The sequence below is a fragment of the Akebia trifoliata genome, chromosome 10 (genome assembly GCF_017979445.1).
Source record: "Akebia trifoliata isolate Shusen 1 chromosome 10, ASM1797944v1, whole genome shotgun sequence".
Lineage (NCBI taxonomy): Eukaryota > Viridiplantae > Streptophyta > Magnoliopsida > Ranunculales > Lardizabalaceae > Akebia > Akebia trifoliata.
The window spans coordinates 21,960,571-22,032,659 of record NC_141384.1 but is presented as its reverse complement, the minus strand read 5'-3'; the positions used below and the strand labels follow the sequence as shown (position 1 = coordinate 22,032,659).

Below are 72,089 nucleotides of genomic sequence, written 5' to 3'. Positions count from 1 at the left end.
TGCCTGTGTATATGGTGGCCAAATGCAAAGGCGTGTTTCCATTTTTATACTTCTCATTTAAAAGCTTGCCAAGCTCAGGTGTTCTAAGCATGGTTTTTAAAGTTGGTATCATGTCTTGTCTCTTTTAGCTCTGATACTGAGTTGATTCGGATGATACGTCTCGTCTCATTTGAGTTGTCTCGTTCAACATTGAGACAATGATTTTTAATCATTTAAATTTTTTTAAAAAATTTTGAAAAAATTCAGAAATGATTCCTACTAAAAAATGAATCCAAAAAAATATATAATTAAAAAAAATTGATTTGGGGGTGAAAGAATAGAGGGTTGAGACTTTAATTCATTTGTCTTGATTAAATCGGACGAGATTTTAAAAATCTTATTTGATACGTCCCATTTAACTCGTGAGTTAATTATTTTCTACGCTGTCTTGTTAGTATCGTCCCAGATATTGAAAAATATCGTCCAAGACGACTCACTAAATCTCATGATATGCTGTCGTCTCAAAATACTTTGTGAGTTGGTCTCTTTCAACTCTGATACCAAGTTAACTCGGGCAATACGTCTCGGTCGAATGTAAAAACCATGGTTCTAAATATGTATTTGACCACATTTCCTTTATAATTCAGAACAGCCCCATGAAGAAAATTAAGGGCTTTGTGGTCGAGCAACTCGCTCTAATCTGGGACATTTAGAAGGAGCTCTTGGATCACATTGACAAGGCCATTCATGGCCGCCATGTGAATGGGAAAGGCGCCGCCATTGTCCCCATGGTGGTGATGATTGTTGCGGGCATTGCGATTATTAAGGAGACAGCGTACGACTTCAACCTGACCTAAATATGCTGCATGGTGTAGGTTACTCCTACCAGCACCATCTCTTTAACTCAAGGAGTTTGGCATTTTCTCCAACAAGGTTACTTATGATACCTAACATTTCAAAATAAGAAGATATATAATATTATCAAAATATATAACTTTCGTTAAAATATTCCCACATCCCCTAACTACTCTTGGGATGTGCAACGCATACAGCAGGGGCAACCCACTCTATGCATGTCAATTTTCAAGGATGAGTTAGGCCCATGGGCTTTTACATGATATTAGAGCAGGTGTATCTTAGGGATGGATTGGGTTAGTATCTCCAACCTTGCGTGGAGGGGGGAGTCGAGTGTTTCTAGCCCTTGACGCAGAGGCGGAGTGTAGAATAGTCCCACATCACTTGAGTACTCTTGGGATGTGCAATGTATAAAGTGGGCAGCAGGGGCAACCTTCTCCTTGCAAGCCAATTTTTAAGGATGAGTTAGGCCCATGGGCTTTAACATGGTATCAAAGCGCGTGTATCTTAGGATGGGTTGGGTTAGATCTCCAGCCCTACGTGGAGGGGGAGAGCCGAGTGCCTCCAGCTCTGACGTAGTGGGGGAGTGTTAGAATAGTCCCACATTGCTTGGTTACTCTTAGGATGTGCAATGTATAAAGCGGGGGCAACCCTCTCCTTGCAAGTCGGTTTTCAAGGATGAGTTAGGCCCATGAGCTTTAACAACTTTTAGTTTAAAATTATTTATTAATATAATATTTATATAATTATAAGTATAATTATTTCTTATTATAATTCAAATTTTGTTTGTCATTATTTATTTACAAATCATCGAAATAGATTGAAAAATACATCTAAATATTCAAAATTAGGAGTATATCATTCTTCATTCGTCATTCACCATAAAAAAATCATTGAATGTGATTGTAATTATTGTTAAAGAAAAACCCAAGTATGTGAAGATGAGAAATGGTAGTTTGTGCAATCTAAAAAAATATTATAAGTGTCCATGGCGTTGAGAGAATATTTAAATATAAAAACTTTACCAAATGAACTATGAAGATGCCACCCAAAAGTTAGGGACTATTTAAAAGGAAATCCCTCATTCTTTATTAACTTTACCCTTAAATGTTTATCTATAGAAATCCCGCAAGCAAACAATACAAATTAATTAACACAAAGCAAGTATAGGCTAATTTAAGGTGATTTAAATATTTTTTCAATTATGTATAAACCACCACAATATACCCCACTTCTTTGTCTCAATTTGTATACCCACAAAGAACAAATCTTGAAGCACGACTTTTATTTTTATTGTATTTTCTCTTCTTCTACTTTCCAAGGTTACCCTTAACTTTATTGCTTTTTCATCTCCTACTCATTTTCCTTGAATACTCCCATCAACTTTAAATACCAGTCCAACGTTATTATATTTTCTCATTTACACCCTTAATACCAAAGAGGATGTCAGTGCCGTAGGCATGGGCAAACGCTAGTACGGCACACACATTCTATTTGGGGTTAAAGAGATAAAAGAAGAAATACAAGAAATTGGATGGGTATTATTAAAAAATGAAAGAGAAGACAAAAAACAATAAAGCTAGAGAGGTGTTATTGGAAAATGAGAGAAGGAGAAAGACAATTTTGTAATTAAAGTTGAAGATGTATTCTTGGAAAGAAGGCAAAATATTTTTTGTGAGGATGATCTCCATGGTGAGAAAATCATCCTAAAAAAAATCAGCCAATTCTGAAACTTCTAACAGTTTATAAGTTGAAGAATTATGGACCGTCTATTTTACCATTAGTTTATAAACCACTTTTGATAGGGTGAGAAGTTTTGAAACATGTTGATTTTTTGTGAGGGTGATCTCTTCACCATAGATATCACCCTCACAAAAAATCAGCTCATTTCGACACTTTAACTCTCATATGACAAAACTTTAGCTAGGAATTTGGTTGTTGAACCCGACCTACATTTATAGTTTGAGCTAAGAAATTGAACTAGGCAAAAAAATTTCGAACCCGAATGTGGCTACCACTTTTGTCCCTTCCTGAGATATATACACAAGTCCTTAAATCAACCGTTCTTAAGAATCAAGTTCGGGCATATATGGCTAAATCAATTAAGTAGAGCATACCTACAGGGGATATGAACATATAAGCTTTTAGAGCACAACAATCATTTGTGACAATTTAGTTCAAGAAATACTCCAATACTTGGTCGTGATATTAATCCCGACCATTTCGAGTGAAAAAGATTATTGATTAAAGGTAAGCTCAAACAATATAGGGAACTCATACAATTCGGACAATCAATCAACTTGATTTTTTCTAAGACAACATAATAAGGTAAGGCATTTAAAGAGACTAGGCTCTCCCCTCAACCAGAACCTAGCATTTAACATGATATTAGTTTTTACTTATCAAAAGAGGTGAAGAAAATACATTCTTTGACAAACTCACCCCAAATAGTAAAATCTCACCAACCCAACATTAAATACATTGAGACACTACTAATTCAACTAATCAAGTATAAATATTAACCAGGCATAAACACAATCCCTAAGAGCAGAATCAACAACCCCCATCCAACTTAGTAGACGACTCATGGCTAACCTGGACCTATTATGTGATGACATCTATCTTTGAAAAATAGTTATAAAATCTGTCTCAAAGACTTGAGAAGGTCCGGACATGAATTCTGTGGCGCCCCGCCAAACGCTAACACAAATCCCAAGGCCAAATCCCAAGGTACTAGGTGGCACCTCAAAATTTCGGCATGGTCTCCTCTGTTTATGTTAACGTTTCACGGAACTCAAACCTGATAAACCAATTTATAACAAAACCTGTATAAAAGAATGTAGATACAGGAAAATAACAGCGGAAGACTAATTACATCTAACATGTAAGTAGATCAGAGTGCGGAAGATTTAATCATATACAGACTTACAAAATACTCTCACTCTAACATAGGCCTAAACTCTCAATCCAAAAACTACATACATCTTGGATGAAACTGGCAATTCTAACGGATGTAGCCTTAGTGCTCACCAGGCAATAAACTCTGATCGTCGATCTGACCGACCAGATACTCCTCAAATACTGACTCTACGCCTGTCTCGGTAGCTGCAAGTGCTGAAACTAAAAAAAATAGGAAGGAAAGGGTGAGTAACAATGGTTACCCAGTAAGTCCACAGCCAATTCCTACTAATAACCCTTCCTAAGCATGATCGAATAAAGCATACTGAATATTTTTAAACATGCAAGGTTTTACAAGATAAAATACGATCAACTGGTACATATAGCCAGGGATGAGCAACTAAACAGTTTAAAGATTACACATGGCATCAATCATCCATACTCATTATACATTTTTCCATTCTATGCAAATACCGTTGACAACATTAAAACGATAGACATGCTTTTCAGTTTATAATTCGAAATATAACAACAGATACATAATACAAGTGGTGGAGTATTGGAATTAAAGAGTTGGGATTCACGACTGGATCGCTCCCAGTCGGGACATGGTATTCCTCAATAACATCGTAGTTCCTGATTTTGTGGCTGGTCGTGTCTACCACGCTTGCGGAACCATTTATCCGGCTCAGGCTGGCCGTTTGACGTGACCGTAAGCAATGGGTCTCTTTTCGATGTGTCAGAACGTTCGACTACTACTAGATTGTTAGTGATCACTGACTAATCATCTTCGTCTATGCCTATCAGGCGTGCATGTGATTCCCAAATGACACTCCATTCGTATACGACCACCTTTACAATACACGTTCACTGGTAAAGATAAGAAAGGAATGGACCCGGATTCCAGTTGTGACTCCACTCTCATACGCGTCCCATACCACGTATGAGTTTGGTGGTCCCTACCGTACATCTCAGGATAGTGTACCCCTCCGGATGATGTGACACACTATCCCTTCAGGCATTCACGAACCCTTTAACAGCTCACAAAATAGCTACGTACATATATGATTTTTCCTTTAAAACAAAAGAGAAATTAACAGAACAGGGTTGAGAACGGATATCCAGTTCCTACCATGCAACCGTGGCCACCCGGCCTAAAATAAATAACAGTACTCAGCGCAAGCGCTAACATAATCGGAAATAAACATGCAACCCTTTCATTAATAACCTGGATATCCTTTCACCAACCTACACACAACATACAATGTAAAATGCAGACATCACCCCTCGGGTGTGATTCTGACATTTTACCGTTCATTCCCTTTTCCCATTCTCTCAACATTCTCATTTTTCATCCTTTCAAATCAACCATTCATTTTCAATCTTTCAAAGTCATTCTTTTGGTCTATCCATTGAAAATCATCAAAGTTTATTCACAAACAATGTCCCGATGATGCACGGGGTAAAAACTGTTAGAAATAATGAAAGCTGGTGAAAATTTGGCTAAGTGTCGGAAACTCAATTTTTCAAAGTTCTCAAAATTGAAAATGAATTTTTCGAAATGAAAGTCTCGATCATGAGATTCGACATCATATAATTTTTGTAATCTAATTCAAAGGAACGCGAAAGTTATTTCATTTTGAAAACTTGTCGAAAACGTCGAAAATTACGTTTTGTTCTTTAAACCAAAATTCGGATTTTGATCCTTTGAGATTCGGATCTTAAAACCATTCCCATTGTTCCGAAATGGGGGGTAAAACCTTAATTTCATTAAAGAAGACATTTACTTAAATGTTTTTAATGAAATAAAGGGTGAGAAATAGTGTATAAGGTGTGAGGAAGTCAAGCCAAGAGTCAGAACACTGTTCTGAAGAGAACTGTGTCTGTCGGTGGCTGTCGGCGGCAGAATCAGGATGCTGTCGGTGGAACCGACAGTTTACTCATCGGCAGGTGTCGGTGGGACCGACGGTTCTGCCGACAGTATAAAATTTTCTGCGATTCTTGACTTCGTCGGTGGCAGAAGCAACATTCTGTCGGTGGGACCGACAGAATGCCTTCGGTAGGTGCCGGTGGCACCGACCCTTCCCACCTACAGCCTGAACCTCACTCGCGATTTTTGGGTTTTTCGATCCCTTTTTCGATTTCTTCTTCCATTCTTCGAACCATTCGACCCACCAACGATTTTGTTATCAAAATTCGATAAAGCATAAAAAAAACACCTACTTCTACCATGAATTTGAAATCAAACACCAATTTCTACGATTTAAATGCAAACAATAAGTTTTGTTTCAAAACCCTAAATGCACATTTCGGAAATCTAAAGCTACCAATAAGAATTGGAAGTCCCTTACTTGGTTGTGGACGCCAAGGGTACAAGCTAGCACTACAACTCAAGGTTGGATGGCTCAAGAGTCGAGGTTGGGCTGACTTGGATGCGAAACGAACGAGGGTTTGTAAGGTATCCGACAATGACGCTCTCCTTCTCCTCTATAATGAAGTATAGACCTAGCTCCTAACTCGATGTAGCCCTCGGACGGAAGGTGTGGAGGTTTACTCGAGCTACCCGGCTGATTTTTGATGGAGGATGGAGAAAACGAACAAGAATGAACAACCAATGGCGAAGTTGTAGCCCTCGTCGTGGTCGACAACTTTGCCTTCTTCGTCGAGGTTCAACTCGGCTTCGTTCGCTCACAAACTTGACGGAAATGGGTCGAAATCCTAGGGTGGAGAAGTGGCTGTCGTTTGGGGTTTTCTTAGAGAAGAAGAGGAAAGAATGAAATAAAAGAAATCAGATTCCTTTTTATAATAAAGCTGAGGGGCATACTTGTAATTTCCCCCTTATTTCTAGTTTCGATCGTAACTTAACTATTCGGACTCGGAAAACGACAAACGAATATACTATTTCGAATAATTTTTCACTACGGATCTAATGGTATCATCAAATCTTTTCGATTCTCGCTCTAACAAAATTCCACTGTTTTGGGTCCCACTTAACACGAAATTCGAGGATTCTATAACTTCTCTATCCAAATTCGAATTCGGACTTGCTTACAGGCTAATGTATATATTTCGATCCTTTTGAATCTAATGGCGAAGTCGATTTGCCTCGAAATTAATCATAACAAAATCCGAGTATTTTACTCTAAGTCTCTCCTTCGATATTTTCTTCCAAATCTCACCATTTAATTTTCTCGAGATATGAGTTGAAAATTCGGGGTGTTACAAATTCTTACTCTCCATACATTCACCTTTTGCAACGTTATTGTTTATCTTACACTTTTCTTCTCTTCTGTAACTAATTTGATCGTCAAAAAATCTTTGGCAAGCACCACATTGATGTCTTCTCCTTCTTTCCTTTTATCCTTCAACTTTGCATTCATTCATGTTGAGCTATAGTAATTGTGCAATTACTATTAAAATTTTGTGAAGAAGAAGAGTTAGCAAAGAGTATCTCAACCATCAAACTTGTTCAAGAGTATCTCATTTACATCACCCAAATCTCGAGGAGTGAAAGGTTGAAAAATACTCCACATCGATGTTGGAGATCAAATTGGCCATGTGGTATAGTTGGTCAACTAACACATGTCAAGTAGTTACTGAACAATTGCGACATGGCAAATCAATACTTTCAATCACCAAAATCTACTAGTTGATCAATTGCCATGTTGCACACCAAATGTCTCTAAGCAGTTGATCAATTGCCACATCTCAAGCGACAATGACCAACTACCATGTTGTATATGACTAACAGATTGACGTGTGTTCTGCTTTTGAAGGTCAAACAAAGCAAAATTTAGACACGTGATCCAAAACCAAATGCCTCCTTATTATATTTATAAATCTTTTGAATATGAAAAATTCCTATTGGGTGTTCATTTACACCGTTCAAATCCAATGGATGGTGGCGACTGTAAATCTGTTGAGAATCATTATTTTATTCTGTTTAAGCTCTTGTATTTTGTTTGTTGTATTTGACCGAGTCTTTAGGCTTTTATTTACTGGTTAAAGTCATAGCTTATTGTTACTAGTTTATAGGAAGTAAGGTTAGTGGTTAAAACTTTTGTCTATTAGTTAAAGTCGTGGCTTATATTTGCTGGTTTATAGGAAATAAGGTTAGTGGTTTGTTTATTGGTTATTTCCCTTATGATGTAATGCCTATTTATACGCTGTTATTATTCAATTAAAGAGAAAAATAGCTTCAGCTTCCTTCTTAGAGTTTTATTTTATTTTAGTCCTCTATTTTATAACAGTGGTATCAGAGCAAGGAAGTGAGAGTTTGAGAAAAGTAAAAAAGAGAGAGTTTGTGAGATAGAATATTTTAGCAGCAACTTTATTTCTATTTCATTTTTTTTCTTTTGCAGCAACAACAATGATTAATGACATCTGATAACTTTGTGCAGCCAGTCATTCCTTGTTTCGATGGTCACTATGAGTCTATGACCATTGGAGCATGCTAATGGAGAATTTCCTGAGGTCCAAAGAGTATTGGCAGGTAGTTAGCACTGGGATAGTAGAATCAGCAATTGATGTGGTTTTGACAAAGATGCAGATGACGAAAATGGAAAGACTGAGGCTAAAGGATTTGAAGGTAAAATGTTATCTTTTCCAAGCAATTGATCGTTCTATCTTAGAAATAATTCTTAGCAAAGAAACTTCCAAGCAAATTGGGATTCCATGAAGAAGAAGTATCAAGGATCAACAAGAGCAAAGAGACAGCAATTTCAAGTACTTCATATGAAGTTCGAAACACTTTGGATGAAATCAGGAGAGTCGGTCATAGACTATTTTTCACGGACGATGGCAATCATCAATAAGATACGAATCCATGACGACAAGAAGGAGGACGTTAGCATAATTGAGAAGATTCTTCGATCTTTGACACTTAAATTTAATTTTGTTGTATGTTTTATAGAGGAATCTAAGGATATTGATGAACTTTCAATTGATGAGTTGTAGAGTTCTTTGCTAATTCATGAGCAAAAAATTAATAAGCAAGAGAAAGAGAAAGATGAGCAAACATTGAAGGCCTCAATTGACAACCACTCTTCAGCACCGAATAGAGTTGGAAGAGGCAGATGAAGAAGAAGTTGGGTTCGAGGCAATGGAGATAGAAATTGTGGTCAAGGCAATAGAAATCAAAGCGGGGATCGAGGCAATAGAGATAGAAGCTAGCAGTATCAAAATTTCAAAATTGATAAAAATCAATCAGATTTTCAAGGCAGTGGTAGAGGCTGAAATCAACAATTCGACAAATCCAAGGTAGAGTGCTATATGTGTCATAATTTTGTATAACTACAAAGAAAATATAGAGAGATCAAATTTTGTAAAAAAGAAGTAACCTGAGACCCTGTTGATGGCTTACCATGAGAAGGAAAATCGTGAACTAGGTGTTTGGTATGTGGACACAGGCTGTAGCAACCATATGTGTGATAGTAAGTATTCATTTTCTTATTTAAATGAAGGTTTTCATAATACTGTGAGTTTTGGTGATTATTCTATTGTGGATGTTATGGGAAAAATGTGACATTAAGGAAAGAACCAAAATTGATTTTGTAGAAACAATCTCTAATGTTTTTTATATTTCTGATTTAAAAAGTAATTTGTTAAGTCCTGGTCAATTGCAAGAAAAAGGTTATGTTATAACTATTCAGAAGGAAACTTGTGAGATATATGATCCTTCAAGAGGTGCAATCACAATTGTTCAGATGAGTCCAAATAGATTATTTCCAATGTAGATAAAAAATGTCCAAACTTGCTTAATGGCCAAGGTGGATGATCCATCATGGATTTAGCATTTTCGATATGGCCACTTGAATTTTGGTGGATTAACAACTCTTCAACGAAAGAATATGGTGACTTCCTCAAACTACTACTCCTTCTCAAGTTTGTGGAGAATGTGTTGTTAGCAAACAACATCACAGTCAATTCCCTCAAGCAAAGTCATGGAGAGCAAAGAATGTCTTGGAACTGGTTTATTCCAACATTTGTGGGCTGATAAATCCATCCTGGAATGGGGGTAAAAGATACTTAATTACCTTCATTGATGATTATAGTAAAAAAACTATGGTTTATTTTTTATAGGAGAAATCTGAAACTTTTAGTGCATTTAAAAGCTTTAAGGTGCAGGTTGAAAAAGAAACAGGAAGAGTCATTAAAACTCTCCGTACTAATTGTGATGCAAAATATTGTTTAAAAGAATTTGAAGCTTTTTTTGATAAGGAAGGTATTCAAAGAGAACTTACAGCAGCCTATACACCTCAACAAAATGGTGTATTGGAAAGGAAAAATAGAACCATCCTCTACATGGTGAAAAGCTTGCTAGCAAAAGGGAACACTCTAAAAAGTTTTTGGCTTGAAGTAGTAAATCAGAGCATTCATGTGTTGAACAGAAGTCCTACTTTTTATGTTCAAAACACGACACTTGAGGAAGTTTGGAGTGGGAGGAAACTAGTTGTTGATCACTTCAGAATTTTTGGTTGTATTGCTTATGCACATGTTCTACATGATAAGAGGAAGAAACATAATGATAAGGGTGAAAAATGTGTCTTTCTTAGCGCAAGTGAAGCTTCAAAATCATATAAATTATTCAATCCACTCATAAAAAAGATTGTGACCAATAGAGACGTCATTTTTGATGAGGAAGATATATGGAATTGGACTAAAAATGGTCCAAAGTAGCAGCAAATTTCAGTCACTTTTGATGAAGTTGAAGACAAGTTTGAACCACAAGTGCAATCCTTTGATGTAGATCATGTGATTGATCAATCTTTTAGTGAAAATAGGACAACAAACGATCAAATTGATGATGAGCCATGCCTAAGGAAGTGACCAGCTTGGATGATAGACTATGTAACTGGAGATGACTTGTCTGATGATAACTGAATTGCCCATTTTGCTTAGTTTGTAGATTGTGATCCAGTTACATTCCAAGAAGTTATCAAAGATACAAAATGACAGAAAGCCATGAATGAAGAGATCAGATCAATCGAAAAGAATAACACCTTGAAGTTGTCATATCTTTTAGAAGGGTAAAAATTCATAGGTGTTAAATGGATTTACAAAACAAAGCTAAATGAGAATGGTGAAGTTGATAAGTACAAGGCTCGGCTTGTCACAGAAGGATACAAGCAAGAATTTGTAATTGATTACAAATAAGTGTTCACTCCAATAGCAAGGTTAGACACTATTTGATTGGTATTCTCCATGGATGCTCAAAATTCATGAAAAACTTATCAGTTAGATGTGCAGTCGGTATTTTTACATGGTGAACTGCAGGAAAATGTTTACGTTGATCAACCTTTTGGATATGTGATGCAAGGCAATGAGAACAAGGTATACAAATTAAAAAATGCATTATACGGACTAAAACAAGCATCAAGAGCTTGGTATAGTCGTATAGATACTTATTTTTCTAGATAAGATTTTCATAAATGTCCTTATGAGCACATACTTTTTATAAAGCTTAGAAATAATGGAAAAATGCTTGTTGTGTGTTTATATGTAGATGATCTGATATATACTGGTAATGACAATGTCATGATTGATACTTTTAAGAAAAATATGATGACTGAATTTGAAATGTCAGATTTGGGATTAATGCATTTTTTCTCCTTGGGATTGAAGTTGTGTAATCATCTGTTGGAGTTTTTATTTCACAGAAAAAATATGTCCTTGAGATTTTGGACAGGTTCAAAATGAAGGATTGCAATCCAATTTGTACACCAATTGAATATGGCTTAAAGTTGATGAGCGATGATGGAGAAAAAAAGATAAATGCTACTCTTTACAAACAAATAGTTGGAAGTTTGATGTATCTAACTTCAACACGGCTTGATATCATGTATGATGTTAGCTTAATTAGTCGATATATGAAGAATCCAACTGAAAATCATCTTTTAGTTGGAAAAATGATCTTTCGTTATTTAAAAGGTACATTTGATTTTGGAATTTTATATACTAACAGTGACTATGCTAGAGATATTTATGATAAAAATAGTACATCGGGATTTGTTTTAATGATGAGTTTTGGAACTGTGTCATGGTCGTTAAAACATCAACAAATTGTGACTTTATTAACTACTGAAGCTGAATTTGTTGCAGCAACATCATGTTCATGTCAAGCTGTCTGGTTGAAAAAGTTACTTGAAACACTTTAGATTCAGCAGTTAGGTGCAACAACAATATATTGTGATAATGTCTCAACAATCAAGATTTCAAAGAATCCAATTCTACATGAAAGGAGCAAGCACATTGATGTCACATACCATTTGTTGTGTAATTTTTGCAATGATGGTAAAATTGATTTGGTGCTCTGTAAGAGTGAAGATCAAGTGGTTGATATTCTGACTAAACCACTTAAGCAAGGTACATTTGAGAAGCTTCGAAGAATGCTTGGAGTTTACTTTTCAAAAGAAGTTGTTTAAGGGAGGCATTGCAGAATTGTTGAAGTTTATTTATCTCTAAAATGATTTCTGCAGATATTAGTTTAAGGGAGGATGTTGAGAATCATTATTTTATTCTATATAAGCTCTTGTATTTTGTTTGTTGTGTTTGACCGAGTCTTTAAACTTTTGTTTACTGGTTAAAGTTGTAGCTTATTGTTGTTGATTTATAGGAAGTAAGGTTAGTGGTTAAAGTTTTTGTTTACTGGTTAAAGTTGTGGCTTGTTGTTGTTGGTTTATAAGAAGTAAGGTTAGTAGTTAAAGTAGTGGTTTGTTTGTTGGTTATTTCCCTTTTGATGTAATTTCTATTTATAGACTGCTATTATTCAATTAAAGAGAAAAAGAGCTTGGCTTCCTTCTTAGACTTTTATTTTATTTTATTTCTCTGTTTTATAACAAAATCAATAGTTTAAATCCACGTAATGACAATCCATCTTTTTTGCATTCTCACAATATTATCTAAAAAAACTAAACTAGATTAATTGATAATAAATCACTTACTCTTGTGAATGACGCTCTGGCGATTCTGGGGGGTTTTCTGAGCTAGCTAGCAAAAGTTAATAAACCTTGTTGAGATAATGAAGTCAATTGATTGGAGGTAAAGTCGAACATGGAGTAGTGTGGATTGATCTTAATGTAGGAGTTAAGGTGGTTACAGCTCCACCAGTGGAGAAAGGTCAAAGCCATAACTCTGAAGCTTTGAATTAGAGCTCTGATGCTGGATAGACTAAGGCTTTCGCTGACTTGGCACACATACTACTAGCGCGAAAGGCGATGCCCACGATAAACAAAGCTTGAGAACTACGAAGGCTCAGGACAACAACAAAAAAAGTGTTCGTGGGTAGCCCCCTCCTTAAAACCTGGCTTTAAAAGGAAAATGAGACCAGCAACGACAGTATGGAAGGGGCAGCTAAAGGAGGATATACTTCTAAACCTTCAGGTCTTCTGCCTCGGCCAAGAGCTTAACGAAAATCCCATTTTTGAACCTACCAGAGAAGGTAAGGACATCCTCATTGAATACCCTGATCGTGAAGTGAGGCCTAGTTGGGCACTTTTTTTTTAAAATTTTTTAAATGTTAAACTCCCATTCTTGTTGGTTAAGAAAGTTGTGAACGCCAGTGGAAAGTCTTCTCTAACAATAATAGACTCTTTTCTTTTTAATATTTGGAGAGGAGGATGAACTTCTGTATACCTTGGAGAGATTTCCATGGTTTGTTGGTAGGAAACTCATGTGTGGATAAAACTCTACGACATCTCAAAAATATTTCTCAAAGATTCCAAGAGGATTGGGGCGAGTGAGGAAACCATTGTACATGGACAATATGACAGATGAAGGCAGTAAACTTTTTTTTTTTGTCAGGGTCAAAGCTACCCATGATGCTTACGGTGAGGATAAAAATGATTTAAGAGTTCAATGATGATTGGTACCCACCAAGGTACAGCTCGTTCGGCCAGTCAAATTTTAAATGTCCTCAAGAAGGGAAACCTAGGACTTGTGGGCTAATGAATTTGGATGAAAACAATGTAGTTGAGCCAGAAAGGAAGATGACTGGACAAAAAGTTAGCTACTAAAAGAAGAGATCCGATAAGATGAAGAGAACCTGATTGGAGATAGCAACACCCCTATCGAGAACCAAGAGGAACAATGAGAGGAAACTAGTAAAGAAGAGGGAGATTGAGCTCCAAAGCCTCTAGGATAGGTGGCTAAAGGCACACCTATTTTCAACACTTCAAAGCCAACCCCTGCTGGTGGTAGAGGGAGCTTTGGATCTCCCAAAAAATTTAAGGAGAAGAATAATAAGAATAACCCTCCAGCTAATAGATACTACTAGATCCTTGATGAAACCCACCTTTAGCAGTGCTAGGGGGTAGAAAAGGGTAAGAGGCTCCCAAGGAAAACCTCAAGAAACCAACAACTGAAACCTCACTCCAATGCCCATCACGAGGAAGGTGCATACCATGTTCTCCATGTCATTCCTGAGGTAGAAACCAAAAAGTTGCAGCATGTTGGGTCCACCCTAGAGATAGTGGTGGTTCTTTGCCTAGTTCCCAATGATTTTTGCCTCATGGATTGTAATGGGTCTTAACCACCCTACAAAACTCAATGAGGTAAGGAACCTTCAGTGGTAAATATCCTTCTTGTTAGCAAGTCAAATCAGAGAATCCATGTGCTAATTAACTCCAAGGGGAGCAAAGACTTTCTCATAGTGATTTAAGAGGATAATAAAAGACTGGAGAGAGAAGAGGCTTTGGGATGAAATTTTTGAAACCTCTATATTTATTAGAATGCCTTGGATCCTAGTGATGGACTTTAACTATGTTAAGAACCATATAAAAAAAGGAGGGGAAGGAAGGTTAGCATAGCTGCTTCGAAAGAGTTTTTAGATTATCTTGCTCTCAACTGCCCAATGGACATTAAAGCCTTTGGGGTAAAGTTTACATGGAAAAACAAACAAGATTTAGGGAGGATTTTTTCTAAACTGGATAGGCTTCTTACTAATGTCGAGTGGGTGGATGAACACAATGAGGCTGAAGGCTTGTTTTTGTCGAGTGCTCTCTCAGACCACAACCACCGTGTTGTGACTACTGCCAAGCTTTCGCTAGGGAGAAGGAAACCTTTTAGGGTTTTCAATCATTCAGCCGAAGACAAACCCTTCAAAGGTTCACTATGAAACTCAAGGTAGTCAAGGAGAAGTTAAAAGCTTGGAATAGGGTCAAAAGCGAATACATGAACAAGATACACATAAAAGTTTGAAGCAGGTTAGCTATGGTCCAAGTTACTTCGCAAGCCAATCCTATCTTTCCTTTTCCTGTCCAGAAAGAGAGGAGATTGTCAAGAGAATATTCCCAGACTTTAAGGATCCAGGAATAAGTGGTCCAATAGAAATTTAGAGTTAATTTCTTAAAGGTGGGGGATCAGAATAGTGTTTTTTTCATCATTCTCTGAAAGCTAGGAGGTCCAAGAACATGATTACAACCATTGTTGGGAGACATGGCAGCTTGATCACTAGGGAAGCTGAGTTGGAAAAAGAAGTGGCCAATCATTTCAAGAATTTAATGTGTGCTACCAATCCTAATAGATCTTAGCGCACTTGAGCTAGTCTAACCTTCTCAAACCAACTTGAAAGAACAAATCAAGAGTACCTTGGAGCTGAAGTCCATGATAGTGAGATCCAAAGTGCCTTTTCAACATGGATTGCTTCAAAGCTCCAGGTCCCAATGGCTTCAACACGTGGTTCTACCAGAAGTCTCAAGACATCATCAAACATGACTTACTAAATGCTGTTAAGATTTATTTAGAAGTGGTAGCTTACTTAAAGAGACCAATGCTACAGCTATATCATTAATTCCTAAAGTAGATATGCCAAAAGGGTTAACTAATTTTAGACCCATTCTTGTTGTGAGTTCATTTGCAAGATTATTTCTAAAGTCCTTACCAACAGGATTAGACAAGTTACACACAATTTGGTGGAACCAATCAACCTTCATCAAAGGCCGGGACATTGCGGACACTATTCTTCTGGCTTGTGAGCTGGTCAGAAACTACCATGGAAAGAAAACAAGCTCAAGGAGGCAATTAAAGTCAACTTAAAGAAATCATATGATACAATGGATTGGGAAGCCATAAAAGCTAGTCTGATAGCCATCAATTTTCCTCAGGAATTTATCGATTTTCAAATGCATTTTGAGTGTCTCTTACACCATATCTTTCAATGGATCCTTTGTTCATGGTTTGAAGGAAAGAGGGGCTTAAGACAGGGGGACCCCTTGTCCCCTTACCTATTTGTGCTCATCATGGAGACGCTGAACCCCCTATTCCAAAAGAGGGCCAAGAATGGGCATTTTGATTTTCATCACAGATGCAAGAAGCAAGACCTTACTCATCTATGCTCGCAGACGACTTATTCATCTTCTTCCAAGGCAATAGGAAAAGTGCATGGGCCATTCACTCTATTCTAAAGGAATTCAATTATGTAACTAGCTTGGAGGTCAACCTAGACAAGAACTCTTTAGTTCTACCAGGAAAAAATAAAGGGATGGAGGAAGAATTTGCTAAGATTTTACGGGTAAGGAAAGGGACTCTTCATGTTAGATACTTGGGTCTTTCTATTTTATCCTCGATGTATCCTCAAGGCATTGCCAACCCCTAGTCAAGAAGTTGTCCCAGAGAACCAATTCTTGGAAGGGTAGGTTCCTTTCTCATGTTGGAAGGTTGGAGTTAGTTAAATGTGTGAAATAGATGGAAAGGGTATGTGCAAGGTTCATATAGTCTGGGCCAGATAACCAGAAGAGCAATAGTGCAGTGTGCTGGAGTAAGGTGTGTAAGCATTTAACATGGGGATTGGCCTAGTTAGCACAACTGACTGGAATTCTGCTACCATTGCTCCATATGCCTGGATGATTACCTATAATCAGGACTCTCTATATCTCAGATCGGTAAATCCCACTCTCTGTAGCTCCTGGAGTAGGCAAAAATTCTTAAAGCTAGGAAGCTTGCTTTGGGAGGCACTACTTACTTGATTGGCAATGGCAGATCAACCAAGCTTTGGGATGACCTATGACATCCTATTGAGATTCTAAAATCAATGCTCAATGGGGTTCCTGCTCATAATTCAAGAATCGGCCCAAGTGCTAAAGTTTCACTGCTACTAAGAGATGGATAATGGAGAATACCCGTTGGAAGAAAAGCTCCCTTGCAAGAAATTACTCCAACTTGTCATTCAGGTTCCCGTTCACAAAGGTGTTAACGATAGAGTGGTTTGGAAAGGCAATGCCAATGGGATATTCTCAATGAGTTCAGCTGTGTGATCTTCCCTTGTTCATTCAACTAGATCAAGCTGGGTGCACTTGGTTTAGAATAAGAAAATGATTATTGGAAAGAACTTCATAGTTTGGCAAGCTCTAAACGGTAGGCTCAAGACCTTGAAGAAGCTTAACAATTAGGGGATAAGGGTCGAGGCAACGTACAGGCTGTGCAGATCTCGTGAGAAATATATGAATCAACTTTTCGATCAATTTCCTTTTGCGAGATGTTTCCAGGTTGAAATTTTGAGGAGGCATTTGGTGAATAGGATGCCAAGAAATTGTGAAGGAGTAGCTTGAGCTGCCACCAACTTCAAGGAAAGCTCGGTCATCCACAGGCTGAAACAAGGGATTTTTTGTACTTTTATATATCATCTGTGGAGGCAAAAATGCAATCAAAATTTCCAAAATAAGTTCAAAAGCCTGCTTTGGTGTTCCGCGACATTTTGGAGGAAATTTGGATCAAGTTTGAGGATTCCATTGATGACATTGAAGACTCGGACTTCAATTGGACCTTTATGTATGCTTGGGATCTTCAGGTAGTCTTCATTCACAGAAGAAAAGTCTTCTACTCTTGGACCAAACCAAATCTTGGAGTATGGACTCTTAACATAGATGGGGCGTTCTCCTCCAATAGAGGAGGTTTTGGAGCTATCTTACGAGATCATGAGGGCAGTGTGTTGACTGCAATTGCAGGCTGTGATCGCCCAAGGTTAATTATCCAACATGAACTTCAAGATATGCTCGAAGGGCTCAGAATTGCAGTTGCAAACAATTGCAGGAGGGTTTCAGTAGTGGGTGTTAACATTTTCAATGGCAGTTGGAATATCCCTTGGCATGTTCATCATTTGATTCTATTGATTAAGAGTCTTTTGCCAAGCTTCCAGAAGTCTCCTTTTGCCACATTTTTAGAGAGGCAAATGTTCACACGTTCTTTCAAAGTCGCTTGTAGCTCGTTAGGGTCTTTCGAACAAATAACATTTTAAATACTTTAACTTGATAGTGCAAGTAAGGGTCAATCCTCGGGCAAAAAGATTCACAATAAGTCAATTTAACATAGGAAAAATATCTATTATTCTATCTAATTTTTTGAAAAAAGTTTTAGAAAATGGTTGTAGAATTGAAAATAAAATTTAAAACTAATTTTTAAAGCAAAAGACGAGAAAATTATCTGAATTGGTAGTATCTAAAGAAATTGATTCTACCAAAATATCTATTTAACATTGTGTTAAACTTCAAGTTCTTTTAGATAATTCAAATCAAGAAACCGGCAAAGGTTTTTTTATTCAGAAGACTTAACAATAAAATCCCAAAATTTAATAGATTTATGCATTGACTAAGATTTCCTTCCCTTTAAAAGTTTTAATCCCCAATAATCCTACATCACAGTCAGCATCTGATATAATGAATTTCTCAAATAATAACAGATCACGCCCAAGATGGAGGATAATGAAAAACAAATAAAAGAATACTAAAATACCAAGATTTGTGAAGACAAATCTTTTAAACAATTTAAACATGCAAGAACTTGGAAAATTAATTAAAAGTCAATAAATATCTTAACTTCATCAATCTCCCTAGATTGGGGGATTAACCAAAATTCATGCTAGGAACAACTTTATTGAATATGAACTTGAACTTTGATAATGTTGTTCTCAATTTAAAAATTCAAACTAAAAACCTAAAAAATAAAAATAGAAGAAGAGAAGGGAAAGAAAAAAATTCAAAGAGATGAAAGAGAGTGAGAATAGATATTGGTATCTATTTATAAAGTCGAATCCTTCTTGATAAGTTGGATGAGGTTAGTTCTTTTTTTTTTTTGCCATGACTTTGCATGATCAGATATGTACGCAAAATTGCATTATGTTTCATATTGACTTCACTATGTCGTGATCAACTTTGCACGTTTGACTTTGGTGTTTCGTGGTTAACTTCAGATCTTGACTCTATTTGCTTTTTAGGTCTTCATATTTGACTTGGTCTCCTTGAATACTTGTAACACAGATATTACATGAAATTAAATGTCTAAAAATCAAATTAAAGATGCAAAATGACCTAATTATCCTAAGAACCATTGAAATAAATTGGAAACCTATTTTAGAGAATTTATTTATTAAAAATAATACTTTAGGTTGGAAATTCGGATAAGTGCTCTACATATTACTATTTAATTGAACATTTTCCGGCACTTATCACACCTCCAAACCTAAGTTTTGCTAGTCCCTTAGCAAAACAAGCAAACTAAAACTAATTTAAAATGAATGCATGAATTGCCACTTTTGTAGTCCTCTCTCGACTACATTTAGTAAATGTAGTAAGTCCTTAAACCCCTAGACTACCACTAGTGGATGAGTTTGACTCATGAGGGATTGTAGTGAATATACTCATAAAATTCAATACATAGTAAACTGCATCAAAATTTAGCTAAGTTGACATGAGAATGGTGATGTTAGTGGGTTTCAACTTCCTCAAATCTAGTTGTTTGTAAATTGGGTATTGTAAAAGATTCACTCGCTCCTAGATCTACTAGATATTTTTCTACCATAATATCACTAAGGTGATTGGGATTGTGGGGCAATCCGTGTCTTTATATTTGGGTGCGATGGTTTGTTGAATGAGATCCAAGGCTTGTGCTGCCATAATAGCTTATCGTGGGACATATGTCTTCTTCTTAATGGTGGTGAGATCTTTTAAAAACTTAGTATAGGAGGATTTTTTTTATGGCATCTAACAAACGGATATTGATTTGGACATTTTTGAAAGCATCCAAGATTTTCTCAAATTGTTTACCATTTCTATTATCTTTGGAGGCACTAAGGGGGTGCCTTGGTGTCACGGCCGTATTTCTTTCGAAATGAGGTCGTGCGGTGCAAGGGGGTCAAATTCACTTGCAAGCCTGTAAATAAGATCGTACATACCAAACGTAGCTAGCAAACAAGTAAACGAGACAACACGAGATAAAGCCCGGAGGCAACTTTGTTGATATAATATTGATTACACGGGGTAACGCGTTACAAAAGTAATAAGGTGTGTTACAAGCAATAGATGATCCTATGACACCCGGGACTTCCATGGAGCTGGACTTGAGGGCTTCAACAACGTGGGTGTAGGCTGGGGATTGGGAAGTACTAGGCATGCTTCCTACAAAGAGTACACCAAGTCTTTCCTAGGTTTCCAGAAGGAAACATCAAAAGTGGAAATCGGTCATACTCATTTATTATAGAAATGCTACTAAGCTAACAAGTATGCCTTGACATGGGGCTGACATGTACCTCTAAGCTAACAGATATGCCCTGGTATGGGGGCTGACATGGCTTCATAGTGAGCCTTACATAGTATTACATGGGTGCTCTCGGGTGACTCCAAGGCGAGCTACACCTAAACTTTAGGTGTTAGAGTACATGGTCGTTACAGTCTCCCCCACCTATTCAACAGACGTCCTCGTCGCATTGTCCCTAACAAACTCTTCAATCTTCTGCTTGAATGGTTGTAGGTTCTCTGCTCTTTCCCAGGTGGCTTCACATTCTGGCATGTTATTCCATGTAATGAAGTACTCCGTGTGCTACTGCTTGCTTGAACTGCTACTAACTTGACGCTCTGCGAGAACTTTGTCGACAAGACGTTCCGACTGGATTGCTGAATGAAAAGGTGAAAGTGTTAGGATGCTGCGCACTGGATCTACATGGAATGGCTTGAGATAGCTGGCATGGAAGATAGGGTGGATGTTGCGTAACCAGTGTAGTAACTTCAGCTTGTAGGAGACCTTGCCGACTCGAGAGAAGATGAGCATTGGACCTTCATAACGCTATAATAGTCCCCTGTGTGTTCGTTGTACTCGGTTGAACCTTCTCAACTGATCTGTCTTGAATAGAACTAAGTTACCAACTTTAAAATGATCTGGCTGATGATGTCCATCAGCCCATTTCTTCATCCGCTTCGACGTTTTTTTAAGGTAAGGTCTGGCAACTTCATTGTTATCTTGCAAAAACTTAGCAAACTTGTACGCCCTTGGATACTGTCCCTGATAGCCTGAAACAATAGTATGAGGAGTTAAAGGTTGTTGGCCAATAATAAGTTTAAAAGGACTCTTGTTGGAGCAAGAGCTCTTCTGAAGGTTGAAACAGAATTGTGCGACATCGAGAAGATTCGTCAAATCCTTTTGGTTGGCAGTGACAAAATGCCTGAGATACTCATCCAACATGGCATTAAATTTTTCAGTCTGTCCATCTGTTTGAGGATGTCCGCTGGTCAAAAAATCAAGCTGAGACCCAAGTAATCTGAATAATTCAGTCCAAAACTTCCCTATAAATCTTGAATCTTTGTCGTTGACAATGTTCTTGGGCACACCCCAATACTTGATGACATGCTTGAGGAACAAGTGCGCTGTTTCTTCTACTGAGCAATATGTCGAGATCGGTATAAATGTAGCATATTTGGAGAAACGGTCCACAACCACTAGGATGGACCCATACTCTGCAACCTTCGACAAACCTGTAACAAAGTCCATAGACATACTTTTCCAAGGCCTTTGGAGGACTGGAAATGGTTCCAACAGCCCGATTGGTTTGTCGCGCTCGATCTTGTCTTGCTGGCAAATGAGGTAGGTCCTCACATAATATAACATATCATCTCGAATGTTCGGCCAGTAGTATCCTCGTTCCAAGAGAGCTAATGTGCGGTGCCATCTCGGATGGCCAGCCCATGGAGTATCATGACACTCCCTCATTAGTTCTCGTCTTAGCCCGTCCGCATGTGAAACAAATATGCGGCTCTTGGTGGTATATAACAACCCATCCCGAAGTCAGAAACGACGTGCTTTCCCTTCCACACTATATCCAATATGGCCTTCGCCTGGAGATCATTGTTCAAACCATCATGAATTTTTTACTGTAAAGTGCTGGTCACTTGAGAAACTTATCGCTGAAGTGCTGCTAGCTCTGCTTTGCGACTCAAGGCATCAGCCACGCTATTGTTATTTCCTGGCTTGTAATCCAAGGCCAAGTCAAACTCTGCGAGGAACTCTTGCCAACGAGCCTGTTTTGATATCAACTTCTTCTAAGTCATGAAATGGCTCACGACCACATTATCAATCTTCACTTGGACTTGTGATCCCAACAAATAATGTCTCCAAACTCTCAAACAGTGGATGACGGTTAACAATTCTTTCTCTTGCATGGTATAACGTCTCTCAGCATCATTGATCTTCCGACTTTCATAAGCAAGCGGATACCCATCCTGTAACAACGCACCTCTAATAGCAAAGTCAGATCCATCTATCTGAGCTTCAAATGACTTGGTGATGTCGGGTAAGCTAAGACTGGGTCTTACATAACAGCAAGCTTGAGGTCTTCAAACGCCTCATGACACTTGTCCGACCAGGACCAAGTGTGATCTTTCTTCAACAGGTCTTTGAGAGGTGCGACCCTTTTGGAATACCCTTGGACGAAATGTCGGTAGTAGTTCACAAGATCAAGGAATGACCTGAGTTCTGTGACGGTAAAGGGGGTTTTCCATTCATCAATAGCTCGCACTTTCTCTATGTCCATCCGGATCTTCCCATTACCCACAACATGGCCAAGAAACATAATCTGCTGTTGAGCGAATGAATACTTTTGTAGCTTGATATACAACTGATTGTCACGAAGTACTTGGAATACCTTGCGTAAATGTTGAACGTGCTATACAAGGGTAAAACTGTATACTATGATATCATCAAGATATACCACAACAAACTTGTTGAGGTACTGTCTGAAGAGGTCGTTCATCAATGTGCAGAATGTCGCAGGTGCGTTCGTAAGGTCGAAGGGCATGACTAAGAACTCATAAGCACCATACTTGGTAGAACAGGTAGTTTTTGGCTCATTTCCATCTGCAACCCGTACTTGGTAATACCTTGATCTCAAATCCAACTTGGAAAAATACTTGGCTGCCCCAAGTTGATCAAATAAATCGGCAATCAATGGAATTGGATACTTATTTTTGACGATAACCTTATTCAATGCTCGGTAGTCTACACAAAGTCGCAATGACCCATCATGTTTCTTCTGGAACAAAACAGGCACTCCATAAGATGCCTTCGAAGGTCTGATAAATCCAGACTCCAGAAGTCCATCAAGTTGCTTGCGTAGCTCAACTAGTTTCGGAGGACTCATCCTGTATGGCCTCTTTGTAGGAGGCTTAGCACCAGGTACTAGTTCGATCGATAATCAATTGGCCTACGTGAAGACAGGGCCTTTGGAAGCTCTTTCAGCATCACATCATTAAATTTTTTTAAAACTTATTTTACCAATGGGGGAGTTGAACTATGGTCATGATCATCATGTTCAACTCGTAAAGTAGCAAGATATGTTTGCTCACCTTTCTTTAACTATAGAGCGAAAATCATCTTTTCCTCCTCTTTACCTGTAGAGAGGGGAATGAAGCTTGGACATTCACCTAGCATGCCCAAAGTGTTGGCGAATGGTATCTGTACGATCTTGTTCCATCGTAAAAAGTCCATCCCAATGATGACTCTGAACTCATCGAGGGGAATTGCGAGTAGATCTAACTTACCCTTCCATAGACCTATCTTGACGGCCACAGACTTGGCCGACCCTTATATAGGAGTGGCCTTGGAGTTAACAGCTTTCATACGGCTTGAATCCTTTTCAAACCGGATATTGAGGTGTTTCGCCTCTGTAGGAGCAATAAAGCTATGCGTAGCTCCTGTATCAACATTTCCTGGGTGGTCTTACCACCAATCTCCACATCAACATTCATGAGACCCTTATGTTGACGGATCTTCTGAGTCTCAGAAGTCTGCTTCATTGCATTCAATAAATGCATTGATCCCATGTGAGAAGATTCATCTTCATCTCTCTCACTTGAACTCTCGTGACTAGGGTCACTCTGGGAAGCTAACAGTGCATTCAACTTGTTCTTCTACAGGTACTTGAACGTCATATGAGGACCACCACACAAGTGACACAAAATCTTGCTGCAGTGATTGTTAGACTGGATACCTGTGTTCTTCGAAGGGGAGGAATCCCGTTGGGATCTCCTGCTTGGATTGTGTCTAGATCTTTCATTTTTTACTTTTGGAAGACCCATTTGTGTGTTCACACTGTGGAGAGTACCATTTCGACTGATTAGGTACCTTCTTTTTACTCCCATCCATGGGAGAATAGTCCATCAACCGCTCAGCTGCGACGATAACAGTCGTGAGGTCTTGCACACGTTGCCTCTGTAGTTTTGTCTGAACCCAAGGCTTAAGCCATTCTATAAACGAGAACAACTTGTCTTTCTCTGACATATCACGGATATCAAGCATCAAGGCAAAAAATTGCTTGACATAGTCGTACACGGTACTTGTCTGTTGGAGTTGCCTCAACTTTCTACGGGCAATGGACTCCATATTCTCAGGTAAGAACTGATTCTTCAGCTCTCTTTTGAGGTCTTCCCATGTATCGATGGAACATTGGTCACTTTCCATCTCGGTGTACTTCGTTCACCACCATAGTTTAGTGTCACCTGCAAGATACATAGAAGCAGTTGTTACCTTTACCTTTTCTGAATCCGGGCGAGCTGCACGAAAGTACTGTTCCATATCAAACAGGAAATTCTCGAGTTCTTTCGCATCGCGTGCACCATTGAAGACGCGTGGCTCTGGGACTCGCAAGCGCGAGGGAGAAGCATCACTATCGGTAGGCTATTTGTTATTGACAGCTCTGACCAAGAGACCTACCTTCGTAGTGAGCTCCGTAATCTGTTCCTGCAAATTGGCTATGGTTCCTTGGGTATTTTCCTCGAGGTCAGTCACTCTAGTTCTGAAATTCTCGGATCTTTCTTTCAACGTGTTCTGGCGACCATCTAATTGAGTAATACCATCAACAAGATCGGATAGTACGGCCATCTTGTCTTCTAATACCTCGATGCGTTCTTTGTTTATATGTGGTGGTGGTGTGTTTGGAGCAAGTTGGTCCGCAGTACTTGCAGCTCCTCGTGCCATTGTTCGCTTGAACTAATGAAAATTGGGGGAAGAGCTTAGAGATAAAACCAATGTGTACCTAAGCTAACGTGATTGAAATTCCAATTGTGCTCAAACAACTGTAGCTCTGATGCCAGCTGTCATGGCCATATTTTTTTTGAAGCGAGGTCGTGCGGCGCAAGGGGGTTAAATCTACTTGGAAGCCTGTAAACAAGATCGTACACACCAAACGTAGCTAGCAAACAAGTAAACGAGGAAACATGAGGTAAAGCCCAGAGGCAACTTTATTGATATAATATTGATTACACGGGGTAACGCGTTACAAAAGTAATAAGGTACGTTACAAACAATAGATGATCCTATGACACGCAGGACTTCCACGGAGTTGGGCTTGAGGGCTTCAACAACGTGGGTGTAGGCCGGGGATTGGGAAGCACTAGACACCCTTCCTACAAAGAGTACGCTAAGTCTTTCCTAGGTTTCCAAAAGGAAACATCAAAAGTGGAGGCCCGTCATACTCCCTTATTATAGAAATGTCACTAAGCTAACAAGTATGCCCTAGCATGGGGCTGACATGTACCTCTAAGCTAACAGATATACCTTGGTACGGGGGCTGATATGACTTCATAGTAAGCCTTACATAGTATTACATGGGTGCTCCCGGGTGACTCCAGGACGAGCTATACCTAAACTCTAGGTGTCAGAGTACATGGCTGTTATACTTGGACACATATGTAGGGATTGATGGTATAGTTAGTAGTTCCTTACCTTTCTTCTGATTTCCTAATTCAAGGACCTTGGGTCCCTGAAGATCAATGAGGTCACTGATTTGTTCACTATTCTTTTTAGGAAGACGAACATGATTGTCCACTTACTTCCAAACCTTAGGGTGAATGGCTTGGACGACCTCGTGGCATGTGCTAGATTTATTACCTACCTCATACTGGCCTTGGGGTGTTATTTTCTTATTGGCGTGGCGTCTTGGGTTAGGTACCATTTGTCTTGAAAAATGACCCATCTCTCTTTTACTTATAGTTTGGGTTAACTCCCCCATTTGGACTTCTCACTTAGCAATGACAAGAGTCTGATGATGTTGGTCTTGCATTATCTTCATCATGTTAGCCATTATGTTGTGAGGCAGAATAGTTAGGTTTACTATCTGGGATGAGAGTTCTATATTGATTAGGTTGTTGAGTCTGTGTAAAACTGGTTGAGGAATTGGGCCCTGATGATTTTGGGAGGAATTTTTACAAAATCTAGGAGGCCCATCTTGAGAATGACTAAGATCATTCTGTCGATAAGAAAAGTTGGGATGATAATATCAGGGTGGTAGTCTGACTATAAGAGTTGGACGTAGGTTTCCTAAAAGTACTGTATGAGTTGATGACATTAGCTTTCTCGGCATTAATTGATGTAAAGTTTGGATAGTACTCTACTGTGTGTTTAATGCTTTCACATAAAATATACATGGTTTAGTGTTCACTCCCTATGTTCATGGCAAGGTTTGGCTCTTGGAATGACACGACTAAGGTGTTGTTTTCTAAGTCAAATTCTAGACTCCATTGACAAGAATGACCATGACATTTTTCAACTCCGAGTCAAACACGACCTCATAGATACCTAGCCTTTGAGTTCTTAAGTCCTCTCTATCATACTCTCTACTTGCACTATTCCAACTCTAGGAGCTCTGGGCTAACTTTACTAAAAATTCATAAGCCTTATTAGGGGTTTGGCGTTTAAATTTTCCTTTATGCATGACTTGATTAGGGTTTTCTGCATTGCTGACAAGCTCTTGTAAAAGGGGTGTACCAATTGCCTTTAGTCAAGCCCGTGGTGTGGGAACTTAACTTGTATGTCCCAAAATCTCTCAAGCTTAGGCAAATTCCTCATTAGACCTTCCCTTAAAACTTTGAATGGCTTCCTAGTTCTTTTGGTTTTGGCCACATGGTAATATTTGACCATAAACATGTTTGAGTTCCTACAGCCCCCTATTGTTTGATCAAATATTGACCGGGGACGAGCCCCGACTTCCATAGGTCCTTGGTTTGACCTCCCGTAGTGGTCCTTGCTTTTAATAAAGCGGAGCGGGGCCAATTTATCGTACTTGCTCAGTGTAGTGTGCCCCCTTTCGTCGAGTGCCCCGCCCGGTTCACTGGGCTGTTGGCCTACCAAGCACTTGCTCGTTGCTCTCGATACCATGAAAACTCTCCAAGTAAGAGATGATACAATTTATTTATAAGATCTTTAGCACAAATTGAACTAACTTGTTTCCAAACTTGATCAAAGATGATATAATCTATCTACTGTTCTTCTTTCCGCCCTTCCTATCATACACTTCCAAGAATTTCTTTAACGAAAAGAGAAAAAAAAATTTAGAAGCTTTATGCCCTTTCATGGCAATAATCAAAATATATTTAGAAGAAAAAACTACATTAATCCCAAGTACTTGGCGATAATCAAATATGTATTTAGAAGAAAAAATTACAATGTTCCCAATTTGAAACCTTAACCATACCTTTAGAACTTTAATAGAAATGATGCCAACCATACTAACTTAAATTTTAGAGCAAATTATACCTGCTATTTAGATCTTTTATAGGTCTAAGACTGAAATTCGAAGAGTGATCCTATTTGATTATTCACAGATGAATTTATTTCCTTCAAGCTTGACCTTGCAATTCCCTACCAAAGAAAAGATACACGAATGAGATGAGTACATAGTAAAGAAAAGGGAAAAAAACAATGGAATTTTTTTTTACAATGTTGGATGTTTTCGAGGGATAAAACCCTATTTTAGCTATTTGTTAATTTTCAAATCAATAGACAAACTAAAAAAATCCAACTCATAGGAAATCTATTGATCACCTATAAAATGCACAATTTTGTAGTAAGAATAAACCAAAGTAGAATATTTCAAATAAAGAAAACCATAGTTCAATCAAGGGAAAAATTAAAATTAAAAAGATCAATTGTTTGCCAAATAATTGTAAGAGATACATAAACTCTTTGAAATTTCATAAATAAAAAACCAAAAGAACCCTTAAAATTTTGACAGAAACTACTTTTATAGAAACAAAAACCCATTTGAATAACCCTAAACCCATCATCTTCAACCCTCCTTAAATCCCTTTGGGGAAGAAATCCAAAAACATTATTTGCATAATAATCAAGCTTGAAGATAATCTTTTTAAGGAAGGTTGACGTTAGTATAACCCAGAATTAAGCTTAACCAAAGATAGGCATTTTAAGGAAGAAACCTAGAATTAAGCTTGACCAATACCAAGTTAATGTAAGAGGTAACCTGAATTTAAAACTCTGACAATCTGTAGAAAAATGTCAAAATCATGATCTAAGCAAGTGTGAAAACAAATCCATATTCTACTACAGCAGAGGTTGGGTACTAAATGTAGAGAGATAGACTCACCAGAAGTTCTAAAATTGTGTTCAATTGCAGTCGAGGTTGAAGACGATGTGTGTGAATGCGTGTGTGTGTGTGTGTGACTCGCTAGAGGTTAAAGATGAAGGAAGAGAGAGGGGGTGAAGAGAGGAAGAGAGAAAGTGAGCATTGGCGAGAGAATGAAATTAGAGGGTGAGTGTGGGTGGGAGAGTGAAATGGATATGTCTCCCATGTGTCACACACAACTATTTCAATTTAGTTGTTATTCATTATATAGGTAATATAAATGTTTTATTATATAAGTTATATAAATTATATAATTTAAATGTTTGATTTATATAAGTTATTTTATTACTTTAACTATTAAACTTTAACAAGAATAATACAACATATTTTTGGAGTCTTTTGAAAACTTGGCTTTGATACCAATTTACAAGATTAGGTTTAAATTGTTTGAAGACAGATTTTGAAATGTTTGAATATGGAATTTATTTGGCTTTTTTACAGAGAACAAGATGATCGAAGATGGTCGGAGGTTGGTCGGAGAAGATGGTTGGAAGTTGGTGGTTAGAAATTTTAGAGAAGATATTTTATTTTCGAATGCCCTCTTAGCTGAGTAAAGCATTCTATTTATAGAGAATTTAGAAGGGTGTAGAAGGGACATGTGTTGGGTGGATCTTAGAGGAAGATTCAAGAAGGGATACGTGTTCGGTTAGGATTATCCCAACACCTTTGAACATATGGGGTCACGTGAAGAGTACATGTGGCATCATATTATTTGACCAACAGTGTACACATGGTTGCTACAGCAATATTTGCATGATTGGGTTTGATGGCTTTCGACGGCTTTTGACGGCTTCGACGGCTTTTGACGATTTTGACTACTTTTGACGACTTCAAAACACTATTCAAAAAGTCACTATTCATTGAATAGTGTTGTACTGCGTAATCGCAATTTTCTTACAGATTTTTACAAAATTTTTACAGACTAATAATACATATTTTTTAGACTAAACAAACTTTTATACAGACCTTTATTCTTATATCTTTTTACAGACCTTTATTCTTATACTTATTTTTAGAACAGAAAGTGTTCTTCTTCATTATCAGAAACATTTTGAGGAGTATTTGAAGAAGATGATTTTGCAGCGATGGATCATTGGGCTAACACAACATCTTTAAGGCTTTTGAGTTCTTTTGATATCTTTTGCATTTGTTCTATGGCTAATACGAAATCTTGTACAGAGACTTTTGTGGGAGAGGTTATTGGCGTGGCTATTGTTGAGACAACTGCTTGAGCATAAGATCTTGAAAAGGATCTTGCAGTAATTTTGGGTAGCTTTGGAAAATTATCAAGAGACAAATTATTTTGTGTTTGTCTAGATGCTTCAGGGGTTACTTTACTTTGATCATATTTATCCCACCATTTAACATAGGTATTTTTGAAAAATGTGGGAAAACTGTCTAGTAATTTTTTTGAGTGATTCCACTTAAGAATCTAAGGAAAGCTTGCATGAGCAAATAATAACATATTTTGATAACTGAGATATTCAATATTGAATTTGTTATTGTCGACAAATTTCTCAAAAAGAGAAACTTGTTCAAAAGGGAGAATTTTAGGGATATCATCATAATTTTGTCGCCAATGATTGAAAAAGCAATAAGGAATTTGATTATTAAACTTTTGACAGAATTAAATGAATCATGAGTGGGATCCTTTTGTAGTTTGGATAAGGAGGACATATTCCCAAGTATTTTGATAGTCCCAATAGGTATAGGGAATTTGTTGATTAGTTGGAGAAATGACGTATTTTGTGATCCGAAAAGATGAATCCCATTCCTGATAGGGTATAATTCGTTGAATTTTGAGTTTCGAATAGACTATTTCTCCAGATTTATCAAGGCTATGAGAAATAATTGCAATTTGCGATTAGGACACAATTACTTCATAATATTTTGATGATAGATTAGGTTGTTTGGGATTGAAAAGATTATTTTCAGGAAATAGTTGTTTTTGAATTTGAGAAATTGTTAAAGATTCAAAGTGCTTTTGTGATAATGAAGATAGGGCTTGGCTTATTTTATGAAGGTATTCAGATTTTTGAGAGATTGGAAAACTAAGAAGGAAAAAATTTGGATTTCAACAGGAATTTTTTTCTTTCCTTTTAACTTTTGCTGACTTTTGGAAGAGCTCATTGTGATTTTTGAAGAAATTCTCTGATAAAAAAATCAGGGAGACTATTTTGAGAACTAGAAATAAATTTAATATCAAATTCAAAAATTGAAAGTAAAGCATGCCATCTAGCAAAAATTTGTTTTGATGCAAGGTTTTTTATATCTTGTTCTAAAATATTTTTTGCAGATTTGCAATCAATTTTTAATAAAAACTTTTAGTTTAAAATATCACTTTGGAATTTTAAAATTGTTAAAACAATTGCTAAAATTTCTCTTCTTATTCTTAAGTAATTTTATTGACAGGGATTGTAGATTCCTGTTGTATATCTTACTATTTATTTTTCGTTTGTTGAATTTTGTAATAATATTCCTCCTTATCCTATTTTTGAAACGTCTGTTTGAATTACTTTTGGAAGTTCTGGATTTAGAATATCCAAGTAAGGTAGGACTTTGACAGTTTGTTTAATTTTTTGAACGGCTTGAGTATGATTTTGAATCCATGTCTTTTTTGCTTCATGTTTTTTTTATTTTTTGAGGACATCAAAAAGAATTTTTCATTTTTTCTATAAGATTTTTTATAAAATTGATAACATAATTAAGGCTTCTTAAAAATCTTTGTAATTATTTTTTATCCGTAATTTTGTCAAGAAATTTGTCCGCAAATTGTATGGCACGATTTACTGGTGTATAGGTTTTATTTTCTAAAGAAAATCTTAAAAATTAGATTTTTTTTTAAAAATAATTTGATTTTTCTTTGAGACAAAACTAGCCCATTTTGTAATATTACATTTTTAAATATATATAAATATTTCCAATGAGAATCTATGTTTGGTGAGAATATTAGCATGTCATCTATATAAAATAATATGAATTTTGAATAATTTATTGTTCATCATATTTTGAAATTCACTTGGAGTATTTTTTTAATCCAAAAGGCATTACGTTCCATTCGTAATGTCTAAATGGGACTGTGAATGTAATTTTATATTTGTCAGCTTCTTGAATTTGAATGTGTTAGAATCCTGATTTTAAGTCAAATTTTTAAAAAATATTTGTATTTGTAAGTCGATCAATAAGGTTTTGTTTGTTTGGAACAGGATCTCTTATTGATTGTCAGACTTTATTACGAGGTTTATAATTTATTACAAGTTTAGGAGTTCCTCTCTTTAATTTTGCTGCATTTTCGACATGGAAAACGACATAACTTCATGGTGATTTTGATTTTCTTATTAATTTTTTATTAAGAAGTTCTTGAATTTCTTATTGGTATAATTCTAAATATCTAGAATTCATTTGAATAGGTCTTATTTTCGTAGGAATATCTTTTTCATTGAAGTTTGGAATGTAAAAAGGGCAACTTGATGAGATTTCTTATACCAGAAGGCATTAGGAACATCTGAACAATAATTTTTTATTAATGTTTCTTCAAAAATTTTTACTTTTGCTTGTAATCTTGAATTATTAATATTTTATTTTATCTTTTGAAAGTTTTTTTCTTGATTTACAAAATCAAATTGTTTTTCTTTTGATTGAATTAAGTTTATTAATGAGTCAACTTGTCCAAAAATGGGCGGTGATATGAAATTAAAAAGTACTTTAGTATCTCCTATTTTACAGAGGATTCCCTCTGATGTCATTATGAATGATTGTATTTGATTAAGAAATTTTTTTTCCAAAATTGCTTCTTGTTGTAGATTTGGTACAACAAGGAAGAGTACAGGAATACAAACCTTTTGTTTACAAACAAGAGCATCTGTTAATTTGTATTTCATGTACATATTTTTTTCATTTACTGTTGTTAAAAAGATTTGGGTTGATTCACAATATGATAAAGGAATTAATCCTTCTTGTATACAATTTAAATTTACACCTGAATCTATTAAGGCTATAAATTTTTTAGAGAATTTTTTATCTTTTATAGTTGTTGTAGTTATAATTTTTGATACTTATAGTGAGTAATTGTATTAAGAAATTGATTTATTTGTTCTTCTATACTTGAAATTTTTTTTTATTCTTATTGAAAATTTGAAGTCATTTGTAATTCAGATACCTATTTTTTTAAGACTTTAATTTCTTCTTTTAATTGATTAATTTTCTTGTTGTAAACTTGAAAGGGTTATTGAGGAGGTTGATTATTTTGAAAATTTTTTATTTACTCTTGAATAAACATCCTTTAAAGAGTATAGTTGAAAAGCCTTGAGTTTTTTTTTTTCATTAACAGTCTTATTATTTTGATATTCACTTTTTATATTTTCCATTATCTGAATAAGGTGTTGATTACGTTGATCTTTATCTGGTATTTCATCAAGGATTTTTAACATTAATTTTTCATTTTCTGATAATACATTTAATTGAAGCATATTTATGGAAGATGATGTGGAAGATACTGAGTCTAAATGCCATGGGCATTCACAATCATCTTTTAAGGAGGAAATATGGGCTTCATCAGAAGAGGATATTTGTAATTTATTTACCTTTTAAAAAAAAAATTAGATGACATTTGTTTGCTTTATGTCCAGGTTTTCCACATTTATAACAAATTATTGGTTTGAATTCTTCTGTTTTTTTTTTACTTTAGTATTTAAATCTCTTTTTCTTTTTCAAAAATTTTCTTTTGAATTTTGAAGGATCTTTTGTTGAAGTTCTTTTAAACTTATAAAGTTTTTTAGGCCTTCTATTTGGTTTTTGTGAAGATGCTCTAGACATTTCTTTTCCAAATTGATAACAGAAATCTCCTAATTCTTTTCGAGATTTTTATTTTTTTAATTATTTTTTGAATTTTAATTTTGAGTGGAGTTTTAATCTTGTCATATTGACTCTTTGTATAAGCATCCCAAAATAATATTGATAATAGTTTATGCTATCTGCATCTTCTTTAAGACTATATCTTACTTTGTCTACAAATAATTTTGGTAGACCGGATATAAACTTTTCTTTTCAGAATACATCATTACATCCGGTATTTAAAAAATATAATTTGGACAAGTATACAGCTTTATACTATCTAAAATCAGTTAATGTTTGACATTTTAAATTAATTAATATTTCTCTATCTTTTTATCTTAATTCATCCAATCTTCCATTAAAATGCAAGAAAATTGTTGAGATTAAGATTATAAAACTATCTGGTGTTCTTTTCCATCTTTATTTAATTCGGATTCTCCTTTGTCATTTAGTTTAATATATTTTAAAATCTCATTTTTTTTTCGTTTAACATATTATTCCACCAACCGTATAGTTGACCGGTAAAACCACCGACAATAGCTTTAGTCATATGTTCTACTGATAAATTATATCGGGTGCAAGCATTACCAAATACTATCATTTGAGATAAAGTATTCATAATTTAATAGTCTATTTGTCCATCAATATTTCATTCATATAGTTCGTTTCCGTTGTAATGTTTGGTTGGATTTTTTTTTTCTTCAAATTGAATAGCAACAGGTGTAGGTCTTATGTAATAACTTCTTATTTTATAATATTTTGATCTAGAATAATTTGTTCTTGGGTGTCTAGATCTTTTGATTTTATTTATTTGAAGATTTTATTGATTTAAGAATTGGGATTCTATGTTTTCTATTGAACCATTTGAAGATACATCAGAAAATTCTTCTTCTCCTTTTTCTTTTTTGTCTCTTTCTTCTATATATTTCATATATGGGTTTTCTATTAAAATATTTTTTTTAAATTTGTAGTCTTTTTGTTATTTCTTCTAGAAAAGAAGATGTTTCTACAGGAGGTAATCCATGTTGCAAATTAAAAGAATTTTTTTACCCTTGTAATCGTTGATGATGATCCTTTTGACATTGGTCATTTTTCATATATTTTTGACTTATCAGATATTGATTTGATCTGTTGACCTAGCTGGTGGAGATAAGTATTTGTATAATTATTTTGTTCTATTACATGAGAAAAATCTTTTTATATACATGAAATTTCTTTTTGGAATTGTATTTTTAATTTAAGAGGTATTGCAATAGATCCCATAGTTTTTATGATTTTAAAAGGGAGAAATATTGATTCAACTTTTTCATTTTTGGTAGTTTTTCAGATTTGTATTTTTTATTTTATCATGTTTACTGAAAGTTTTTCATTTGAATTTGTCTGTGTTTCTAGCCATATAAATAAAGAAATATGAGTTTGTTTTTTATTTATTTCTTCAAACCATTTTTCTTTAACTATTTTTGGTTCTGTGATGGAGAAATTTTTAAAAAATCATTTACTTAAAGGATTTTTTAAGATTTCTTCTTTTAATAGTTCTTTGTCTATAGTAAGCCTAAGAAGAAGCTTTCTCTTTCAACCGAGTATTGGATTTGCAGTTGCCCCAATAGTTTCTTAGTCTCAACTTCATCTTCCTTGGCCTGAACTGCCCTAACCATCTCAATACTAGCCCTAAAGGAGCCTAAACACTAGCTATTGTACCTTCTCTTGGAGATCTGTTAGCTCTACGTCTCTCATTTGTACTCTTTCCTTGTAACTGGTCAATTCCAGTTGAAGAACACCTTGGAGATCTGCCAGCTTCTTACTAGTGGCCTCCAAGTCTAAGTTAGCTTTGAAAAATTGGGCCAAATTAACCTCCATCTCCTTTCTAACCTCTTGGGAAAATTAGCTAGAAGAGGCCAACTCAACCTGGAGTAGAGTGATTTTTTCTTTTTGCTCCCTAGTAAGAACAATCGCCTGGTCCTAAGCCTCATGCCATTTCAAGAAGGCCAAAGTTCCATAGGTGTTGGCCTGCAAGAAGAATAAAGCAATTAAGAAATAAAGATTAAAGGGAAGAATGAGAAGAACGGAAAATTACCTAATAAAGACCATTGACAAACCGACCGAAGCCTAGGTCAGCATTGGCCCGGTCTGTAACATCCCAATCTTTGGGAAAAAATAGAGTGGGAGATCATAAAGGTAGCAATAACAAGATTCATCACCCCGCAGCTCATGTTGTAGACATGATCATTGTTCTCGTTTCCATCTTGGAGGAAAACCCCATGACTTCTCCAAGAGAATACAGCTTCCTCTAGAGGAGTCTTAAAGTGACTAGAACCCTCTTGATCAGACTCCTCTGGAGGGGAAGAACTCCTCAAAGTTTTCTTAATCAGCCTGCTCCTCTTGCGCGACTAAAGTTCAGAGATAGGGTTGTGCTCCCTAATGGTGTCCAAGCTTTGCACTGCCTAAGCTTGAATCTCTTTAGGAAGCTCAGTAGGAGCAACAACTGTAACAACAATAGCAGTAGTAGCAACAACAATAGAAGCAGAGGTAGAAGTTGGGTCATCTCGTTCCTTATACACTAGTGTCAGTTGACCTACTTCTCTAGTGAGGGTGGAGGCACGAAGGACAAGATTCTTCTTCTTCTTACCCTAGTCAGAGGGAGGAATAACCCTAACGACAAAGGACAGGGAGAAAAGAAGTCCGAGAGGTCAATGTTCATGGCATCAGAGAACCCTAAGAGGGTTGGAGGAGAAAGAATACCAGAAATAGAGGCAAAGAAAATCTGATTAGAGGAAGCCTATTGTGTAGGTGGCCGAGGCAAAACAGAAGGGGAAGGATAGATCAAATCTCCCTCCACCACCCCCAAAGTAGCTCTAGTTTGGAGACCCACTACTACTAGCCTCCTATCTTTGGATGCTCTACGCTACTCTTTCCTAGCCTCAACCGCGGAAAGGGTAGAATAAACTATAGAGAGAAAGGAAATAAAAGTTAAAATCAAATTGAGTTATAGACAGAATCAAAGAATAAGACACAGCCAGGTATCTAGAAACCAATCTTATCTTGGAAGGTCTGGGGATTCTAAACCCCTTACGAGGAGCATCAGGGGCTAACTCCCAGTTCCCGGAGACAATCAGGGGGTCGTTGTACCACTTTTCATCAACACTAGGGAGAGATGGAGCCAATGCACCTGCTGCACTCTTGGAAGACATACCTAAGGCGCTGGGAGATAACTTTCATATTATAGTTGGAGAGGAAGTCATTAGGGGTTGTGCCCATCTTCTCTACTATATCTACCAAATGTTAGAAGTTGTAAAAATTTGGCATAAGGCCTGGTTTATCTTATTCAACACCTCCCTGAGAAAGGAAGAGAGGGAAATTAAGGCCAGCCTTAATTTGGCTGGCATTGGCCATAATCTAGCCCTGACAGCATTCACCAAGGTTCTTGGGGTCTTTGCAAACCCGAATAGACATAAAGGCAAGGATATAAAGTCCCCTCCAAAGTTGGGACATGTTAGCAGTCATTGATAAATCAAGTTTGTAGAAAAAAGAAGGAAAAAGAAGAAGATTACCTTGGTCTGATAGAAGTTAAAAAGGCGACAAAGCAAAAAGAATAAGAGAAAGAGTTTTTTATAAAATGTAGAGAGATGAGATCATAGAGAGCAATAACACAGTAAGAGGGAAAATGAGCACTAACTTTTTTATTTATAAGAGAACATAAAGGAGTACACACGCCTGGGAGGATATCCTAATTCAATCTAAACATCGTAGTTTAGGGGGTAGTGCTGATGATAGTGGGGCACGTGGATAAACACAGATGAAAAACGATTTTTCTTAGCCATCAAAAATGATTTAAAACGACATTGCATTGAATACTTTGATTCATTAAGAGTAGAAGTAATTATAAAGAATCAAGGCACCCAATGAGGAAGATGTTACGTGCCTTGAGAAGACAGCAAGACTTCCCGTCTCCTCAAGAGGGGGTAATTGTAGAGGAAAATAACAGATCAATTATCTAGATTGTACATGTGTTTAGGCCGGTTGAGTGGTACCAAGCGCATATAAGCATATGGGCACTACCCAGTAGTAAGACAGGTCAAAGTAAAGAGCACCTAGTCTTGCTAGAAGGGCAACACAACACTTAATAAGACCTGATCTGTTAAGTAGGGCAGACCTGGTCAAAGAATACTCGTAATCCTGATAGGCGCACGTCAAGCCCAAAGATTTCTCCAATATAAAATATCCAATCCAAAAGATCCCCATTCCATTTTGGATCCAAGGAATCAAGGGATTCCCTGGGATCATCTCCCATGAGAAGGAAAAATCCTGATTCGCAGGAAGGATTCATAAATAACACAATTAGCACATAGGAAATGATCTTTTTGAGCAGATTGGAGGTCTAACCAATTTATTAGATTATTCCTCTACTTCTTTAATTTGAACGTCAAAGAGTTTTTAGTAGGTACCACGTCGGCATAAGGAGGGAGGTGATAGGATTGACTTCGAACCTCTGAGGCAGAGTCCATCGGCAATATTCATTGGATTCTGACCACACATTAATCAAAGGAATTTTAAAAGAAGACTTGCTAAAGAATAAAAAGAACTTTTGAGCATTAACAAAATAACTCATGTTGGAAGTCTTTATTACTTCAACATGGAAGTTCAAACTCTAAATGAGAATAAGGAATAAGTATGTACCTTACATATTGTTTTCCAATTCCACAACATGTACAAACATTGGTTGACTAAGCAACCGATTTTATAATTTAATTATAAGCAAAAGTTAGACCTATATAGGGGATATATTTGAAAACCCAAACTCAACTACATACTTTTCGTTTATCTAGGCTTACGTATTTTTAGCATAATGACTAAAAACACCTAATTTTGATCGTTGTAAAACTTATGTTTACGTTGTTATAATTAATTGATGATTGAGATTTGTACTTTGATCTTAAGATAGACAAATGAACTTTTGATTATGGAAGGAGTATGTGACTTGAAGCATTCTTTTAGTACCTCATGAACACTTGATATTGTTTATGTGACTTCAAACCTCTTGTAGATATCCCTAATAAGACCCACCATAAGTTTGACCTCATGTATGCCAAGCATGCCTTTGTGCACTGTTATGTCTGTGAAGGGAGTTTTCTGAAGCTAGTGAGAAGGATTACGATGAAGATGGTAACAAGGGAAATGAGTACTAAGAGGGGATGTTTTCTCATTTGCATTGTTTCCCTTGCTTTTTGGTATGGTGTCAATGTTACTTGCTTATGAACGAATGATAAAAGATGAGTACTGAGAAGAGATGTTTTCTCACTTCCGTTATTGCCCTTGCTTTCTGGTATGGTATCATTGTTACTTGTTTGTGAATGATTTTATCATTTATATGTTTATGTAAATCAACAAATTAACCTTTTTTCTTCTGAGAATGGACTATGGGGAAGTGGGAGAAGAACCATCATATTAGTGTTATAACAGAGAAGTTTGCAATTAAGGTTGTGTTAAGTGTTATGGTTGATGTTGCCATTGTTGTTGCATCCGACTATTTTGGTTTACTAGGTGAATATATTGGTTGCCTTCTAATCTTTCATGGACCTCTTCAAGCTCCTAATTTAAATTTCTTGCATAGTGTTAGATAGTATTCAACTAAAAACTACCTGCATATAAGGACTTAGTTACGTGGTTAGATTCTGGGGTGGACTTAGGTTATGTGGCTAGATTCTAGGGTTTAACTACAGCAAAATAAGGATATAGCGACGGTCGCCGACCGTCGCTATAAGGGAAAACTCTGTTGCAAAAACATATAATGACAACCACCATGGTCGTTGTGAAAACCTCCGACGCTTTATGTATTACCAACGGACAACTATTCAGAAAACGTCGTTATATGTGGGACTTATAGTGACAGCCGCTATTGGCCGTCGTTATAGGGTATTTTTATTAAAAAAAATACAGGCCTTAGCTACGGTCACGGGTAGCTATAAGAACTTTTGATAAAAAAAGAAAATTTAATTTTACACTTGCCTCCGTCACATGTTGCTGAATATTGGAGATACCCCTATATTTTGAAATAGATGACCTAGACCCAAACTAACAACATGAAAATATCCAAATGCCCCTCATCTTCAACTTTTATAAATCTAATTATTTTCTGAACCATCTAACGTCATATAATCGGGAATTCAAACAGAAATCTAAAAAGAGAGAATTATTAAACAACTACTTATTATCATCAGAAACAATTGAATGGAACTTACATCATTTTTTTACAATAATGTAACCTCAAATGATGATGGAAATCCGTTTTATGATTTAAAAAATAATGTAAACAAATCGTTCACGATGTTACCTTCATAGTTGTAGCAATGAATCAAAGCATCAACATTCCCTAAATGCATCCACGCCTTACCTACAACCTCATCGAAGATTGGCTCCTCAGCTTCCATATCCACTCCAACTACCATAACATGGATACGACACCATTGACTTTCCCTACTTATATAAACATTGATGGAAATACTCAATCAAAAAGTTTAATGCAAGAAGGAGAATCAGATAAGGATATCAAATTTGATCAGGAAGTAGATCAATGAAATAAGCAAAGAATAACAAGTAAATCAAGTAATTGAATGGCTCTATAGTGTGCACCAAGTAATTAAATGAAATATCAAAAAAAAATTCAGGATAAACTTCAAAATAACAGAAAGAGCAATAGCATCAGGGATTGGACAAGAATCAAACCTTAAGGATTTTCTCAAACTCCAATATCTCATTCCGTTCGCATGGCTATCAGATTGGTCATGGCCAAGATCTTTGGATCATTTTTGTATCTGCAAAATGGCAAAAACTGGTATTCCAAAGAAGCAAACTAACATTCAAATATAGTTATAATAATAAAAAAAAAAACTCATAAAGAACTTACGGTTTTACTTCCTGCCCCTCGAATGGGTTCACTTCAGATTAAAATGTAAGAGGAAACTACTTTCTAATTTCTGAAAACTAGTTTCATTTGCATTTACTTTGTACTTTGTAGTTTGTATCAAACATATAGTATTAGAATTTGATTATCAAATAGGCCAAAAAACTAACGACAGACACGTGGACATGGCTAATCGATGTTAGGTATCAATGATGCTGCTTTCTTCAATAGGGTCTTTTGTGGGTGAGGTGGTCCTGAACTTGTCACCTCATGATAGTGTATTTGTGGTGCATTATCAAACACTTATACTTATGGTACTTCCTGGTCCTGAGCAAGATGGTTTACAAATGAAAAAAAATAAAATACCATTAAAGGTAAAAAAGAATACAGATCTTCATCTGAGTGTACACTTGTCATCAGATGAACGATCCTGAGTTAGGTTACACGAGAAGGAAGTGGTCCCACATACGTAGTCGAAAAATGAACACAACATTCAAATGGATATCATACATTGATAGCAAGCTGAGGACCCCTCCCTAATGAAAGAAAAAATCCATTCCCCATACATAACATTCCTGCCCATCGAATGGGTTCACTTCAGATTCAAGACATTGATGAGTAGGTCAGCCACATGGATGGATGGAATGTTAGGGGAATCAGAGGCCATAGGCATTGATGAACCTCATGTTTGTTTTATGCAAAATGTTGCTATATCACATACAGAGATAAAATCACATGGAAATTAAGTAATCTAAGATAACACTCAAATGTAAGACATGAGCAAATTAGTTACTCAAAAGAGTAGTGAACAAACCTCGTGCAAGTATCAGCAGAACCAGACATGTCAATAGTTGTTAATGATACTGATGCATTCCGCTGCCTTCAAAATCTATCGCTAAAATAAATAAGAAGATACTGATGTCAGAATTGCTTTTCATAACTAATCGTGTTTTTCATAACTCCACTATTTGCCTCAATTTTCCATTAGTTTTTTTTTTTTATACTTCAGATGAGTATATTGAATAACTTCACTAATAAAAGAATAAAAACATAAACAAAATACGATTTCACTTGAGTAACAACACAGGCAATCCCTAAAAGAAGGCTTATACTACCCAAGGTGGTAATGTGCAAATGCCCCTTGTCTTCACACCTCAGAACAATCCCAAAGATGACCATACATAGACTAGGTGGAACAGTCAACATATCAATAGATAAATTCACACCTCAAGAGACAAAAGAATCATCATCATATGCAGCAGAAGATAGATTATTACTGATCATACAGTATCCACTGAAAACGAAGCATGTTTCAAATTACATATATCCCATTTGTAATGAAGCAAATCTCAAATCCAAATATATACATTTTCTATGAAACCCTTGGCCTTGACAGAGTAGCACTAGCACCAATATGAGAGACATTCCAATATTTATAATCACCAATGTTACTCATTATGGGATATCAACTGATCACAAATGAAATCAAAAGCTTGGAATATAATAAACAAAACCATAGTCTTAGACGCTAATCAAATACATTATGTACTTATAGACTAATGCCCCCATGTCTAGTCTGATGTTCTGGTCTCCTCTATTTTAATACTTTTGATACATATAGTATGTTTCTATACATGCAAAGATGCATACATCAACCTCCCATACCATAGGAAGGATGAGAGAGTGGAAAATAAGTATGCCCTTCTTCATAGTCTATGGATGCCATTAAGTTGATCTGCCAATGGGCATAGAAAAACTTAGCCATCCCACAGAAAAATCGAAAGGGTCAACAATGCGAAGAAAGAATAGGTAAGAAAGATACCTTGATGAGCTCAGACTTTGAGCTGGGGCGCATATATATTGCTAGGACACTCATGTGGAAATCCTGGGTTCCAAAATGAAAGTAAATTTTGTTGAGATTTTAACTGACCATGTAAGGATCACCTAAAGTACTCAAAATAGCTAGCAAACTATCTTCATTATGATGAGGGAAGACATGTTGTCTACGAGATAAAAACTTCTCCATATGTAAAACAAGATAAACCACCACATGAAGGGATTAAAAATATCATATAATTTCAAGGAACCATTGTCGGTTCCTGCAATGAGCTGAAATGTAAAACAAAAAGTGTAGAAATTTTAAGATTAGGAAGGGATTAAAAAAAATATAGAAAGCAAATGTCTTGAACATGCACCAATTGGTTAAATCTACGATCACAAAAATATAGAAGGTAAGTATAGTCCATGAGAAAAATACCAAGTCATTTATGGGAAGGAAAGGTCATGCCCAACCATGATATTCTGCTTAAAGTTGAAAATAACATTGATGAACGAGAATACTTGATTGAATATTGAGTGTGCAGCTGCAATTCCAAACTCATGCACCCATTGCCAAGTGAAAATTAGTAGAAACAAATCTTTATATTGAAGATTATACAAGAGTGAAAGGAAAGCCCAAACAAATATGGATTGAGATAATGAAAATGGAGAGGAACTTGCTTTCAGCAATAAATCATGGCTTAGGGCAGGGAATTGGATGGAGAGATAAATTCATTCAGCCAACCCCAAATCTTGGGATAAGGCTTTATGTTGATGAATCTTTAAATTTGAGTGTATGCAAAACAGTTACATAACAGAAAAAACATAAAATAATGAAGCCTCCATAAACTTGGCATTTGAAAGTAGCTTAGGCTCCCAGTAATTAAAATTCCTATTAATGGAAGATACCAACCTGGCCTTGACGGAACATGACTTTCACATTAGCCTCTCCATCCCGCATAGCGAAGTCCACATCCAACAATGCCCCTTTCAAATCTCCTAATTTCAGCTTGCCAGCCTAAAGTGTACACATCATACATCATTAGTTAATTGAAAATACAACTAAGAGAGTGATATTAGAATCCAATGCTCAAGTAGTAGATAAGCTAAGATAGGAAAAGATACACAATTCAAAACATGACCATGTCTTCTAAAGTTGATATTACCTGGACACTTCAAATGGGAGCCATATCCATGTCCAGCATTTTTAACTTAATCCTGCTTTTCTTAAAGGAGTGTTTGATTGCACGGCCAACTCTAAGGAAAATAGTACACCATGGAAAATTCAAATTTAACGTTGTTTGAGTGCAAAAGGTTATAAAACAATGCAGGTCTGATTTCACTTTATTGATGAAGAATGGCAAAATAAACATTTTAGTGCAGATAATTTGCTAAAGAAAATAAGAGATGTGTAAGAAAAATAATCATAAATTGGCTATTTACCTCACAAATGCTTGTTGTAAGCCCGAATATGCAATAAGAGGGATTATTAACAGCATTCGTTTATCGAGCAAAAGAGAAATAGCCAACTCCAAAAGCGATACCGCAGAAGAATAGAAACTGGCAGAAGGTTTGGGTGATCCCTCCTCTCCTTTACCATCCCTTCTATTTAAAAAACACATTAGAATGGTCCCCAAGGACATGCTAACAAGGAAGATCACAAATAATAAGATTGTGCCACTCGTACTCCCTGCCTGCAGTGATGTCCAAGTATGTCAAATCATCAGTAGGAATTAGGCCATTGAGGCAATAGAAAGTGGACAATTTCATGTATTAAACAAAAACATAAAGTTATAGTTCACATTATTACAAAATTTTCTCTTGAATAATCAAATAAAAGATGTTTTAAACTAGTCCTGTTTGGGGTGCATAAGCGCTAATGATGTAAACCATCTCCTCTTGTAAGACCACTAGGAGTTCATCCGTGCCTACGGCATGGGCATCCTCTTTGGGGTTAAGGGGATAAAAATTTTCACAAGATTACCATCTACAAATGTACTATTCCAGTTAGCATATTTATAAAAGCTTGTAGTCATCCTGTACCTAGTAATTATTCTATGCTATGTAACTATCCAAGCACGCGCGCGTGCACACACACACACACACACATATTCTATGTCATGTACAAATTCTATGTTAACTTTGTTTTCTTAATGACCAAACCACAATACCAGGGGCAGATTTACAGTGGGGCCAATGGGGGCACTTGACCCCACAATAATGAGCTATCGCAACAGATAACAACGGTAGATATAGAAATATGTAACTATTACCCCAACAATTTTTTTGTTCACTCTTAGTTGCCCCCATGTGAGTAAAATATTGGCTCCACCCCTGTCAATACTATCCCTTAATGCTCCGAGTCCTTAAATTACAGTTGGCTAATGAATCCTATTTTTGAACTCAGCTTCCTTAACTGCACTAGCCATGCCTAATGCGGGAACCCTTAGCTATCTCTTAAGATTCTAATGCCTAAAGGCTTGCAAAGAAGAAGCATAACACATTGCCAACATTGGAAGTATTTTTCACCCAAAAATATGGCACAACCTACATGATTGGAAGACTACTGAAACAACCTGTAAATGAAGAAATAAACAATGATGAAGAATATTAAACAACAAAAGGTCTTTATATAAGAACAAATGATGAAGCTAAGAACATTTTCATCATTCCAAGGACGCCCTGACAATTCATTCAAGTCATAAAACAGAATGAATAGTGTTCGGATAGTATTTCTATGGTCGAACATGCTGCCTCTAGTCATGGCTTGAAAATCCAAATAAAACAGAAAAATCAAAGCAGATATATCACTTGATGTGAGAAACAAACATTCCAATATAAATCAACAAAATTCAGCATGATTCAGCAGTGCTATTGAGTTTTTTTTTTGCTGAAACATATATATATATATATATAGAGTAGCGTTCAATGGCCAACAGTTTGGCAAACATTTTGGCAAACACATTTTTCAAAACATGGGTTAGAGGTCTTGGAATGGGCTGATTTTTGGTGAGGATGATCTCTATGGTGAGGAGATCATCATCACCAAAAATCAGCCCATTCCAAAACTTCTAACCTCATCAAAAATGGTTTACAAAAAATGGACGGTTCACGATTTTTCAACTTGTAAAATGGGGCTAGAAGTTTTGGAATGAGCTGATTTTTGGTGAGGATGATCTCCTCACCGTAGAGATCATCCTCACCAAAAATCAGCCCATTCCAAGACCTCTAACCCATGTTTTGAAAAAGTGTTTGCCAAAATGTTTGCCAAACTGTTGGCCACGGATAGGGACCCATATATATATATATATGAGTTTTTATCCCATTTTACTTTCAAAAATTCAGTCGATTTCTGCAATGTTAATCGAAACCTCATAAAGTTGAAATCTCTTCTCATGAAATGACATTGCTTAATATGTTTTTAAGAATGAATAATCACTTAACAGAAGGAAAAAAAATGTTAAATTTGATTTACTCACTAGACTTCAGAATGGAAAAAAAAATATGTTTCTTTCTTTTCTTTCACTGGAAAGATCAACAATAGAGGAAGGTTTTTTCAGGGTTAAATCCTAATGGAAGCATTAGAGCTCGATTAGGGTAAAATATGCTATATGGAATCTTAATTGACTATAAATTTACAGTGATTTACTATTGTAAGCTAATCTCCAATCCATAACATATCTAGGACTCAAGCTTAATTATCCACCAAAAATAAATTGAGAAACAGAAATGAGCGGCTTGAATTGGAAAAAATTACAGATTCTAGGGTTTCAAATCAAACAAAAATCACAAATTAGATTACTTGAATTAATAAAAAACTAAAGAACTAGGGTTTACCATAATGAGATTGAAGAAAACTAATGTTTCTTCTTAAGGACTTACAAATTAGAAATTCTTTTATAGATCTTCTATCATTATCTTCCCTTTGACTTCAATCGTTCTCGAAATCAACCAAACAGAATAAGATCCCTCTACCGCCCCTTTTCTTCTTCTTCTGGTGAAATAAAGATCAAAACTCAGCTTTAAAATCTAATATGAGAGACGAGTAGGGTTTTGTGAGAATAGGAGAAGCACAACTTTGAAATCGACTATGGTGAATAATCGAGGATGGGGATGTTGCTTTAAAATCGAAGAATTGGAGAAATCGATGGTTAGAAATTGATTTACAGTCGAATATTTAGGGAAATCGGAGATGAGAGATCAATTTACAATCGAAGATTAAGAGAAATAGAAGACGAGAGATCGATTTCCAATTGAAGATTTAAACAAATCGAAGGGGAGAGATCGATTTACAATAATAAAAAAATTAGAGAAATCGAAGGTCTCTTTTCGATTGTTCTATCTTCGTTCGACCATGAGACCAAGTTTTGATTCCGAAACTTGCTTAAAAAGTAGAGTAGATGATTTAACAGAGTAAGAAACCACGATCAAAGAGTAAGGGCCGGGAGAGAGTGAGAGGAAGAGGCCTTCTTCCTTACTTCCATATATCGATGGTCACATTTTCCTGTTGCTACAGATGGATATAACGAGGTTTTAAATGTGACCGTCGTTGCTATAGAAGTAATTTCCTGTAGTGAATGCTTAATAAGGCCAACACACGGCCTCCAAGGCACTATTTGGTTGGGAAGGAAATAAAATCGAAATTGTGGGTTTGTTACAAGGGGAGAGGTGAGATTAGGTGGCAGTGGTGGAGAAGAGATGAGAATGGTAGCTAGAGTAAAGAAAGACGAAAGAACCTTTGGACAAAGTTTCAGCTATATATTGAGGTCCCGAATCCTTCTTTTATCAATGGGACTATTCTACATCAAATAAAGGGTTCTCTTCTCTCTCTTTGATTGCTTTTGGGTAACAGATGCCAGCCTAGGTATCGGTGTTAGGTGGGCAAGGTAATTGTCAAAGGCGGACCACGCCTCTGTCAGTCTCAGCTCAACCTCAGATAATAAACCTTCCTTAGGATTTACTAAAATGGGTGTCAATAAGACTGACACACTTGCTCAGTGACAACAGGTTTCCCTAGGGATTGATTAAAGAAAGATGCCAAAGAGACTGATATTTTCCCCGTGACAACAACATCTTGGGTACTGTCATCCTCCAATCCTAACAACCCCAAACGATAACCTCAGATGCCTCCACTCTTTTCCATGCCTATGAATTTATTTCAAGCACCAATGACGCGTGGGTTACACCATATACTTCTCGGCGTGTGGAATGTTGCACATGGCATTTCATATCGATGACATCGACATTAAAAGTACTACTGTCACGATGACTAGCAGTATGCAGCCTTGTTGGTGTCCGTACGTCCAAACTAGAGTTATCAAAATATGTAATAAAAAACTCCAATCAACATTAGCCTCATGCATGATGGGAGAACATAGCCCTTTCATCATGCATGTCTTACATGTTTCTAAAGGTGGTCCTTGATGATGTTACGGTACCTCTTGGAGTAGTTCATTTGGAGCCCTCTGGAACTTGATTCATCAAAACTAGGACTGGGACTCTACTAGCTCCAAGCCATTTAAAGGAGGTCAAATTAGGGGCTCCATTAGAGTCAAGACAATTATAGAGTTGGCCCCTACTAATTAGAACTAAAGGGCTTCATTGGCATCATGCCAAATAAGAATTTTCCCCCTAAGAGTTTGAAGACGGGGGATGGGGGCTCCATTGGTGTTAATTAAGGAGTTGGCCCCAAAGAATTTAGACTTATGAGGACATGTGCGCAGTCTTCATCAGACGGAGCACAAACGAGATTTAATATGAGAGAATCCAAATAAATGCGTGGCCTTCGAGCTCACCATGCATGCTTTGACCCCTTTTCATAATTATTATGACATTATAAAAGGGGAAGGGATGTTCTTTTCAATGCTTCACTTTTCCTTTCAATCTTCTCTTTTTTTTCCCTTCTACTTCTTGAGCTTTTGCTGCCATGGCTTCCCCTCACAACATTCCCTATTTGGACAAAGACTTCATGGATGCTTGTGATGCATTCAACACTCTTGAGCCTCCAAAAGATCAATTATTTGAACTCACATTCCATATCACACAATCCAATCAAGCTAGACTTGCTACTATATTAGTACAGAGAATATAATAAGATTTTATAAAATATATTTAGACTTTCGCCAAAGTATTGTTCATGTTTTAAGCATGAAAACCTATCAGTCATAATTATAGTACACCACAAGAATAACAGGGAAAACTTATTTCTAAAATATCATTAAATAAGAATAATTGATTAAAAAGTAATTTTACGCTATCCGGGGATCATACGGGTCCCATGGAATTTCCGACAAAAAATATCATTTTTAATCCCCACATATCACCTATAGTGGCAGTTGTTGTTTTCTGCAGTGGCATCGTAGATTACGCATGCAGTGGGTGGGGGGTGACACCGTGACTCTTGGTTTTTTATTTGCTTTTCTCCAACTTTCCTCCCTCTCATTTGCTCTTCCTCTATGAATCCAGCATCCCGAGGTATTCGTGTAAACCCAATTTTTATCTCCACAGGCAGTACAGCCTCTTGTCTGTAAACCGGCAAGAAAGGCATAATGCCAATATAATTCTTGGGGGATGTCTGGTACGCCCACAGTGCCAGCAATAGTTTCTCATGGTATAAACTTTGATGATCATGGATAAGGACTTAGGCTATGTGGTTAGATTCGGGGGTTTGACTAGGATCCAATGCTTAATATGGGCCAACGCGTGGCCTTCAGGACACTGTTTGGTTGGGAAGAAGACAAGATAGAAGCTGTGGTCTTGAATCCTTCTTCCATCAATGAAACTACCATACTTCAAATTGAATCTAAATATCTTTAGCTTATTATTGGGAAGGATAATGATGAAGTAACATTGTGGGGGACATCATGGGGGACATTTTTGACGTGGAAGTGTTTAGGAATCATAGATGCTTTCCATCAAGATGTCACTCGTATCTCGATGAAAACCATCTATGATTCCTACACACTTCCACGTCATAAATGTCTCCCATGATGTCCCCCACAATGTTACTCCAACATGATTCTATCAGGAAATGTATATTAAAGAACGTCATTAATGCTATTTTTTGTTTTAGTGGTTTTACTTAAGAAAGTGCAAAAGATGTTTTAAGGCTCGCATATGAATGTGGGACATTTGTCATTTTGATTTTTGTTGGACTATTTAGAAAGAGATGAACAGAAGAATTTTATAAGAAAAGATGAAGTTTGAGAAGTTGTTATGAATGTTATGGCAACACCCTTCTATTGGTTGGGCCTATTTGAAGAAATTTAGGAGTCTAAGCTCTTATCAATTTTGGCTCTAGATGACGGGATCTTGCCTATGACTTCAATTTGTTTTGTTTACATGCTTTCTTGTTGGGTGGTGAAGTTCTTTATAATATTCGTACATTTATCTTTTGCTTAGTGATTTTCCCCTTTTCTATTTATATTCAATGTAATACACCAATTAGTGTTTTTTAATTAAATTTGGCACCTTCAAATCAAATGTAGCAGTTATTATTAGAACAATAAGGACATTAATAAATAAAATGAATTAGGAAGAATTGAATGTCTGAATAATAACATCTAAAAGTAAAATGACTTTTACTCCTAACAACTAAGAGAAATACACTCAACTTATTAGAAGTATCGATTACACCAATAATTTCTTCATGTTTCTTTTGGCCTATTCACAAAGATATGTATCCCAAACGACAATTCAACCACTCTCGGGAAGCTTGAGATCGATGATGAGTTGATAGATATGTGGATCTTCTTCTTGTTCAACATGTAACATGTAAAACTTATACTCCGTGTTCTCTGCTCCATTACAACAGAACTAGAGGGTCAAATTTGAACACAAAATCATAATCATAAGAGAGTTGATATATGAAAAGATTTTTTATTCTTTTTTTGGAACAAAGAGAACCTTATCAAATTTTTGGGAACTATAAGAGTTTGAAATCAGAATTGATCCAGTATTTGAAATAAGTAAAAAAATTTATCAATAAGAAAATAGAGTACAAATTGAATTTAGTAAATGAAACCACACAATTTTCATAAAAGAAAAAAAACCAAAGAGAAAAATTTATTAAACCCAATTCATGTATAGTAAAAATAAAAATCATTTGAATCTAGTAATATTTTGTCTTGTGAACCTAATATTCTTAAAATTTGGTTTAGCACTACTCATTTATTGGGAAAATAATTAATTTTCTCCAGTAGTACAAAAACAAATTTTATCCACTATATCTACTTATTCATATGGGCATCAATTTTTGCTTAATGGACTTGGAACCCCTCTAAGACCTATAATGCCCTATACAAAATTACAAGTTTCCAAGGATTAAAAATTAATCTAATTTTAGGTATGTAGGCCAGTAGGATTAACATTAAAGGGTTAGTGATGTTGAAATAGTGCTTCAGAAGAATTTCTAAGGCTAAATTGTGTTTTTGAAAACCTCTATTGATGAGTCTACTAGAAACTCAAAAGATTCAAATTGACATTTTTAAAACAATGGTTCTAAACATGAGAAGAAGAAATTATTCTAAGTACAACTATCAAAAGGGAAATATACATACCTGTGATGCTTTATGCAACTGCACTCAATTCAAACATGCTCTTGAATTTCACCTTCTCCAGTCGTAGCTTCCCCTATCAAGCTAGTTATACCAGTGTTTTCAGGAAATGACCAATCAACTTTGTCTGCCAATGGTTCCAGTTTGCAAAGGTATTTGATGCCAAGTCTTGCTCTGTCTCCAAATTCTTCAAAGGGGCTCTCAACAACATGCTTGAAAATGGCTTGAGGGAGTTTTCGGAGGAAAAATTTCAGCATATCCACAAATAATTGCGTTATGAAAATTTCATCTGGGTGCGACTCCTCCCTTTTAATGAGAATTTCATGAAAGAGGGTCTTTTCATTATCAAGAAATTCACGTTGTATAGGATTTTTTATGTAGTCTTCCAATGAAATTTCTTGAAACAATTCTTTAACAATTTCCAAATGAGATTGGGAGTACCCATTGGCAGATCTCTCCGCCATTGTGGAATAAGATTTCTTTGTTAATGGTTCAATAATTTTCTTATGGAGCCAATGATTGGTGTTGTCCTTATTCATCCACACATCTTTTGCCATACTCCATTTCATTTTATTTTTAAAGCTTATGGGATTCGTTTTCTTGTCGATGAAATAAATGATTTCAAAGGCTTCATCAAGGGAATGGATTAGAGGAGCACTGAAGGTATTTGGAAGTGAAATACTGGCCATTCTAGCAAGGATCACCACTGTAAGACAAGATATGGATGACAATTGAATTTGGTCGATTAATGACAGTTGAGATGAGGTGATATGAGTGCTGGAAAGGAGTTGGATGAGATTAGTTGGGGAGTCCCTCTTGTTTTTCTCCACCCATCTATTCAAGTCGTCCTCAGTTTTTTTGTCCATCCACTTTTCAGCCACAGATTGTTGATCTCTCCACCAGATTATGTTTGAATGAGAATCGATTTTAGTCATACTCATCAGCTGTGGGAAATATATCCTCACCACCATAGGCAAGCATGTGGCTAGTTGGACCACAATGTTGATCCCTTCTTGCAACACAATAAACACATTTTTTGCAATATTCATAAAGATGTCAACCAGATCTATCTGAGAGAATTCGAAAAATGAAAAAAATTTCATTTTGGTGAAATATCTAGACAAAACATAACGCCCTTCATCAGCTTCACTAGGACAAAATATTAGTGGAAATACTTTTATGTTAAAATGGCACACCGAGGTGTACCATCTACAGCTGGTGGATATAAAACCTAGTAGGATGGTAAGAAACTGGGTTACAACTATGATCAACACTGACCATTTGTAATCAGAAATTCCACAATGAAACTTCACATCCTTAAGAAAAAGGGACCGAATTGTAGCTTGTAACAAAACTAGTGAACTAACTGCGGAAAGCATGACCATAGTGATGGAATGTGGGGAACTAGAGATTACAAATTGAGGGTTGTAATAATAACTAGATTGATAAATTGACTTCAATCTACCAATCATACTTGTCTCCACTGCATCATTTATATTGTCCTCTTGAATATCATCATTTAAAATCTCCAAACGAAAACCAATTTCAAAAGCAGAGGCCCAAAGCACCATGAGCAATAGCATCATGCAGGACAAGATCATGACATGCTCTATAACAAAAGAGAAAATCACACCAGTGGCCATTTGTATACATACATTGACAACAACAGTTACAACTAAGATGCTTAAGGAGCCGATGTTCAGAAGCCTTTCAGATTCACTTTGAGTTCCAAGTGAGGGCATGAAAAAGCCCATAGATATGCATATAAAGGTAGTGCCAGTAAGCTTGGATAATTGATCCAAAGCAGAAGGCATTGAAGTGGTGATATCTACTGGGAGTTTTGATGTTATCGCAAGAAGAGTGAGTGTAAGGGAATTGAAGGAGAAAAATCGACAAGGTATCCATGCTTTCCTACGGCGTAATCCATGCAACACATCACTAAGCATAGATAGAAAACATACCAAAGTGGCCACCGCGATGTATAGTCCAATCACAGGCATTGGAGAGGAATAGTTCTCACCATCGGAAGTTACATTCAAACAAGAATGTTTCGCCATGTCAACTTTCTTTTGATTTCAACAAACAAGATGTGTTTCTTCTTCTCCTCCTCATTTTTGTCTCCCCAACTACACATATATAATGCAGATCATAGATCCATAATTGCATTTTCAACGAATTGCAGCATTGTTGACTTTTTTTTTGCTAAGTCAATTGCAAGGAGAGATCATAGATCCAAGATTGCATTTTAAAATTGCAACTTGTTTTTTGTTTTTTACTAAGTAAATTGCAAGGAGAGATCATAGATCCAAAATTGCATTTCAAAATTGCAACTTGTTTTTTGTTTTTTACTAAGTAAATTGCAAGGAGAGATCATAGATCCAAAATTGCATTTTAAAATTGCAACTTGTTTTTTGTTTTTTACTAAGTAAATTGCAAGGAGAGATCATAGATCCAAAATTGCATTTTAAAATTGCAACTTGTTTTTTTCCTAAGTAAATTGCAAGGAGAGATCATAGATCCAAAATAGCATTTTAAAATTGCAACTTGTTTTTTTTTTTTTGCTAAGTAAATTGCAAGAAGAGATCATAGTTCCAAAATTGCAGCATTGTTGACTTTTCTTTTTTTGCTAAGTAAATTGCAAGGAGAGATCATAGATCCAAAATTGCATTTTAAAAGTGCAGCATTGTTAACTTTTTTCTCTTTTTTTTGCTAAGTAAATTGCAAGGGGAGTGTTCAAGGGACATAAGTAAAAAACAAACATTTTTCAAAATATGGGTTAGAAGTTTTGAGTTGAGCTGATTTTTAGTGGGGATGATCTCTACGATGAGAGGATCATCCTCGCAAAAAATCAGCCCAATCTGAACCTTCTAACCCCATGAAAAGTAATTTAGAATGTGGACCGTCAATTGTTTACCAATAATTTGTAAACCTATCTTGATGGATTTAGAAGTTTCAGATGGGGCAGATTTTTTGTGAGGATGATCTTCTCATCATAGAGATCATCCTCACAAAAAATAAGTTCAATAGAAAACTTTTAACCCATATTTTGAAAAAAAAAAAAAAAAAATTTACTTATGTCCCTTGAACGAACCCCTTTGTCAACCGAACGCATATATATAATAAAACACAAATGGATTGGAATATTTGTGTGGGACCCACTCTTACAATAAACACCCTAAAACAAAATTAATTTTTCTCCTTACCAATATACACTCAATGAGTTGCTACAGTAGCTATAGAACAAATTTTATCAAGTTAATTTGTTACCTAGTAGACTTTGAAGTGGGTTAAAGAGGTGAAAGCGGAAATATGATCATAATATATATGTAGCATCCAAAAACATGCTCTAATGCCACGGGGTTTTAAAGGAAAAAATTCTAAGAACTTCAAAACAAAATTCAAAAACAATTGCTAATTTGAACCATTAAATTTTAGTTTTAACTTTGGGAATTCGATAGCCATCCATTTTCATCATCTTCGATTATGCTAAAAAAAATAGTTAATTTTTTTGAAATGTTTTTCTTCTAATATGAGGTTTTCCATGAATTCAAAGAGGTTGTGATGTTGGATTTGCCAATTTAATCATCTATGTGGGGCCAATAAACCTTAGTAATATTCAAAATCTTATTAAGTGCACTACAAAAAAAATTACAAAATTGGAACATAAGATTAAAACGGCATTAAGCCGTTTTTATTAAAAAATAGTATTAAACCGTTTTATTTTTAAAAACCGTTTTATCCGATCCGATATCCATCTCTTTAGATGGAATGAAAGTCCAATAGAACTCTCACACTATGTTTGGATTGAGGGAAGAGAAGACTAGTTTCTCTTCATCCTGTTTGGATTGAAAATGAAAAGAAGAGAAAGAATCAAGTTTCTCCTATTTGATTAAGATTCATAAGAGAAGAGAAGAGAAAATATTCTTGTCAAATAACTATTATACCCTTCATAGTCTAAAGAATAAAATTCTACTTGTACAATGATACAAAATATAAACACCTAATCTCATTTATAAAGAATATGATAAATATTCATCTTCTAATCAAATATCATACTAAGAAATTATTTTTAGTCCAAATGACTATTATACCCTTCATAGTTTACAAATAATATTTGCACTTAAATTAATAGCAACTTTCATTATTTAGAAAAATTACTTAAGGGACCCTCACAAAAGAATTTTTTACTGTCCAATTCACCACTAATTCGTAGCATGTGTAGTGTATATCAAGCAACTCCAACCCATAAAGAAGATGCTCTCCTCTAAATCAATTTGAATTCCAAGTAAGTCATAATTTTAAATCTCTAAATCTCGGATTAAATGAAAATAATTGGAAAAAGAAATTATATTTCAAACATGTTACATAGAAAGATGGAAGCCAAAATGGCATTCATATATTAAAAAATGGGTATTTAAATAAATGAATTGTTATTTAAAGATTGTTTTTAAATTTTTCTGACACATCTAGAAGTGTGGGCTCCCACATTTAAGACTAAAATGACTCTTATTATATTAAATTTAAATATAAAAGTGAGGAATATCATGATTACTTAAATTTTTGGTGTCAAACCACTTCAATTTGCCTTCTCTCATTACAATGTAAAGATCTGGTTTAGGACCCAACTTAGGCCTTCCCCTGAACTTTTGGGTGATACAAAAGAAAGTAAAACATTTTGTGATCTCAAACCCCAACCTACTGATGCAGAATTAGTCCTTTTACCGAACAGAAACTCTTCTATAATTAGTAGATCCAACTTGATGAACCCAATTGATCAATCTATCCGGTTTAGGTGCATGGATTGCACACCAATTCAATGCTGAGACCAATTAGCATTAAAGATTAGTTTAATATCAATCATTTGTGTTGAACAAGAATTGTAAGTCAACAAACATAGAGCTAACAAAGAATTAACCGAAAAACAAAAGATTTTCGAAAGTCTCATGTTACAGACACATTGATTCGTATGATTGATGTAAAAGAATATAGATCACAATCTCAATTTGGTTCTGAACACATCTCCATGGACTTTTTTTGGTGTTGGATCAACTGGTCCTCTGTCCCGCTGCCTAGATGTGAAGTAAAGCCATCCGTCCCAGAATCCCACTAGAGTGGTTTTCTCTCGGAAAGGCAACTTCCCAACTACTGACCATTTCTGTAAAATCGTCAATAAACCATGAGATCGAAAGGTAACACCGAGAGTAATTATAGCAAAAATAATTTTGTTTAGAGAACCAATAATAGATGATTTAGGTAGGTCAAGTGTGCATCATTCACAAAACAAGGTTATATGAAACAAGTTTCCACCACTCTCGTGGATTGTTGCTTTGATGTATTTATATACCAAAGCAACATACTTTAGTGTCTAAAGGCAGCAATATGTTGCAAGATATATATAGCAGAGGAACGAAAAAATGGATCTTGTGATATAGAGAAAGGTAAATTAAAGGACAAGGTCAATACCAGTGTATCTAAATGAAATTGGAACACTTCTCCAACAAAGGTCATCTGTTTGGTCTCTGGATGCTTATCTGTTGTGCCTCCCACAAGAACAATGGAGTTGTTGATAATAGCCCATGCAAATTCTATATGGGAGTCGGGCTTTGGCATGGAGGGCATAACTTTCCACTTCATTTCCCCGTCCATCATGTAAACATCATCATATACTACCTGGAAATTGAACGTTAAATTTGTAAACACACTGAAAAAGAAAAGGCATGGAAATGGGTCATAACACCATAGACGACACCCAAAAAGACTCAAAATGAATAACACAAAAGATTATCAAAATGGGAAACTTAGAGTCAGTGACACGTAATGGTTCAGTAAAGAAACATGTACACAATGATGCTGACAGTTGAAATAACATTGTGATTACATTTGTTTTTCTTAAGAAAATAACAAAGAAAAACACAACCAATATTAAAATATACTTTTTTTTTCTACACAGCCAACATTCAGAGAAGTGATATTCCAAATTATGAATGCTAGCTTTGTTATTAGAAGAAGAACCCAGAACACGGTGTACCTGAAATCGAGAATAATGATAAGCATATTGACATAAAATTAGAATATAACTCCAGTCAGAACCCCACCCAACATTACAAACATTGTACTCTTACTTGGCCAGTGAGGCCCAACCTTCATGCATTCCCCTTCCAACATATAGCCAGGGCTGTAAAACATCGGGCAGTATTAATCAGACTATAAACATCAACATAAAACAATATATATAAATCCGTGAAAATTCCATAATCCACTAACAATGCATAAAATGATTCATGATTCTGCATACCTGAGACCACCACATCATGAGCATCACAATCCTGTAGTTTGACATTTCTAGAAATCGCCTAAGGAAAGGGGCCAAAAACAACAACCCAGCGAGCATATTTGATGACAAGTATATGATAACAGCCATGATGTACATGTTTGCAATAACTACGAACATAATAAGCATGGATCTAGGATTTGAACTTAAACAAAACAATACAATAATCGAATCGAACGAACAATAATTGTAAAATACCTGGATTCACTTTTTCGATTATCCGCGGAGAGTATGTTAATCTTGATCTGCAAAGAACAGGTGCACTACCCCAACTCTGCCTACACTTTTGGTGATGGGAACCTCTATCTCAATAATAGAATGATCTGTGTGTAGAGAGGGGGGGGACGGCCACCTATTTATAATAGAGGATACTAGATTTTCTACCCATCGTAGAATTCTAGTATTAGGTGAATACCACTTAAGTTTTGATAGGATGTTCACTAACCCATCATATTTGATGCTGGTAACCAATGCCAGACCACTAACATGGTTTCCAATTTTATCCTTAATGTTTTGAACAAATTACAATCCAGTATTTATATAAAATTTGTATATGTGAAAAGGCCACAAAATAATTTTAATTATGAAAATAATAATAATAATAATAATAATTCCAACAATCTCCCACTTGGCCTTCACATATACCTTTTGTTTAAAACGACTCTCTGGATTGTTACCTTTTGAATAATCGAGTGCACTCTTTTGAAAAACAATTGTTCAAAACAATTCAGATAATCTTTAACTGTCACCTTCATTCAAAGATACCACTAATAATGGATCATGGATGTAACAAAGTGCTCATATGTCGGCCCTAAGACAGTTCCATGGTCTCAAAACTAGTACCATCAATAAATTCAGGAGTTTACCTTTACGTGAACTTTCTTTGTGGTATTAGGGCAATGTACAACCTTCAATGTAGTCTGTATGTACATTCCCTAGGTGTCCAGCTTCATACTCATCGTATGTCATTCTGATATCTTACCAGCAACCAGCTATGTGATATTCCATCACCTTTCTATCCAGAATGAAGACTTCATCAACGTGATGCCAAGTCACGTCTAGTCCAAGCATTTCTTTAATACTTTACGAGTACATCTACTCACAGGCAACTTAACATGTGTACACAATAATACATAAACAATAACTAGTCATAATTAATTTCTTTAAGCAGCAATAAATAGTCTATCAAGAGTATAAATGAATCAAAACAAGCATAAAACAAACTTAACACTTAAATAACATGAATAAATGACATGATAACTCCCATACGAGTTACATGTTCCTTGAAAATCTTAGGCGGGAGTCCTTTTGTGAGAGGGTCAGCTATCATATTACCAGAATCTATCTTGGTAATCTCGATCAATCCTTCACGAACCTTTTCACATACTAAAAGGTATTTTATTTCAATGTGCTTGTTTCCTCTGGTCACTCTTTCATTCTTTGCAAAATCAGTAGCAGCCTTGTTGTCACAATAAATAATAATAGGTCTATCAATGGAATCAACAATCTTTAATTCACCGATAAAATTCTTCAACCAAACTGCTTGACGAGTTGCTTCATAACATCCAATAAACTCTGAATACATGGTCGAATCTGTCAGAATGGTCTGTTTTGAGCTTCTCCATGAGATAGCTCCATGCCCAAGCATGAAAATATAACCTGAAGTAGACTTCAAGCTATCACGACATCCAGCATGATCTGCATCAGAATAACCAACAACTTGAAGCTCACTCGATCTTCTATATACTAACATAAAATCTTTTGTTTCTGCAAATACCGAAGTACTTTCTTTACTGCTCTCCAATGAGTAACCGGGGTTCTGCTGATATCTCCCAAGCATACCAACGATATAACTGATATCGGGTCGGATGCAAATCATTGCATACATAAGACTACCGACTGCTGAGGCATATTCTGATGCATCGACTTCCATCTTCTCAAATTTGTTCTTGGGACACTGATCTTGGCTGAATACATCTCCTTTTACCACAGGAGCTTCACCAGGAGCACATTTATCCATACCAAATCTTTTGAGCACCTTTTCAATGTATGCCTTCTGTGACAAACCCAAAAAACCAGCTTGTCTATCTCTATGAATTTTAATCCCTAGAACATATTGAGCATCTCCCATATCTTTCATATCAAAACTTTTTGACAGAAAAGATTTAGTATCACACAAGAGATGAACATCATTACTTGCCAACAATATATCATCAACATAAAGTACAAGAATGATGAATCGACTCCCACTCATCTTGAGATATATGCACTTGTCGACGACATTTTCTTTAAATCCGTATCCGGTTACCACTTGATCAAATTTCAAGTACCACTGTCTTGATGCTTGTTTCAACCCATAAATTGATCTTTTAAGCTTGCAGACAAGATGTTCTCTTTTATCAACTTTAAAACCATCAGGTTGTGCCATGTAAATCTCCTCATCCAGTTCACCATTCAGAAAAGCAGTTTTTACATCCATCTGATGTAAATGTAAATCATAGTGTGCCACTATCGCCAAGATGATCCTCAGTGAATCTTTAGAAGAAACTGGAGAATAAGTTTCACGGAAATCAATACCTGGCTTTTGCTTGAAACCCTTTGCTACAAGTCTTGCTTTGAACCTCTCTACCTTACCTTCTGAATCCCTTTTAGTTTTGAAAACCCATTTACATTCTATTATCTTACGATCTTCTGGAAGCATCGTCAGTTCCCATACTTCATTCTTTTCCATAGATCTCAATTCTTCTTTCATTGCTTCCTGCCAGAATTGAGATTCATTTGAGTCCATTGCTTCTTTGAATGTTGAAGGATCATCTACATCACCTTTTATAGCATCTCCTTCCTGAAAGTATACCTCATAATCATCTGTAATAGCGGGTCTGCGTTCTCGAGTAGATCTCCTAATGGGAATAAGGTTTGTGGAACTGGAATAACTACTGCTTGAGGATTGAGTTCTGGTTGGATTGTTGCATCTTCTACAACGACTGTACGGATAGGTGATGCCACTAAATGAGGTAAAGGTTGCGGAATAAAACATATTGGTGGATCACTACGTTTCTCTTCAAATATAATCTTCCTTCGCTTTTCACTCCCACTGTTTTGACCATCTTCAAGAAATCTAGCACGATTGGTTTCAACAATCTCCATATGTCTCGACGGACAGAAAAACCTATAACCCTTGGACCTCTCAGGATAACCAATAAAATGACAAGTTGTCGTTCGAGGATCAAGCTTTTTCTGATTTGGATTATACAGCTTCGCCTCGGCAAGGCATCCCCAAACATGAAGATGGCCAAGACTTGGTTTCCTGCCAGTCCATAACTTGAAAGGAGTTTCTGGAGCTGCTTTGCAAGGAACTCTATTGAGAATATAAACTACTGTCTTCAAGGCTTCACCCCAAAAGTTTTCTGGTAGGTCTGAGTGACTCATCATACTGCGAACAGCTTCTTGATTGATAAGTCCGGTTTCTTCTCTCAGCAACCCCATTTTGCTCAGGTGTTTCAGGCGTGGTATATTGAGGAACTATTCCTTGCTCCCTCAAATATTCCACAAACTTCCCATGATTTACGCCATCATTATCCATTCTCCCATAATACTCTCCACCTCTATCAGATCTGACAGCTTTGATCTTCTTATTCAATTGTTTCTCAACTTCTGCTTGATAGGTTTTGAAAACTTCTAATGCCTCATCTTTATGGTGTATCAGATACAGATAGGCAAATCTAGAATAATCATCAATAAAGTAATGTAATAACGCTGACCACCTCGAGAAGGAATCGAAAAAGGACCACAAATATCTGTATGAACTAATCCCAACAAATCAGTAGCTCTAGTAGCTTCAAGCTTCCGTTGCTTTTCATTTTTCCCTTAATGCAATCCACACATACATCAAAATCTGAGAAATCCAGAGGACCTAGAATTCCTTCCTTAACTAAGAATTCTAGTCTTCTCTTAGAAATGTGACCTAGTCTCAAATGCCATAACATAGAAGAGTTTTCTGACGAACTAGGACGCTTGGACCCCGAAACATGTGAATCAACAGATAAACATAATAGAGAAGAAGCAAACGAACTATCCAAAGATAACTGATAAAGACCATCCAATAAAAAACCATGTCCAACAATGTCATCATGGTAAAGAATGTGCATCATACTGTCTCGAAAAGTAAAAGCATAACCAGAAATATCCAATCTAGAAATAAAAATAATGTTCCGTCTAAAAGACGGGATATAGAAAGTATCTTCTAAAATCAAAGAATATCATGTATCAAGAATGAGGCGATAAGCTCCAACAGCCTCAACCTGTAATGCCTCTGCATTCCCAAGAAAAAGTCTATCCTCTGGTCTGGGGTTTCTCCTGCTGACGAACCCCTGTAGAGAATGAGAAATATGCACAGATGCACCTGAATCAATCCACCATGAGTTTGAAGGAACATCAACTAAATTAGACTCATGGCAAACTAAAATTGAATTAGTACCTCCTGGATTCTTTTGCAACCAGTTCTTATAAGCAAAGCAATCCCTCTTCATGTGTCCCTTCTTCTTGCAGAACCAGCATTCTTCAGTATCTGTTTTCCCAGCCTCTGTCTTTTCTTTGATTGTTTTCTGATTCTTGAAACCCTTGAACCCTTTTCCTTGCTTGAAATTCTTGTTGCTACCTTTCTTGAAACCTTTAAACTTGAAATTTTTCTTACTACTTGCATGAACTGCCAAGTGAGCTAACTCAACCCTCGATCCCCTCAATCTTGCTTCCTCAGTAACACAAAGTGAAATCAGTTGATTCAAATCCCATTTAGTTTCTTGTGCACTGTAATTTACCTTAAAATTATCAAAAGATTTAGGCAGAGATAAAATTGCCATGTGAACCAAAAGATAATCTTCAAAAATAATCCCTTGTTCACGGAGACCAATGACAAGCTTTGACATCTTCAGAATATGTTCCCGCACATTTCCATTACCATCATACTTCAGATTCATTAGCTGACCCAAATACTCATACTGAACTGATCTCTTTGTTCCCACAAACTGTTTCTTGATAACCTGCAACAGTTCCTTAGCTGTATCTGTGGTCTGAACACCACCTCGAAAAGTCTCACTAATAGATGCTCGAATGATCATCATGGACAATCTATTAGCCTTTTCCCATTTAGCAAAATGGGTTCTTACCAACTCCGTAGAATCTGGAAGTGGAGCTGGTGGGATGTCCTCAAAAAGAACAAAATCAAAATCCATGCATCCCAACAGAATATCAATATTCATCCTCCAGGATGAATAATTAGAGCCATTAAGAGGCTCAATCCCTGCTAGACTCTTTTGAATCAATGACCCATCCATAGCTGCATTAAAAAATATGGTCAAACATTAATATATATGTATAAAATATACTGTGGGATTCAATTCTTTCAATTCGTACCAGGGGTTTTGGTCGAATCGTTTCAGAGTGTTTTATTAAGGGTAAAACTTTCCACTCTGCAGGTACAAACAAGTCGCATCATCAAGACTCGCCTTTGGGCTGAGAGATCTTAATATGCTATATGTTCCCTAAAATTGCGTTGGAGTTCGCACATAGACCTAGCCACTCATGTTCCAGTTCAATCCAGACACTATCCACACCTTTAGGCAAGAGGGTTATCCTTCTCTCCCCTTCACACTTGTGACTATTCTATTCACTCAATCTACACAAACATCCCTAAATCACCTTTGGGCAGAAATTAGTGATTTCATGTAAAAGAGTGCCACAAAGTGATCTTAATGAGATACTAAGTCTCAGAATTCAAGAACCCGTAACTTCCATAGAACGGTCACCTTTAGGCAGACTACTATCCTATTTCCATCACGTTCCTTGAACTATCACTCAAAATGTCTTCCTAAACCCCTATAGGCAAGACCTATACCCTAATATATCTAAATTTGCTTTCTAATTATTCTAGTTTTGCATGTGGGTACATTCAAATAACAAAATAAATCATTCAATATAAAAGAAAGCAATTATAGATATATTCTCCAAAAGGGTACAACTTAATCTGGACTTTACTGTTATAGGTTGCTGTCAATGAATTGTTTTAACATTTTTATTGAATAGATCTCGAAAAAATATTCAAAATGGACTTTTGTTTTGTCTAAATCGGAGTTAAAACGATTTAGTTATGATTTTTCAAAGTTTTAAAGGAAAAAAACCCGGTTTTCTATGGTCTGGTTCATGTTTGAACCAACTGAACCGGTTCGGCTGGACCGGTTGGACTCGGATCGGGTCAGAGGTTGACCCAAACGGTTCGGTTAGAGAGTGAGTCGGTTCGAGTCTGAAACGGGTTTAACCCAACAGACTTAATAAAACATAAATTATATTGTGAAACGGGCTTAGCCCAATCACAATAAATAAGCCCAACCGAATATTAATATGGGCTTGGCCCAAACAGATAATAATAACGGTCTTATGTAAACTAATCGATATCGGGCTGGCCCAAAAATGAAACTTAAAGCCCAACCGAGAGTTTAATTGAGTCGGCCCAGCCCAAAACGAAGAACAGTTCGTCTTCTTCGTCAAGAAGACCGAACTCTGTTAAACCCTAGCCGCGCCGCCACTCGATCGCAGCCGTCCATCCGTCGTCCGGCAGGTCTGATCGACGGTGTCTGACGATACATACAGCCACCAGAAACTGTCCGGTAGCGTCCGATTGAAAACCCGCAACTCAGATCGTTAGATCTGATCGACTGAAATTTGAAAAACGAAAAACCCTTTTTTTTTTATTCGATCTTAACAGATCTAGATTTCAAAGTTTTACAATCTTTATATCTTATAGATTCGATTTCGGTTTGAATAGTGTTTGATTTCTAATCAATAATCGATTTATTTCAAATGTAAATCGGGGTTCGTATCAGATTCAATCAAGATCAATTAAATTCGAGTTCGAATTTAATCAAAATCAGATTCTTTTAGATTGTAAGAACGAGATTTAGGAACCTGCCTGCCTTCGTTAATCTTCTTTGAAGAAAGATAATGGCAGATTTAATTATCAAATAAATCGACTGGATTCAATCAAACAGTTTTGAACAAGAACAAATCCGCAAAGGCTCTGATACCAATTGTTTGCAATAACTACGAACATAATAAGCATGGATCTAGGATTTGAACTTAAACAAAACAATACAATAATCAAATCGAATGAACAATAATTGTAAAATACCTGGATTCGCTTTTCCGATTATCCGCGGAGAGTATGTTAATCTTGATCTGCAAAGAACAGGTGCACTACCCCAACTCTGCCTACACTTTTGGTGATGGGAACCTCTATCTCAATAATAGAATGATCTGTGTGTAGAGAGGGGGGGACGGCCACCTATTTATAATAGAGGATACTAGATTTTCTACCCATCGTAGAATTCTAGTATTAGGTGAATACCACTTAAGTTTTGATAGGATGTTCACTAACCCATCATATTTGATGCTGGTAACCAATGCCAGACCACTAACATGGTTTCCAATTTTATCCTTAATGTTTTGAACAAATTACAATCCAATATTTATATAAAATTTGTATATGTGAAAAGGCCACAAAATAATTTTAATTATGAAAATAATAATAATAATAATAATAATTCCAACAGTACAATGTAGGCGAATGGGAACTATTCCCAAACCATTTCTTGATGGTTTGCACAAATCCAGGAGGATAGGCCCAAGAATAAGCATAAGTAACTGGTAAAATAATGACCCACGCAGCAGCGGAAACAACCTTTAAGATGTATCTTAGCTTAATTTGGAATGACATCTTCTGCCTTGCCTTCCAGCTTATGATTACATCAAGCACGGCTACAAAAGGAGAAATAGTCGAACACAATGTGTATGAAGTAGAAAAACAGCCATTACTATACTAATGTAATTCGAACCTCTAAAATTTCAAAATAATAATAAATAAATAAATCAATGATTAAAAGGAACTCTAGAAACATTTCAACTGATGTTGCTCTATGTAATAAGGACACTCTACTTCTAATATTTTGCCGTGTCAGAAATCTTATTGGCACATCCAATGCACATAGAAATAAATCTTATGTCATTCAAATGTTTTGTTCTTTTACAATTATTTATACAAAACTCATGATTCGACCTATCAAAAAAAAAATTGAGCTCATCTGATTCAAAATCAAGTTAGGATGAAGGTTAAAGGATTTGGCACTATGTTTACACTTGCTGACAGCCTGATGCAACCCCTGTTGTCCAAGATATGGACATATGTGAAAATATATTCCATCTTATCTAAATATTTCCCCTTTATATTGTGTAGTTAGTACTAACAATGATACTCTAGAGTATATATTTCTCAATATATACAAAACACATGAACAAATTCAGATCAAACACATAATCTAATAAATCTTTTTTCTGAAAACAACAGATGACCTAAACTGTTTTCAACTTGATTAAAAAAAAACGTCAAGTAGAATTTCGAATCTAGTCCCGAATAAGTGGAATTCAAAAGAAATATGGACTGAATCTTATCTGCATTTTGTTCTCTGGTGATTAAACTTCTTTTAAAAAATTGATGAATGGTGTATCAAATATCAATCAAAGCGACTATTAAAATTAGAAAACAATAAAATAATTGAAGAACAAATCAGGTTTATATTAAAAGCTCTCGAACGAAATCGAATAAATTACTAAACATTAAACAATAAACAAAGAAAATTACCAGATCTCTTAAATGTAACAGAAGACGAAACTCTGAAATTTGTAAAGTTTGTTTTTATAAAACAAGACTGTTTATATTGAAGAGGGTTTCTTGAAGAAAATCAGAAGAATGAGAGAGATGATACCTCAGGTCGTCTCCTACTCGAGTTCAACTCCTTCGTTCTACACCTCTAGGGTTTCTGAAATCAGATTAAATTAGTTTTTGAGGATTTTTGGAAAAAATAGAAGAAGAGAAAGGTGTGTGGGGTTGAAAAAGAGAAATGTGTGTGACGTTGAAGAGGATTTCATGAAGAAAACCAGAAGAATGAGAGAGAAAGAGAGAGAGAGAGACAGGTCGTCTCGTACTCGAGTTCAAGTTCTGCTCCTTCGTTCCAAACACATATAGGGTTTCTGAAATCAGAATAACTTGTTTTATTACTTGGAGTGTAAGTAGTAATAAATGACCTGTAAATATCAATTTGTTTTGGAAATTTTACAAAAGAGCGAGGGCAAATTCGGAATAAAAAATGTATTCCCTTCCCTTCCCTCCTCGTCTCTCCATTTTTGGGGGGAACAAAATTTTGGGTTTTTTCCCTTCCTTTCCCTTCCCTCCATTTTTCTTCTCTTCCCTCCTCACTTAACAATCCAAACAGGAGAAAGGAAGAGAAAATAACATATTTTCCCTTCCCTTCCCTTCCCTTAATCCAAACACAATGTCAGTCGTCTCTCTCTCTCGATCTCAGTCGCTCTCTCGTCTCTCTCACTCGATCTTAGTCGCTTTCTCGATCGTCTTTCTCTCTAGATCTCAATCGCTCTCCCTCGATCTCATCTCTCTCTCGCTCAGTCACTAGCTCGATCGTTTCTCTCTCTCTCTCGATCTCAGTCGCTCTTCCTCGATCTCATCTCTCTCTCGCTCAGTCGCTTGATCGGTCGTCTCTCTCGCTTAGTCGCTCACTTGATCTCAGTCACTCTCACTCGATCTCATCTCTCTCTTGCTCAGTCACTCACTCAATCGATCTCTCGGGCTAGGTACTCTCTTTAATCCTTCTTTTCTTGAAATAGGGAGATCTTTGGATAGTTTACCGTCAGATCTTGCTTCAACGATTGAATCTGGTAGGATTCCTGGATCAATTGTGTATCGTTACTTTGAATTGGAGAAGTCTGCAGTGTTTCGATGGTTGCTTCAGTTTGGGGGATTTAAGGAGCGATTGTTGGCTGATGATCTGTTCTTGGCTAAAGTTTCCGTGGAATGTGGTGTTGGAATCTTTACTAAGGTTTTATAATAATTATTTTTTTCTTTTATATTTGTTAGTTTGATGTGATTTGATTTCATTTTGCGTCAATGATGTTTCTCTTGTTTGTGAAATCTCAGATTTTTCACCTTGCTATGTATATAATTTCATGAATTTTTTCAAGTAAATATGGTTAACTGGAAATACTATTACATTGATAATCTATATTGATTTGGAGGAACTGTCTTCATATCTCCAAATCAATATAGGTTATAAGCTATATAATGTTGATTTGAAGTTTAATTCTGGTTTTAAAAATTTCAACCTTTTGGAATCTTGCCAAAATAATAATTATAAAGCATTTTCATCATCTGCACTATATTGTTTAGGGGAAACAAACTTCTTAGTCCTTAGAGACCCAACCAAATTATATTGTTTCACTGATGTTTTTCTACTTTTATGTCATTTGATGCTTTATTTGATATAGTATGTAAATATTTTGGATTTTTTGAGACCCAGCCATCCAATTTTGGATTTTTTGAAATAAATATATTATTATTATGTAAATATTTCAATTTATTGAACAAATTATGTGATTTTATTGGTATAGTATATGGTTTAATGTACTAGGAGTGAAGATCTAAAAGCTTTTTTTAATCAAAGTATATGTTACATCATCTATTGAGGACCTCATCTAAAGTAGGAAGTAGAAAACTTTGATCATTTACCCCAGGATGCATAGAAGCATAATCTTTTTCTTGTGTATCTCGAGGCAAATGTTCCTGTATCTCATTCCCATCTTTAATTTTTATTTATTTGATCCAAATTTTGTTTTTGTCAAATGTTATTTGTTTAGTGTCTGTTTGGATGTCTAATATGGTAGTATTGATTCAATTATTTGGCTTGGAACGCTCTCTTGAACATCACAATTGAAGAAAATTAGGTTTTAAGTGATGTTCTCATATTTCGTCGTTTTATGTGTTGTCACAATTTATACCCTAATTTGGATAGTTGTATTAGATTTCATTGGTTTATATCTAATTTTGTAGAAATAGGCATAGATTGCTCTATTGTATTTATACTATAATTATTTTTTAATTTTAATTTGTCCTTATAAATTTCTTTTGTCGACATTTTCGGAATAATCCAGTTTTTTTTAATAAATTGTTCTATGTTTTCATATGATATTTCATCATTTTGTTTAATAGAGATTGATCTTATTGGTTCTATTTAAGAAGAGGTATTGCCTAATTGTATTTTTCTTTTTAAAGGTTTTAAAATCATTTCCATTTAAATCAAATAAAGATTTTAAAATTTTTTATTTCTAGTAGTTGGTCAAGGATTTACTACGCGTCTTACGAAACACAAACTGCAAGATTTACTGTGGTGCTCCACTAAACGTTAACACAAAGCCCCATGTTAGATCTTGAGGCAGAAGGTAGTGCATCGAAATTTCAGCATAGTTTCTTTTGTTTATGTTAGTATTCCAAAGCGTTCAACATGTTCCACCTGATATAAAAAAATCCATAATATCCTGTATATACATACAAAATATAATAAGTAGCAGAAGCCTATATACATCTAATAACATACGATAGATCAAAGTGCAGAAGGATAAACATAAGACAGGATTATACAAAACTCCTCACTCTAACAAAAGTCCTAATGCTTAGTAGAAAATTCATAATACTAGTTGGACGAACTAACACCACTAAGGAGTATAGCCCCAATACTCACCAGGTAACGGATTATGGTTGTCTATCTGACTTATCAGATAGTCCTCACTCGTGTTCTACATTTGTCGCGTCAAGCTCCAAATCTGAAACTTAAAAAAATAGAGAAGGAAAGGATGAGTAACAATGGTTACCCAGTAAGGAAACAAACTATAGACACCGAATTTGAGCGGGCCCTCGATGCAAAATACCCCAAAATCAAAAATTTGGAATGGGACCCAAAACCCAAACCTACAAAAACTCAATGCATTTTCAATTAATAAATGTCCGAAACCACTCACATGGCCCATGGACCCGCACACCTCACCACCCACCTACATCCTTAAATTCAACCCAATATTATTCTACCCAAGCCCAAGCACTCTTATTAAACTCAAGTCCATTACAATTACTATGCAATTCCCTATCCAAGTTCACACCCAAACCCAACCTAAGCTAAGCCCACCACATAAATCCAAACTACTTTCCTAAACCCAATCCAACATAAACCCAACCCAACCTAAGCCCAATTCACTACCCAAACCCAATCTAACCCATCATCCACATCAAACCAATCACCAAGTCAACACCTAAAGATGACACATGTCATCATCCTCTTCCATCTCCCTCATCTAATCAACCAACTCCATCACTTCCCTCCAAAAATCAACTCAACCCTAACCTAACCTATTCCTCATCCTCTAACATCATCAACCACCAACATCACAACCCATACCCTACATACCCTAATATATTCCCCATTCCCTAACACCATCAACCACCCACATCACAACCCATATCTCCCACACCTCAATCCATCACTTTCCCTTAAAACACTTCTACAAAATCACATCAACCCATACCTCCCACCATCACCTCCATACCCTTCTCTCTAATCAACCAACCACCATCACCAATCAACCAATCTCTTCATCTCTCAATTTGCCACATGTCATCATCCCTTCAATTCTCCCAAAATCCAACCAATCAACCTCTTACACCACCTATCCCCCCAAATCAAACACCTTACCTCTTCAACCATCTCAACACTCATTCTCGAAACAACTCCCTTACACCCCCCATTCCTCCCATCAATCATCACTCATCTCACCCCACCAAACACTCTACCCAAATGGATTTTGGTAAGATCCAAACCATTTGGGTTAAAACACAACCCATTTCCCTCATTACAAAATTACCCTCATTTCCATTTCAAATTTCACACTCTTCTTCTCTAAAGCCCATGCCATTATCCATTATTCTCATCCTTCACCCCATTATACCCTTAAAATACCCTCCCAACCTCTATAAAAACCCCTTCATTCTCCCCTCACAACAACTAATGAGAATTTGACAAAAAAATCACAACTCACCTCAACTCTCTACTCCTACTCTACTCCCTAACCACTATCAACTCTTAACTCATCTCAACCTTCAATCCTCAACTTCAATCTTCTACAACCTCAAGCATGTCAAGATCAACTCAAAGGGGTACATCCTTGAAGATCAAGATTGGGACAAGGTGGGTTTGAACAAAGAATACCCCTCAACTCCCCTCTTTTACTCTCCCTTTCCCTACACATTTATACACACCACTATGGTCTAAATCACCAAAGGGCCCCTTCTTCATAAGGGTGTCCTCAATGATTTAAACCGATATCGAATGCCCCTTACACTTGAGGGCACACATCGAATTGTTTTCGATTTTATTTTTTCTTTTTATTTTAAAAGACCGAATCCGAGGTTACCACATCACGTGGATGGAGTAGGGTGCCTAACACCTTCCCTACTTCATAAGTGGACCCCCTTACCTTGAATCAAAGGTTGGACCATGTGCATTATCCTACGAGAGTCATCACATCAAAAAATGACATGATTTTCAAAAAATGAGACATCGGGTAACCATTCATACCCTTTTACCAATTTGAATGGTGGCGACTCCAAAATACCCCAAAGTGGAGGGATGTTTCAAAAATACGAAAATCCCGTATCCACAACTTGGCGACTCCACTGGGGAGTACATACTAATGGGTCTGACCCTCTTCTTCGATTCGGTTATTTTTAAAAAAAAATGTTTGCCTTCCTTTTTATTTTGTTTTCTTTTTGTTTATCTACTAACGTTTGCTTTGTTTGTTTTGTTTTATTTATTTCACAAGTTCCATATGGGAATGGTTGTAATGTTTATTTATATATGTTTTTTTTTGTTTTATTTTTGGATAAGGGATGTAAGGATGGATACGGTTAAAAAAAAAATGCATGCACATGCACATGCGATACATAGCCCAATGCATAAGCCACCCCCTTCCTCGTTAAATTTCCAACCCCAGATGCCGGTATTCTCAAGTCCCTAAGATCGCTATTTTGGGTGGTTGGGAAGAGAACATCCACCCCATTCACCAACTTAAGACATGCACACTTCGGTGTACATAGAGGTTTGAAGAATGGGTAGCCGAAAAACTACCTACAAGCCGCATGCATCGAAGCGTAATTAATAGATAAAGGACATTAAGGCTTTCAAAATCAATTCTGTATCCATCCCATGCTCATATGTGATGTAATTTTTTTTTCAAAACCCACGATGGCAAGTTGTATAGATGATAGGAAGTTTTCCTTTTTATGTGCTGTTTCATGTCCTCCTAGGTAAAGGGGGAAGTTGTTTTTTGTTTATGTTTGCATCATAAAAAAAGTGACATTTTTGTGGCCCAAGCCAAAAAACAGAGGCTATGTGCCTCAAAATCCAGAAAAACATGGGCAAAAATGAGATGAGGACTAAAACAGAGCAATTGTGGAAGGCCAAAAAAGGTTCTGGTCCGTGTTTGAAGCACAGACTTAAGGCTAAGTCCGTGCTAAAAGCACGGACCAGTGAAAAAAAAATGAAATTTTTTTTTTACTGAAAATTAAGGTTCTGGTCCGTGTTTGAAGCACGGACCAGCCAAAAAATGTTAGGTCCGTACTTGAAAAACGGACCAAAAAAAAAAAAAAAAAAAATTTTTTCCCATTCTGTTCCTTATGTCAGTCCTGACAACTTTTCTTCTCAGAGTTTTTTTTTTTTTGAGTTTTAAGGCTTAAAAATGATTGAACGACTCACTTTACCCTCAAACTCAGGACCTACCACTTAAATTGATCCTGCTCATGATTGATGTCGCCGAATGCGACACGCTATCGATTTAAGTTATAACCAAACTCATTATCATCTCTTACTAAGTATCCATTTCAAGAAAACTGGGTCCATGACCTAGGTCCATTACAAACTGGGTTCACGACCCAGATCTATTCCATCTGGGTCCACGACCCAGATTTGCTTTCAATTGGGTCCACGACCCAGATCCATTTCAAACTGGGTCTCCGACCCAGGTCCATTTCAAATTGGGTCCACAATCCAGATCCATTCCAATTGGGTCCGACCCAGATCCACTTCAACTGGGTCTGCTACCCAGATCCATTTCAAACTGGGTCTCCGACCTAGGTCCATTACAAATTGGGTCCACGACCCAGATCCATTACAACTGGGCCCATGACCCAGATCCATTTCAAACTGGATCTCCGACCCAGGTCCATTTCAATTGGGTCCTGCCCATATCCATTTCAACTGGGTCCCCGACCCAGATCCAGATCCAATTCCAACTGGGTTCACGACC

The 72,089-nt window shown here is 36.2% G+C and overlaps 2 protein-coding genes and 2 long non-coding RNA genes across 10 annotated transcripts; all 4 read right to left on the bottom strand.

Annotated features, from left to right (window-relative positions):
• Positions 1-19,983: 19,983 nt before the first annotated feature.
• Positions 19,984-28,620, bottom strand: LOC147393274 (uncharacterized). Its single transcript, XR_015181906.1, has 3 exons — positions 28,367-28,620; positions 27,520-27,624; positions 19,984-21,005 (listed from the first exon to the last, which is right to left on the bottom strand). It is a non-coding gene; the product is annotated as an uncharacterized LOC147393274 (long non-coding RNA).
• Positions 28,621-39,181: 10,561 nt separating this feature from the next.
• Positions 39,182-47,060, bottom strand: LOC147393273 (uncharacterized). Of its 7 annotated transcripts, none has more exons than XR_015182442.1 (8): positions 45,837-47,060; positions 43,398-43,648; positions 43,121-43,211; positions 42,868-42,972; positions 41,959-42,021; positions 40,951-41,031; positions 39,959-40,047; positions 39,182-39,709 (listed from the first exon to the last, which is right to left on the bottom strand). It is a non-coding gene; the product is annotated as an uncharacterized LOC147393273 (long non-coding RNA). The 7 variants fall into 7 exon arrangements; XR_015182444.1 differs by having other exon boundaries at positions 39,182-39,674; XR_015182446.1 differs by having other exon boundaries at positions 39,182-39,626.
• Positions 47,061-49,433: 2,373 nt separating this feature from the next.
• Positions 49,434-52,704, bottom strand: LOC147393272 (uncharacterized). Its single transcript, XM_086454962.1, has 2 exons — positions 50,513-52,704; positions 49,434-49,750 (listed from the first exon to the last, which is right to left on the bottom strand). The coding sequence occupies exon 1, from the start codon at positions 52,564-52,566 to the stop codon at positions 50,542-50,544; it is 2,025 nt and encodes a 674-aa protein (XP_086311088.1). The 5' UTR covers positions 52,567-52,704; the 3' UTR covers positions 49,434-49,750; positions 50,513-50,541.
• A 2,625-nt stretch (positions 52,705-55,329) lies between these two features.
• Positions 55,330-65,924, bottom strand: LOC147393271 (callose synthase 3-like). Its single transcript, XM_086456656.1, has 6 exons — positions 65,654-65,924; positions 64,449-64,649; positions 56,805-56,938; positions 56,632-56,684; positions 55,973-56,179; positions 55,330-55,664 (listed from the first exon to the last, which is right to left on the bottom strand). The coding sequence occupies exons 2-5, from the start codon at positions 64,606-64,608 to the stop codon at positions 56,176-56,178; spliced, it is 351 nt and encodes a 116-aa protein (XP_086312782.1). The 5' UTR covers positions 64,609-64,649; positions 65,654-65,924; the 3' UTR covers positions 55,330-55,664; positions 55,973-56,175.
• Positions 65,925-72,089: the final 6,165 nt, after the last annotated feature.

Excerpts from the sequence above, each read along its gene's own strand:
- LOC147393272 (XM_086454962.1), bottom strand. The coding sequence starts at position 52,566 with ATGGCGAAACATTCTTGTTTGAATGTAACTTCCGATGGTGAGAACTAT.
- LOC147393271 (XM_086456656.1), bottom strand. The coding sequence starts at position 64,608 with ATGTCATTCCAAATTAAGCTAAGATACATCTTAAAGGTTGTTTCCGCT. Across the intron at positions 56,939-64,448 it reads TAGTTCCCATTCGCCTACAT|TGTACATCATGGCTGTTATC; the intron begins TGTACTGTTGGA and ends TTATTGCAAACA. Across the intron at positions 56,685-56,804 it reads TCATGATGTGGTGGTCTCAG|CCCTGGCTATATGTTGGAAG; the intron begins GTATGCAGAATC and ends GATGTTTTACAG.